Source organism: Lycium barbarum, chromosome 7, assembly GCF_019175385.1.
Source record: "Lycium barbarum isolate Lr01 chromosome 7, ASM1917538v2, whole genome shotgun sequence".
Taxonomy (NCBI): Eukaryota; Viridiplantae; Streptophyta; class Magnoliopsida; order Solanales; family Solanaceae; genus Lycium; species Lycium barbarum.
Window position 1 is genome coordinate 14,868,871 of NC_083343.1, and position 72,089 is coordinate 14,940,959.

At 37.8% G+C, this 72,089-nt stretch overlaps 2 long non-coding RNA genes and 1 other non-coding gene across 3 annotated transcripts; all 3 read right to left on the bottom strand.

Moving 5' to 3' along the window:
• Positions 1–19,741: 19,741 nt before the first annotated feature.
• On the bottom strand, positions 19,742–20,798 carry LOC132602165 (uncharacterized). The gene is made up of 2 exons (XR_009567633.1): positions 20,244–20,798; positions 19,742–20,084 (listed from the first exon to the last, which is right to left on the bottom strand). It is a non-coding gene; the product is annotated as an uncharacterized LOC132602165 (long non-coding RNA).
• An 8,246-nt stretch (positions 20,799–29,044) lies between these two features.
• LOC132603189 (uncharacterized) lies at positions 29,045–30,390 on the bottom strand. The gene is made up of 2 exons (XR_009567995.1): positions 29,551–30,390; positions 29,045–29,387 (listed from the first exon to the last, which is right to left on the bottom strand). It is a non-coding gene; the product is annotated as an uncharacterized LOC132603189 (long non-coding RNA).
• Positions 30,391–70,105: 39,715 nt separating this feature from the next.
• LOC132604699 (U6 spliceosomal RNA) lies at positions 70,106–70,210 on the bottom strand. The gene has a single exon (XR_009568810.1). It is a non-coding gene; the product is annotated as a U6 spliceosomal RNA (small nuclear RNA).
• Positions 70,211–72,089: the final 1,879 nt, after the last annotated feature.

Here is a 72,089-nt window from a genome sequence, read left to right on the forward strand (position 1 = left end):
TTTATTATGCCATATCGTAAAGATAAATCATTTCAAAGAATGTTTTGAAAACGTATAACTTATTTACGAAAGATTCCATGTCCTAATTCATCAATGAGAATATCATTACCAACCCTTATCCATCATTATTAAGCATCCCTTATAGAGGAAAACATTCATAATATCACATACATATATAGGGTTTGTTACAATCTAGGTTTAATGTGGGTTTGTCCCCTCACACACATTAACCACCATTTAGACATGAATTGGAGTTCAAGAAACATGAAAAGATTACTTTTCCTTTCATTCATTAAAGAATCTTGAATAAAATTTATACTTCCAACAATATTTTCAAAAGTGAATTTCATTCAAAATAAGTTTTCAAAAGAGAGACATACAAATCACCTTTATAGTCAACAATGATTTTAAAAGAGACATACGAATCACTTCTATAGTCAACAATAATTTTTAAAAGAGACATACCTTAATATGTTAAACAAAGTTTAACAATTCACTTTTCTAATGAAGAACACCCAAACCCTAGCTTGAATCACTTTGAGAAGAATTATGTTGCAAACCCTAGGTTTTGATCATACGAATCATGTTAAGAATCATGGGTTTGATGTTAGAATCGATTAGTAATATTAGGGATGTTCTTACCTTTGAAAACGGGCCAAAGGACTCCCGAAGGACGGACCGTCCTTCGTGTTACGGACCGTTCTTTAGACCGTCCTTTAGTGGAAATTTTCAGAGAGTTCTATGATTTTTGAGACGTTACGGTTCCATGTTACGGCCCGTAACACATGTTACGGTCCGTAACACATGTTACGGTCCGTAACGTCTCACCGTAACACAGGCCAAATTTTTAGCGAAGATAGGCTTGATTAAAACGAGCATAACGTTTTGTAAGCAACTTTTCTTGGGCTGGGCGACCTACCGTTGGAAAGCTATTTCAAATATCTACAACTTTCATTGAGAAAGTTTGTCCAAATTCGCAACACATTTTCATGAAAATCTGCCAGAAGACAGTACTACCAAAACTTAGGCGAATTTAAGAGCCCTTAAGAACTTCAATAGTTGGTTTGACTTCAAAACAACCATCTTCCACCCGAATTCATCAAGAATGGATTCATATAGATAAAATATCATCTTAACACTAGATTTTTATAAATTCACACCTAGTTCAAGTTTACGGGGTGTTACAACTATGATGACCCCCAACAGGAGGGTCGTGGCATGCCTTCAGAATCGCCATCACTTCACTCTCGGGGATACAACGTCGAATGATATTATCAGCACATATTATGAACAAGTATAGCTAGTCCTAGTAGTACTGACAAGAATCCCGTAAAAATTTCTTCTTTTAGTATGACTTGATCTTATCAGGAATAATGCCCATCACCAAAAAGTTGGTGATTTCTGCATACCATGGTGCTACCTCAGCTGTCACTGCTAACGCCCTCTCATTTGGAAAAAGCATCATCTATATCTAGCTCATCTGAAGGTCCTTCGTCAAGCTGAGAAAGATGGTCAGTAACCTGATTTTCAGTTCCCTTGCGGTCTTTTACCTCGAAATCAAACTCTTGCAACAACAACACCCATCGAATAAATCACGGCTTAGCTTTCTTTTTCGCCATTAGATACCTTAATGCAGCATGATCAGTGTACCATATAGGCTCGGAACTTCTCAATAGCAAAGACTATAGCAAGTAGCTCTTGCTCGGTCATTGTGTAGTTCATCTGAGCCGCATTCAATGTTTTACTGGCATAGTAGATAGGGTGCATGATTTTATTATGTCTCTTGCTAAGCACAACACCAATAGCAAAACCGCTTGTATCACACATCAATTCGAACGGCAGAGACTAGTCAGGAGAAACAATAATAGGAGCATTGGTCAAACGCTCCTTCAATTCATCGAATGCCTTGTGGAACTTCTTGTAAAACTCAAACATAGCCTCTTTTTCAAGAAGCTTACACAACTGATTAGCAATTTTGGAGAAACCTTTGATAAAGCGCCTATAGAAGCCAGCATGTCCCAAGAAACTCCGGATACCCATAACCGAGATAGGTGGAGGAAGCTTTGAAATCACATCAATCTTCGCCTGATCGACCTCAATCCCATTCTCAGAGATTTTATGTCCGAGAACGATCCCTTCCTTCACCGTGAAGTGACACTTCTCCCAATTCAGCGCCAGATTAGTTTCCTCACAGTGTTTAAGCACTCGACCCAGATAGTCAAGACGGTCATCAAAATAATCACCAACCACAGAGAAATCATCCATAAACCTCAAGAAAGTCTTCCACCATATCAAAGAATATCGACATCATACACCGCTGAAAGGTAGCCGGTGCAATGCAAAGACCGAAGGGCATTCTGCATAAAGCGAATGTCCTATAAGGACTGGTAAATGTCATCTTCTATTGATCCTCAAGGGCGATGTTGATCTGATTATACCTAGAATATCCGTCCAAGAAGCAATAGTAAGATCGCCCTGCTAGCCGATCAAGCATCTGATCAATAAAAGGCATAGGGAAGTGATCCTTGGAAGTAGAAGTGTTAAGCTTGCGATAGTCCATGCAAACTCTCCAACCTGTCACAGTCCTCGTCGGAATCAGCTCATTTTTTGCATTGGGCACCACTGTTATGCCGCCCTTTTTCGGAACACATTGAACTAGGCTCGCCCATTTATTGTCACCAATAGGGTAAACCACCCTAGTGTCCAACCACTTGATGATTTCTTTCTTTACGACTTCTTGTATGTTTTCATTCAGTCTCCTTTAATGTTCCACTGTCGGCTTTCTATCCTCTTCTAACTGGATTTTATGCTCACAGATCCCAAAAAGAATCCCCCGAATATCTGCTATGGTCCAACCAATAGCACGCCTGTACTCACACAATATCTCCACAAGCCTCTCGATCTACTTCTCAGTCAGTAATGCTAAAATAATCACTGGTAACATATTATTTGGACTAAGGAACTCATACTACAAACATGATGGGAACTGCTTAAGCTCAAGCTTTGGTGGCTCAACAATAAAAGGCTTTGCTGGAGGAGTTGTTCTATTTTCCAGATCAAGATTAAGCTTCTTTGGGTGGTAAGATTATGAGCCCAACCCAACAAGCGAATTAACCATCTCCACATAACCCACCATGTCTTTTGCATCAAAATTGACAAGAATAGCAGCAAGAGATTCTCCTAAACTTTCTTCTTCCATCTTGAATTCCACAGCTTCATCAACAACATCAAAAGAATCAATCATTGAAATGCTCTCATAAGCACTTGGTAACTTCATCCCCTTACTTGCCTGAAAAGTCACTTCTTCATCATTGACTCGGAATTTTATTTTATTCTTTTCTGAATCCATACGGGCTCTTCCCGTAGCAAGGAAAGGTCTCCCCAGAATAATAGGAATATCCCGATCAACAGCACAGTCAAGAATCAAAAAATCAGCGGGCAACATAAATTTACCAACCCGCACAAGAACATAATCAACCACTCCAACCGGCCGCTTAATAGATCTATCAGTCATTTGTAATCTCATAGTAATTGGCCTTGGCATCCCCAAACCTGATTGCTATCCTTTGTTTTGGAGCTTTCAAACATCAATTCACGTATTATTAATTTCTCTTATTATCAAAAGTAAGCAATTATGAATTCTTCAATCTTTTATTCTTTGTTCTTTGTCATGAGTAACTAAACACCCTTACTAAAGTTGTGAACCCAAAGATGGATGTTTTGTGATTAGGAATTGTGATTGATATATGCATCATGAATTGTTAGGGTTTACTTGTTCTTCGTTATTCATTAATAGAAGTGGTTGCAAACATTAGCTAACACCATAAATCTTGATTTATTTGGGAAAATAATTAGGGTTTGGTAAGAACTAGTAACAAGAACTTAAGGCGTTAACCCTTGTTTAATAAATTCACTTAGGAATAAGAGGAATTTACTTGGCATAATTAACCGTTCTTCATATCAACTTTCTTATATTTGGGAAAATCATAGAAAGAAATAATCTTTATTTATTGGGAAATAGTAGAGATTCACGTAAAGGTTAAGTGCATTCATATAATGATCCATTAGAAGTATATCAAGATCAATACCCATGATCATACACTTTATCTGACGGGGACACAACTTTGGTTTATTTTACCATACATTACAATCCAAAACATTTAGTTAGAAATTAGTCATAAACAACCAACTCTCTACAAATTCATCGGAGTAAGACATTAGACGTAAATAAAGCATTCTATTATTTTAGTAACCTTTTCACACCATATTCCCTGTGATTCGACCCCAACCTTGTTAAGTTACTATATTTGACATCGTCCGCTTTACGCAAGTAAAAGGTGTAATTTGAGCGTATCAAGGTATCCTTAGAATCATGTTTTAATGTAAATTTTGTATCTTGATAGACTTTTCTCCCTCGGAGGCGCTTCGGAAAGGGAAGGCTCAAGTTGGAGGCATTTGTGGCACTCGCTCGGCCTTGAAGTAGGTTACGATTTATTATTTAAGACTTCGAGTAAAGGGCATATATAGTTTTGAGATGTTGAATGAGTTTTGGCCGTGAAAGGGGGTCCTACCTTAGTGGTTGTGATGAACACTTGGATAGGTACCTGTGTATTTGTTTGGGAAACTGTTGCATGTTAGGATATTGTGACAGGGAAAGCATGTTAGGCCCACAGGCACTGATTATGGTAATAAAACCACTTAGGTTAGTATGGTTGTTGCTTATTTGGCATATGATATCCATGTGTGATTGATCCATGGAAATATTGATTCATTGTGCATTCATCACACCATAACTTGTCTATATCATGAAGGTGGCACCCTTCTTGACCTTGAGTTGATACTATGTGACCCATGGTGTACATACATTGATTCCTTATCTCATGACTCTATTGACACTTGTTACAGTGCATTTTGTACTTATCCATGCTTGGATACATACATATGTTCATTGTGATGAGGCATTTGTGAGATATGAGATGGTCCGTAAAGACCGGGAAAAGGATAAGATTGATGTGTTTAAGCCCGAAGTGATATTTTGGGTATAATAATATAAGTTGCACAGATATGATATGATATGATATGATATGATATGATATGATATGATATGATATGATATGATATGATATGATATGATATGGTATGGTATGGTATAATATGATATGATTGATATTGTTCTCACCCAGTCTGAAGGTACATATCGGATGGCGTTGAGAGATAGATGGACCTGGCGAGTCCCCCATGTGTCATCACTATGCGGCACGACCTATAGCATGTGTGCACCAGGTATGAGATTTGGCCAGTGCATTCCATTCATTCATTTGATCCATTGCATTCTCACATGATTATTGATTACCGTCGTTCTGGGTGGGACATGACTAATAATTAAGGGACGTATATAAATGTTGACTGTGTGGTTCTACTTGTTTGTTTCTTCTTAACCTTTATATGTTTTATGTGTTATTCTCATTGTCGGCCTATGATGCCTATCGAGTACTGGTAGTTTTGCGCTCATCTACACTTGTTGCACTATTTTCTGGTGCAGATACAAACCCATGCTTCAGTTTCATCCCTTGTGGCTGATCCCAAGGCTATCATTTCTAGATTCTAGAGTGTGCAACAATTGATGTAGTGGCTCGTTTGCTGGGATTTCTAATTTTATTCATCAGATATTCTTCTTTCTCTTTCAGTCTTTCATGGTTTCCTTGCAGAATAGGTGCTCTTGCATCAAATTTTCCTTTTCAATGCAGACATATTCCAGGATGTAAAGGAGGTCTGTTTTCACACTTTCTTGATTGTCCCTAGAGTATGTGTGTACACTGTCTCTAACTTCTGAGAAGTTTTTCCCACAGATATCTTTGTATCTAGCTCGGAGAAGGCATCTCTTGTTAAGGTATTTTTTGTATTTGATTCTTCCATGGTTTGAGGGTAATTTGCATTCTTCTATCTTGGGATCTGAGAAAGTTGTCAATTTAGGATCTTCTGATTCTTTTTTTGAGGGCTGATTATCATCCTTATTCTGCCCTAGCAAGTCTTTCATATAATCTTCATCTTCATCTTCAATATCTGAATTGGCCATTAGTGCGAGATCTTCCATGATTTCTGTTGAGAGCTAATCATTGTAATTTTGATGAGTCTCGGATGGACCTCCTTCATTGCCCAAATCTATTAATACTTTTCTATGTTCTCTGACATTTCTAGAAATTAGTTTCATGCATATTTTCAATCTTCATCAGAGATCTCTTTCTTGTTTTTATGCAACGGGATGCCCTTTTCTCAAATATTTTTGCTTTTGTTTTTCCACTAACCACAGTATTTACAATGGTAGTATGGTTGTTTTATTATTAATTGTCTTTCTTGTGATGTTGGAGGTGGAACCATCTTTCAAGGTGCTAGCCTTTATAGAAAGATCTTGCTCTAAACACGAATATTTTAAGGTTTACAAACTTCCTTGTAACACCTAAGGAACTGTTCCAAACAATCCCGCCTTCTACCCTCTTATACAAATTCCTCAATGAGTCTACCAAGTCAATAGGAACCCTTACAATCATACCAACTAACACCTATTACACAATACTAGCAAAGATAAATGGGTGGAACCATAATTGAACCTAACTATTACAAAGAACTAAAGATAAATCTTGATATCCTCATTTCTCTATCGTTGGTTCTACTAGAGACTCAGGTGTTGACTGCACTCACTCGTGATGTCTCATGTTGTATTTCTGATTATGGTTGTTATCAAACCCCAAGGCTTATTTGTGTTGTATTTATATAGAAGTAGTTTCCACCCTTGAAGAGGAATCATAGTGGGCCCATAAGCCATATGTATAGTTATAGTTTTCTATCGTCCCGCTACAGTATTCTTTGATCCAAACTCTACCTATTCTGATGTGTATGCACACTTTGCTTTGAGTCTGGTTATGATGTGTGATACACTTGCTTCACATGTTCGTATTTCTACTCCTGTTCGGGATTCCATAGTGGTAGGTCGAGTTTATCGATCTTGTGTTGCAACGATATGTTCGGTCGTTTTGAGCTTTTGGACTTATTTTCCCCAAAATGCCCTTCTCGTAGTTTCATCTTGGTAATTATGATTTGCGGGGATGGGTGGCGTGGTTCCCAAGGCAATCAGGTGAGTTTCGGATAATTTTTTTAGCAAAATTGCAAGTTCTTAAGTTACGAAAATGAGGAAGTTTGACCAAAGTCAGCATCAGGGATAAATGAGCCTGTATAGGAGTTTCATCGATTCCATCAGGTCTGGAACGTGATTTATGACTTAGTCGAGCAGTTGGTTCGGGTCCCGAGGGGTTCGGATATGATTTGGGTCATTCGTTGAGAAACTAGTTAAGTTAAGTATTGGAGTTGACCATGGTCAACACCAAACCAAAGCAACCTCTTTTCAGTGTTTTGAGTGCGCTAGCAGGTACCTTCTTCAAGTTCTTCAAAGACTCCACCCAGTCTATGAAGCCTTTTACAATACAAAACCAACACCTAATACAAATTACTAAGAATGTAAAAGTGTATAGTTAATGATCACAAGAATCTACCTATTACAACTCATTAACAATATGAATAACACATGAACACCCTTGGCACAACTCAAAGCTATGGCCCGATGGTCAGACGTGTTTACATTCTAGAGCCCGTTTGGATTGGCTATAAGTTGCTTATAAGCTGTTTTCAACTTTTTTGAGTGTTTGGCTGGCCAGTTTAAAGTCATTTTGTGCTTAAAATAAGCTCAAAAAATAATTGAGCCCATTTGACTTAACTTATCTAAAGCAGCTTATAAACTGAAAACAGCTTATAAGCTAAAAAAAATAAGTTAGACTACCCCAACTTATTTTTTTTTTAGCTTATAAGCTGCAAACAGCTTATAGGCATAAGCTCATCCAAACAGGCTCCTAATCAACTCGCAAGTTTAAATCTCCCTTCCTACATTTTATTATGCATGGTCGTACATTTTGTTTTTAAAACAAAACGGACTCCACAAAATTTTAAAACAAAACTTACTCCTTTCCCGAAGTTTGGTCCCTTTGACTTCTATTTAATTAAAATTTGATTAATAAACAAAATCTTTATTTTGTCTCTATGTACAAAAGTTAGAATGCAAAATTCTTTTCTTTTTCATAGGTTAGGAGTATTTTTGCCCCTTTTTCCAAATATACAATTGTTTACAAGTGTTTGTTACGTTTCAGTTAATATTTTTTTATTTTAAAATTATCGAGGCTCCTGTTCATCGAGAAAATAATTACTCCCTCTCTCCCATTTTATGTGAGGATGTTTATGTTTGAAGAAACAAATAATTTAGTAATTATAATTGTCTCAAACTTCTTGAAAATATTTTGAACCATTAGCTATTTTGTCGACTTATAGTGCTTTTTGTGTAGTTTTCAAATATATAAATTTCATTCTAAAATTTTAAAGAAGTTAAAAAATGTGTTTTGACCCACATATTATAAACCTTGCACATAAATTAGGACAGAAGGAGTATTTAATTATCCAAAGCTGGAACACCCTTCAAAAAATTTCTGACTACGTCACTGATTATGTCATGTCAATGCAAAATTATAATAATTCAACAGATAATCTAGACGCGGAGAAAACAATTTAAGATTGGCAATTTTTTTTTCTATAAAATGTTCATTTTTTGTTAAATGCAATAATTTTCTTTCTTAAAAATTTCAATAACCAAATTCTTCTTTAGATTATTCTTATCTATTCATTTACTTGCCATAATTATTTTAAATTGATTTTTTCCATATAAGTGTGATGTATCCTCTATATAAATCGAGAAGTCTAGACCTTTTTTTTTCCAGGTATTGATTTATGTTTTTGCTGATTGATTCTTCTCTATTAAGATACATCATGGTAATTTTTCGGTTCGCTCTCTTCCTCAATTTCATCACTTATGAGAAATGTTTTGAGCAATCATAACAAACTTTTGTCTTTTTTAATGTTTCGTATAAGATACATGACCAATTCCAATTTTTGTTAATGGCATACACTTCTAAATAAACACATATCATAAAAAAAATAAAAAAAAAAATCTACATGTGTATGGTTTCAATCTAGCTTTATAGTCCTATGGTACTTTCTGTTGTAATTTTCCTTTTTTCTGCTGAAGCTCCTCTGTTCTTTTCATTTAATTCCCTTTTTTTCTTATTGAAATGAAATTCATTTGTCATTAAAGATGTTTTAGATCTATAATTTGGAGATATTTATTTTCCCTCTTTTAATTTTTCTATAAGTGAGTTTTGATCTTTTCTTATTCTTATCTTCTTTTTTGGATACAGCATTTCCGGCGGAAATCTGGAGAGGTATAGATGAAAGAAGAAAAAGAAAAAGAATACAAAAGAAAAAATGAGAAGAAAACAGAAAAAAAAAAAGTTAAATATATACTATTTAATAAACACTGCTATAAAAATAAAATTTTAATATATTTTCTATTGCTCATTCTCTCAAAGAGATTGAAACACACACGCCCTGTTACACAAGCGCTTAAGGGTAATTAATTCTATTCCGAAATAGTTTAGGGGGTAGTAGGACTCCCTCAAAGATAAGGTAAATATAACATTATTTTGGGGAAAGATTTTCCTTATGGAATTGAAGAAACTCTTCCTAATTTTGACTATGGCAAGAAAGAATTGAGCATGCGAAATACATGAGTAGCTCCTGCACATGTAGGGGCGAATAAAATGGATACATTAGGATATGTGTATACGGTAAAAATCGGATACACGTTAAACCGGTGACACCAGGAACCGAAGGAAGAAGGGGACAAGAACATGCACGAGGACTTTCATTCTGAACCGAAGGAACGCTTGGACCGGAGCCAAGGAAGGACATCATTTGATCTGGTTTCTTCATAGCCATTTGGTCGTAGCCGTTAGTCCGTTTATTCATGGCCGTTGGTCCGGGACATCCGTTGCGCGATTGCCACGCGTCGATAACGTCCTGCCATGCTCAACTACCAATCGTATGGGTGTCAGACCGTACGGCCAACCTAACCCAACCTAATCCAAGTCAAAGTTTTTCTTTATTTTTAGTTTTCTCTTATTGTATGGAGCCCATGAGACAACATTATAAATAGGGGCCATTGCTCACTTTTAAGGGGTTGGCTCCCTCATATTAAGAACTCTTGTAATAGCAAAAATTATACAAACTCTCTCTCTAATATCTGATTTCGGTCCACTCTTGTGTTCATCTCTTAAATTTATTCAATCAAGTAACACTCGTATATTAGCAAACACATAAATCTATAGCAAATCACCGATTATCAATTGCACCTTCATAGTATATTCATATATTTCTTTTCTCTATCAACCAGATTCAAGGCACAACCACATATCCTATACCTCACTCACAAATTTAATTGATTATCCAAATTCGGGGTAAACAATATGTTATTGTGAATATGGAAGACCAAATTTCAAGGGATATCTTGAGATTTTTTTTTTTTTTTGGAAGCCCAGGATAACCCGCAGCCGCTACAACCTCTGCCACAGTCTCTGCCATTCGGGTGAGCACTCTGTGGTGAGCACTTTGTGCGCACTGGGTAAACCCCCATTGTGTAATAGCCTGCAAATCACACAGGGGATGTAAACCGCACTAGGCAAGTCCTATGCGATAGGCTCGACTCAGAAGGCATTGAGAGGGGATCGATCCCAGGTCATCCTTGTAGACAACCACCCTCCAAACCAACTGAGCCATCCCGAAGGACATATCTTGAGAAATTCATCACGTGATAATGATGAAAATTTAGTTGGGCACCCTGATCATTGATGAGATTAAAATGAAGACCACATCCTTACCAATCTTGAAAAGTCAGGCACTGCTTCAACGAAGCAAATAAGCAGGCTGATACATTAGCTAATTATGGAGCTAACAGTTAGTGCTGGCAAAATGGTTAACAAAATAAGTAATCATTCAATCCGACCCCATTAAATATGGTTTGGATAACTCACCATTTAAAAACGGGTCAAATATGAATATCATCTATATTATCCACTAAAAAAGATTTTCCATATGGATAATATGGATATCTAATTATCACTATCCATTTATTTGTTTGTTTGTTATTTTTCATAAATTCTTGCTTTTTAAGAGTCTAAACTTATTTTGACTTTTAGCTTATGTTCTCACTTGATTATTCTTGAAATTCATTTTTTATCCGTATTAAAATATGGACGGATGGAATATTTTATTCATTTTTATTTAACCCGTTTTTTTGACACGGCCATGTCCAATCCGACCGTCCATTTGCCACTCATACTGACAGTAGTACCACTACTTGGTTCTATAACAGTAGAGAGACCTGCCGGTTGAAGCAAGAGGACATCTCATTATGGACAAAAGGACCAAGTTCAAGATTTAGAATTAGGCAATCAGAAAATAACTACTTTTCCCCGTCATGATAACCCCAGCACTCTTGAGGTAAAAATTTATCCACACAGAGTATTTATATCAAATTGATAGATGCATGACATGTGTTTGAATATATATAATTATCACTTAACCATGATTAGTTAATGTATATATTCACTTTATTAAATCACTGAACTATGATAAATTACATTGATTTGATGTAAACACCGGCGTGGAAAAGTATTTACCAACTCTTGATTATCTATACCATATTCTTGTCCTTAATTAGGAAATGGAATCAATGCTAGCTCATGTAGGACAGCCCCAAGTTTTTTGAACTCAGAACCAAAAGGCTAACCAATTGTAATGATTTGGACTCTACCAAAATTCATTTGTATTTTGAGGATGTCATAAGGTTTTATGTTTTCCTTCTTTTTGTATTTACCTTTTGAATTTTAACATACAAGGTAGGTCCGGCCAAAACTCCATCACCCCAAGGGGGTTTTTGCTATTAAAAAGAAAAAGGGTCGCACAGTAAAAATTTACTCACATTTAGTATTTATACCAAATTAATAAATGCAAGATATGTATTTTTATACACACAATTATCATTCAATCATGACTAAGTGATACGCATTTTAATTTTATTATTTGACCGCTAAAATTAAATATGCTTAATTTGATATAAACACTGAATATGAGTAAATTATTACCAAAGGGGTCACTATGGGTGCGGATATTTGGGCGATGTTCAATTGATGGGGTCATTGTCAAATCCAGGGAAATTGGAAAAACATGCATGATATCAAAGTCTTAGGGTTGGATTCATTGTACGAGAGATTTAAAATAGTTTTCTTTTTGCTAGTGTCCGCAATAATCATCGGGTATCATAAAAATCAATAACTTTGACATTATTATATGTTCGTTAAGAAGCAGCCACAACAGGGGTTTTTTTTTAATTATTATTATTATTATTATTATTATTATTATTATTATTATCTCTATCTTATTATTTTATGCGACACACTTTCTTTTCTAATTTGTTAAATATATAACACATTTTTATATTTAAATATAATTTAATATCTCAGTTTATCCTTAATGATATGAAATCTTAGAGCCTGTTTGGATAGGCTTATTTTAAGTAGCTTATAAGCTGTTTACAGCTTATAAGCTAAAAAAAATAAGTTGGGATGGCCCAACTTATACCCCAATTTTTTTTTTTTTTTGCTTATAAGCTGTTTTCAGCTTATAAGCTGCTTTAGATAAGCTAAGTCAGACGGGCCCAATTATTTTTTTAAGCTTATTTTAAGCACAAAATGACTTTAAGCTAACCAGTCAAACACTCAAAAAAACTGAAAATAACTTATAAACAACTTATAAGTCAATCCAAACGGGCACTTAGTATGCATTAGACAAGTATATGGTATAGGAATTACTTTTATTTGACGGATACTAGATTAGAAAAAAATATATAAACAATGATAATGTCCACTGACCCTGCATTTCGTTAGATGGTGCATATTAATTAATAATATTAGTATCTTTTCAACCAAGAAAATATGTTCGATAGTTCTATGCATATAAGGACAATAGCATTATTCTGTTGCTGAATTAATAATTCGACTAACTTTGGCTTCAGGGGTAATATTTTTGTAAGATGTAATTATATTAAACCCACCAAACACTACAAATGATTGCATAAAAATAAAAGAGAGTTCACCTTAAAGAGAAAAGAAATGGGCTATCCTTATTTTATTTGTAGTTCTTAATTTTCATTTTTTTCTTTTCCGTTATTCTGTATTGTTTATATATATTTTGATCGACTTTAATAAAGTAGTTTTTTAGTTTGATAGAATTGAAAACATGAATCCAAGTGATAATAATAAAATAGGGTACGTACACAGTTTAATTAGTAGATCAAATAGCAAACAAAATAAAACTAAACACGTTAGGTAGAAGTAGAATTATATTATCATATCGTTATGCTATACGTCTTTATCCAAATCACAACAGAACTGTGTTACATGAAAACTTAGGAGTATTAGGTATGTAATTCCTTTTCTCAGATTTGACGTGATGTTTTCAATTTTTTTTTATTTAGAAAATTCTCTTTTAATGCGTTCGCATTGAGTCTTGTCCTACAAAATATAAAAGACAATAAAGTCGACATGTTTATCTTTTGAGTTGATTCCAAAAGAAATTCAGAATATTTTTAGAAAGACTGAGTTCTTAAAATTCAATCTTTCGGACGATAATATTTATATTTACTATCATGGAAAGTATAAATCATGCTTTATCAACTTGGATTTGAATGGATAAACTTTCTTGTATGCAGTGGGAAATATAATTCACTTTTCAAAAGGAATTACCAATATTGATAACGGATTGGTCTTAATTAATTAATAAAAAAGTCGAAAAGTGGAATAAACACACTAGTAAAGTACATATTAATGATAAAATGAATTCTTTTTCTTAAATTCTATTTTATAAAAGGGAACAGTAAAACTTTGAAACCACATCTAATATCTGAAAAAAAAATACCATTAAATTATAAACTTTAGTAGTATGATCGCGATGCTTTAATATGTCGTTGGGACAAAGCTAAAATACCACAATGGTAGATGACACATATCAAGATAATCAATTAAAACACGAGCAACTTAGCATTATTTGAGGACTTAACAGTTAATACTGTAAATCAAGTTTTCCCTCTAGCCATTGGTTATGGTTATAGAGTTTAAATTGTATGCTCAGAAAGAAAATAAAATGTATTTATATAATACCACCATTGATACTATAACTAGTTAACAAGGCGAGATATTTCCTTTTATAAATTTAATTATAAAAATCATTATATAAGAAAAATGTACAAAATATAAGCCATGTACTGTACCGTACCTATATCTTGGTCCCAGCTAATTGAGAGAAGATACGAACTAAAATTTATAAATTAAATATCTAAGGATAAAAATGCATAAGGAAAAGATAAAACATGCATTAACGAACAGTCCTTATAATTGGATGGAATTTTTTTTATGTAACGTCCCTTTTCTATTTAATTGTTGTTAGAAAATAATACTATTAGCCATTGAAAATTATCGTAGTATTTATTAATGACAGTAAATAGAAGTAACTGTTATCATGATTTGAGGTCTTTGGTATCATTACTTAATTTCGTTTCATAAATTATGAAAATAACAACTATTTTGTAATTGTTCAATAACTTGCCCTTTATTTCAAACACGGTAAATGTTCGATTACTTCTCGCTTTTATTCTTAACTTATCATCAATGTTTGCCTTTTTATATAACTATCAGCAAAACATAATCAAGAAAACTAAGATCTTTACTAAATAAGTATATCAGATAGTTTGTTCTGCGTACAATGATGATTCTTCACGACTAAAGTCGCTTCAATGTATAGTTACTTTTATTCACATGTATTGAAATGTATTGGACTTACATGAACTCTTCCAGATGTACAATTGTATGTCATGATAGTGAAGTACAACCATAAAAGTAAAAAATTGGAGAAAATAGATATATATGAATCATGGCCTAAGAGAGGTGTCGTCTCACCTCTTCAATGCCTAGCTTTAATATATATGTATATAGATCCTTCAGTTGGTGATGGATCGGGTTCTCTGTTGGATAATCATAGCTATAGTATTCACATATTTGCTTGTTGCTCCCAAACGCACACGCAAGTATACGCGATCGTACAAGTAATATAGACTGTAAAATCCAGATATCGATCCCACAGAGACTTAGATTATACTGTTAAACTAATTCAAATTCGAATGAAACTATTCAAGAAAGTGAAAATCAAGATGTTTGTTGTACTATACTAAAACTGAAAAGTAAACAATTTGTGATGGGTGTTTTTGTGACTGAGAATATTTCGATGAGAGTCATGGCTTTCGACAATCCAGTTGATCTTTAGACAATTCCACCTATCTTATTTCCTGGGTTACTAGTTGACGGGTTAATTATAACTTTATGAGTATCTTCCGAGTTGCTCACAAGCTTGTAGATGCTACTATAACGCCTATATCCTATGGTCGTCAGAGGTAACAAGAACGCATTTACTCCTCCGTATTCAACTAAGCAAGGCTAAAGAGTATATTCCTATCCTCATTAGCGAAACGATTATATCGAACAAGCCCTATTTATTCTTATTATGCATGCAAATTCCCTATCCCTAGTTCAATTCACACGCCACAGATAGTGTTCAACTATTGGCCAGATAATCAAACAATTAAGATCAAGAATAAATAAGCAACTCAAAATATGGAAAATCAATAGAGAATAATTGTCATCAAACCAAATTTCAAGTCTTATGCCACAACCCTAGAATTAAAAAGTTTAGCTACTTATGATTCTCAATGAACAAGAAGAATTCATGAATAATCTAGGGTTGAAAAAGATGAAAAATAAAATAAACCTAGAGAGAGAATTAGAACGGTGGCTTACAAGTCTTCCAAATATCCCAGCACACGTTTTCAGCTAATAAAACGTCTATATATAGTCTAGGGTTAAGACAAAAAATAAGTAAACCTAATCCCGATTGAAACGGGAAAACTGCCCGTCGCTGTGCTTTCCTTCCGCATCGCGGAAGGATAGCCTAATGCACTTCCTCTTTTCTTCCGCATCGTGGATGAAAAGCCTGATGACAAATTTTGGTTAGGAGCTTGGTCTGTCCGCTTTCTTCACGCGATGCGGACTAAAAGCGCGACCTTCAGTTTAATTCTTTTTCTTCTTTCAGTTCATCACTTGTGCTCTTCGACTCTTCACCTCATGTAATCATCCTATGCTCCAAAATCAATCACTTTTAGCCCGGTTTTTCATCGTTTGTCTTCATCTTACCTATACACATGAAATATAACAACATAAGCCCAAATACGACGATTTCATTATAGATTAAGCGATAAAAGTCATAAGAATAGGATGTAAAAATGACACGAAACATGATATTTGTGCCAAATATCAACACCCCCCACTTAAACTTTGATTTCCCTCGAGCAAACACAAACCAACACCAAACTACACTTCTAGCTCAACTCATTCAAACAGGTCTGCAACGGGATACGGCTAGTATGGCTATCTCAAAAGAAAGATTTCAAAACCAAAACAATGAGCCAAGTTATGAAAGTCATGCCAACGATTTAAAACCCTCATTTTTAGCACCAATGACCACCTTCCTCGAAAACACTTCACTTTTAAAACCATTTGACCCAACGACACCACTTTAAAGCATGTAAGCAACCTTATGATCAAGAAATCAACACTTCACCACTCTATTGCTAATTATGTGCCCTCACCAAAATAAAGTAGTCCATATCTCTCAAGAATCACATATGTTTAAATCAATGGACATAAAATCAATAAGTATGCTCACTCTCACAAAGAATATCACATGTAAAATACGACGTATCATAGGCTTGACCGTAGTGTAACCACTCCACTAATACAAGTAAGACGAACCTAGAATAAAGTAGGACTTCAAGGGTTGTAATGTAGGCTAAGGGACTGGTAGGAATTATTTGGATAATAGTGACTAACCTCCCTAAGCACTTTAATACATATACTTCTATCATTCTTGCACAATTTCTTCATTAGCCCTTAGTCAACACCAACCATCCTTTAAATTTCTCCCAATTCACCCATTTTTCTTTATTTAAGCACCACTCTTTTAAAAGTCACACAAGTTAGAAGGGAAACCCCTTTTTTTTTCTTCTTTTTTTTTTGTCTTTTTCAGATTTCTTTCTTTTCTCCTTTTTTTTTTCAATTCCCAACTAACAAGTGAATTAGTTCTTTTCATTCAGTGCTCCCATAGTCTTCCTAGATTACAATTAATAACAAATTCCCCTTTTCCATTCACATCCCAACTCCCATTATATATGTCAATGATTAAAGTGCTCATAGAGTATTTGGATAAAAAAAAATCAAGTTTTAAAGAATGAAGGGGTAAAGGCTAATTAACTGCTATCAAAGAAAAGGCTAAAGGCTCAAAAGGGTTAACTAGGGTGTTATTTACAAGTTGGTAGGATAACTTTTTAGGCTTTTTTAGTGACTAATCAAAGAAATGCCTCTATCATTTTCTAGGCTTAATCGAACTTCATTTCGCTTCGCGAACACACAAGGCAAGTTCTAGACGTCAATACCAAACATGGATACAAATGCAAAACCTTACACACACATGGCACACAATCAACGTAAGAGGGATCCGGTTGTCCTTCGAATCAAATAACAATAAAAAACAACAATGCCAAGTGGATCATAACGAGTCAAACAAAAACCATTTTCAAGTGCTTTCAAGAAAAGTGATACAATTTCAAGGCATGCTTTCACAAAAAAAAAAAAAAAAAAAAAAAAAAAAAAAAAAAATCAAGATCACTCATATGCCAATACTTCACCTAACTCGTGCACCTAGCATTTGAATACACCTATCCTAAGGACTAATTTTCCCTCAAGCAGGTTGTCATCCACCCGTCATCAGGAAAAACAAATCTACCTACGCTCGGTTCAAAGCCCCCCCCCCCCCCCTCGAGAAAGAATCGAGGCCATAAGAAAACCAAAGGGGGTGGATGATGAATGCCTACTAATGAGGGATTTAAGAAGTTATCAAAGAAAAATAAGGAAAATAAAATCTTTTTGAATTTTTTTTTCGACACTAAGACTCAAAACTACTAAAAACCCAAAAAAATCCTAAGGCATACTAATCATCATCCGCAACCTCAAAATGTTATTACAAAACCAAGGATGTACTTCCCACCCCATACTTAAAATTATGCAGTGCCCTCAATACATATATGTTTGAAAAAACAAAGCGCAAGCAAGGTAAGAAATACTCCTTGGGGCCCACTAGGGCCTAGTCGTCCTCATCGATGTAGTCCTCATCATCAGTCTCGCCATCATCTAGCTCGGCGTCCTCTTTTCCTTAATTATCGTCGCCTTGCATTAGAGACTCTACCTCCTCCCCCTCTTCGAATGCAGTTATTACTCGATCAGCCGAATTTTCATCCTCATCCTCAGGTAATTGAGACACCTCACCCACAAGTGCCCGAGAATGTGGTGTGTGGGGGGTCTGAATAAAGACCCTCGAAAGATCAATGTTGAAATGCTCACCCGCAACGTGTGAAGCTGGGCTAGCACTGTGGATTGGGTGGACCGCTCCTCTGCTGAAGTCAAATGATATCCAGATGCACTCGCTGGGGCCATGATGTTTGAGATGTCGAGTGCGCCAGTGGGCTTCTCAAGCACTATATCAGTAGAGTATGCCATCCCCTCAGCGAGCCTTATTAAGTAAGCAGTGAGAGTGTTCCCATAACTCAGCCTTTTAGACTTGCCAGCCCGCACTCTTCGAATTTCCTTCATCATCCAATACCCAATGTTCATCGGTTGCCCTGTCATCAAGAAGTAAACTATGCACACTCTGTCCTTTTGTACCTCTGAGAAGTGATCAAGTGGCATGATTCTAGCATTTAGAAGGCGCAACCAAACCTGTCACACCCCTTTTTTGCGCCGCCGCGCTATCTATGCGCAGGTTTTTATTATTAAAGGGTTTTTCCATTTGAAGTGACGGTTTTGAAAAGGGATTATTTTATTTACAGAGTCGCCACTTGGAATTGAGTTTTGGTGTTCCAAGCCACCTTATGAATCCCTAATCAAAAGGAAATGACTCTTTTATTATGGTCCGCGAAAACAGAAGATCGGGTAAGGAATTCTGTTGACCGGGGAGAAGGTGTTAGGCATTCCCCGAGTCCCGTGGTTCTAGCACGGTCGCTTTATCGACTTATACTTAGCTTAAATTAATCTTTGAATATATTATGTATTTGAGCCTTAATTTGCTCGTACTTTTATTGTTGAACATTTATTGGTTTTAACTCGGATGCGTAACCGCATTCCGGATCTTTTAAGCGTCTCAAAATAAGATGCATAACTGCATTCTTACTCGAAACAAGATTAATTATTAAAACGAGTTTAGCCAAGTTGCGTAACCGCATCCTTGAGTTATTAAAAAAGGGTCTCGAAATAAGATGCGTAACCGCATTCTTAATCGAAACAAACGTCTTAAAACATGCCTAAAGCTCGTCTAGCGTTAAAGGCAATTATTTGTCTCTAAAATCCGAGACTTATTATTATTTGGTTATTATTAATTTTCACTCTTTTGACAACGGGTTTTGAATAAATTCGCAACCCATCTCGCTCCCTTAAAATTTGGTTTTTCCGCTCTTTTCTTTTCCTTGGACAACGAGATTTGAAATAATTCGCATTTCGTCTCACTCATCTCACAATTAATTAATAAGTATGTCCTTAACCGTTAGTCTTGGCCTGATTCTTTTGTTTTTTAAAAAAAATATATTGAGCAAATATACGACCGAATAATTAAATTAACAAGACCTCCATTAATTACAACAAAGCAGAATATCCAAACAGAGAAGAGTATAAAGAAAACGACATTACCCCTAATTTTATCACCGTAACCGCGGCCTCCATTTTTACATTTTAGTTTTCTTCCGGGACATCCCACCCGAGAATGAATACATAATATGTAAAAGCGAGCAAAAAGCAAACACACGCAAATTAAATGACCCTAACGTTTGCCTACGGGCCTTAATTGTAAAACAAAGCTTCAATGAGATATTAATCTGAATTTATAACCAGCCCCAGTGTCCCTAATCAAAATCTCCATTTTTGAATTAATTTTACCCAAAACTGCAAAAAAAAAAAAAAAAAAAATTTCAATTTTACCAACGATGATTCTAATTTCCATAATCCATATGCATTAACGAGAACAAAATCAGTAAACATTCAACAATTTTAACAATTTCAAATGTGCAATATATTAAAAATAGTAATGGGATTGAAATGGACCTTCCAATCGAACGGAACAAATGACGCGACGCCTTGACCGGAATCCGATGACCTCAACGCGAAATCCCAACGAACAGACGATGAATCGACTAACTTAACAGCATTTAACTCTTTTTTTTTTCTTTTGCTCAAGTTGAGCGGGCGATTTTTGAGAAAATGGAGACGGGTTTTCGAGTTTTTGGGTTTTGGTGCTGGTTTAAAATGGGGGGTTTAAGGATCTGTTTGGTGTTGTATGTGTTTTTCTATGGTGGTCTTATGATTTTTTGGTGACCGGTTTCAGGTGGGTTACGACGTTGGTGACGTGGTGGTTGAGAAACGGTGGTGGATCAGGCAGAAAGGGATGGTTTAACGGTGGTGAATGGGGTGGAGGGAGATGGTGGAAAGGAATGGAGGTGGTGGAGGTGGTGGGTCACGGTTTTTAGTGGGGAAAAAAAAAAATTAAGAAGATGATCTATCATCTTTCTTTTTATAATAATCCCTCCTATCCAGAAAAATTCCCCCTATCTGTGTATGCTTCCTTTTGTTTCTATCTGTGTATGCTTATCTCTGTCAAAGAAAAAAAAAAATGGAGCCAGAGCCCCTAAAACGGAAAGATGCTCCCCTCTTTTCACGTGTTTCCACCTTTTTTTTATTATTTTTTATTTTATGTGGGACCCACCCCCTAACAATAAAATTTTCCAAAAACGTGACCCCTTCCCATTTTGATAAGATTTGTTATGAAGTTTTGTCATTTTGTGATGAGGTGGTGTAATTCCATTTACTTTTTTTTTTTTATAAAAATGTAAAATAAAAAAAATTAAAAATATTTAATAACTATTTCTAGATAACTAAAAAAAACAAGGTTAAAATAAATGACTGGCTAAGCAAAATTAAAACCTATAAAGCATATTTTTGTAATTTTTCTTTCTTTAAAACACAAAATTTATACTCTGAAAATAGCGAATATTTTTTATCCTTTTTTTTTCATTTTCACGAACAAACCTACTAAAAATGAAATAGAATAAAACTAACACGTCAAAATTAAAATTAAAAGAAATATTTAAAACTATAAGATGAAACACAAGGGGAGGGTCAAAATTACGTGTCTACAGCATGTCCCTCTTTGGTTGGGGACGCGAAGCGTTCTCAGACAAAGACGTAGACAACGAGGCAAATTTGGACCCGACCATTATTTGAAGGAAGAGAAAGGAATGGAACAAAATGTGACCGAGCCCTGGTCTTGGGAATCCTACATATCTCGGGTTATAAGAGAATCAGGTCTCGTGTAGTTGAAGAGGTAAGATGGGTGATGAAACATACTGAGTTGGGGAGTCGATTAAGGTCCTGTCGAGGTTCCGGTCCGCGGCTCCTGTTATTACATCAAAATGAAAAATAAAAGTTACAAAGAAAATACAAGTACAATACCCTATCTATGCAGGTTCTCTTGAATCTTGACTTGAATCTTCATGCTTGTTTCTAAACTTAAAATTTAAAGCCATCCCTATTCTCCAAGCGGGGCTCCTATTACTTCTGACTGAACATGAACCAACTGAAAAGAACACCCTATTCTTCAGGCGGGCTCCTCAGCTTGAAATTGAAAAGCAGTTTGAATGTTGACCCTATTATTCAGGCGGGCTCCTGCTACTTCTAACTGAAAGTACACCCTATTCTTCAGGCGGGCTCCTGAACTTGAAATTTAAAGATGTCCCTATTATACAGGCGGGTTCCTGAACTTGAAATTGAAAGGTGGCCCTATTCTCCAGGCGGGTTCTTGATCATCCCATTCTTCAGGCGGGTCCTGACTTGCTCCCATTCTTCAGGCGGGTCCTGACTTGCTCCCATTCTTCAGGCGGGTCCTGACTTTCTTCCCATTCTTCAGGCGGGTCCTGACTTTCTTCCCATTATTCAGGCGGGTCCTGACTTGCTTCCCATTCTTCAGGCGGGTCCTGAATTGCTCCCCATTCTTCAGGCGGGTCCTGACTTGCTCCCCATTCTTCAGGCGGGTCCTGGCTTGCTTCCCATTCTTCAGGCGGGTCCTGACTTGCTCCCATTCTTCAGGCGGGTCCTGGCTTTCTTCCCATTCTTCAGGCGGGTCCTGCAAATCATCAAAGACAAACAACACGAACAAAATTTTCTACCCCAGTTTGCACTAGGAAAAGTTTTGTGAGTGTTAGCAAAATCATAAAATAATTCAATTATGAAAGTAAAATCAAACGCTCTAACTAGGAAGTGCGTCTCCTAGAGGTAAAATTGAAAATTCTAACTAGGAAGTGCGTCTCCTAAAAGAAAAACCTGAAAGACCCAAACTAAGAAGTGCGTCTCTTAGGGTTTAAAATTGAAAGACTCTGACTAGGAAGTGCGTCTCCTGGGAGTAAAGGTTCAAATTAGAAAGTGTGTCTCCTAACAGCAAAATATGAAAGACCCAGGCTAGGAAGTGTGTCTCCTAACAGCAAAATATGAAAGACCCAGGCTAGGAAGTGCATCTCCTAGGGGTTACAATATAAATAATTGAAAAAAATTGATTAATTTTTGTTGCTTGCAAACCTATGTTGTTCCATTGCTTTTAGTGTTGGCAATTTGGGGAAATGTGCCCTTCGAATATTCGGCTCTGAAGCCTCTGATTTGAAGATAACACCTATTCCTGTTTCAAACAAAGAAAATTTGTGAGTTTAAAAGCATGGTGGTTGGTTTGTGGCTTTGGCTTTGAGGATCTTTGCCCCATTCAACTCTGATTTCAACCTATCTCGATAACCTTTTCCATACATCTCAAACCTCGAACCTCAAAATAAATGTATTGTACTCGCATTTCAACCATCACCGGACCTTTGAGCTAACCATGAATCCAAATGTCTGTCAATCGTCAACAAACTTGTTGTGCATATAACTTTTGCTTGAATCCTGTCACTTTAATGATCTTGCCAGGTTTTGCTTTATGCAATTAGAGAAATTGGTAGCAGATTTTGAAGTCCCTTCTTGCTCGTTTTGACATGGACTGACTCAAGAAACAAAGAAAAAGGAAAAAAGTGATGTAGAAATTAAAGAAATAGTATTCAATAAGAGACGTCCCTCTTGGGGAAAGACTAAGAAATGACACTTTTCTGAATGTGGTAGCCGACTCCAATGATCATGACATGCATTTTGGATTAAGCGGCCTGACCTATTCAAACCAACCTAACCTTCAACTCGTGTCATACACTTAGACTTCCAAATTCCAAAACTACATCGCTATCATCGAACCTCTTTCGGCTAGTGATGCCACGAAGGGTTTTCACCAACAAGCCTCTGTCATTTGGTTCTTTCTCTCACTCACCATTGCCTTATGGTGCTCGTAAGGGTTTTCACCAATAAGAATTTCTTATTCGGTTCTTTCACTCACTCACCGTCGCCTTATAGTGCCCATGAGGGTTTTCACCAATAAGACTCTCTCATTTTCAATTCTCTCAACTCACTATCGCCTTATGGTGCCCGTGAGGGTTTTCACCAATAAGACTCTCTCATCTTTCACTTCTGAGTTTTCATTCCTTGCATAAATAACATGACATTATTCCTTGTATGATAATCCCCATCAAAGCATGCTTGACTTGTCATTCTCAAAGATTGATCTAAAGGTCTTTCTTTTGGTTGTAACATGGCTTTTGGATAGGGTTGGAAATAAAGGATGGTATAGAGGCTCAAAGATAATACAAAAGTAATAAGGGATAAGACTTACAACGTTTGGAATCGACTCAAAAGAAAACAATAATTTTTGTCCCAGTTTCTTCGAAACGGGGAAATTTTGAATTTTCTTTGGTTGGACCGAACCCTGCAGTAGGGTTGCCTACGTATCCTGCCGAAACAAGAATCAGGTCGAACGTAGTTCATGAGGCTCATTTCTTGTGTGTTTCTCTTCGTTTTTTTTTCTTTTTTTTTATGTGTTTTTTTTCATTTTTTTTTCATTTTTTCTTTCGACTCTTTTCTCCTCATTTTGACTTCTCCTTACCTTTTCATTTTTCTTTTCCGACTCTTTTTTTTGTACTGCACTTTGATTCCAAAAGAGGGATATGAAAGAAAATAAAACTAAGGCTCAAAAGGGCTAGCAAAGGGTGACACAATGTTCAGATAGTAGAATAAAATGTCTTCGTCATACCAATCCTTTAAAATATCAAGTACAAAGCATGCGATTCTAGAATGAGAAGTGAAAATCATACGGTATAATATTTACAATGGATGACTCAAGTTAATCGGAGAGCACTTGCTTTTTGACTTCTCTTGATATTGACCCACTTCAAATCACTTGGGATGAACATTTTGCTATACGCTAGTACCATTCTCACGGTTCCAAAGTGCTCGCCTTAGTTTCATTCAAACTAGACTTCAACTTACTCTCAAAATGTTTTAGTACTCTACTATTTCCTCCCATGTTTTTCTTTACCATTTTCAATCCTTTGGGTGCATTTCTTGTGTAATTAAAACTGGCCTTCAAGATCTGGGTAAAAATATCTGCATGCATGTCATGTCAATAGAACCAGCCTAAAAAGAACTATACAAAAGAAAAATTAGAGAAAATATACTAGGAAATGACAAAACAAAAACTCTTTTATTTTTTTTATTTTTTTATTATTAAACAAAATGATAGAAGGGTTGTGGTTATTAAAACAAGCAAAAAATTTCTAGATTACAACCCTAGAATAACCCGGATAACAGAAAGAACATCAAAACACACTACCAAGACTCCCTCCTAGAGGGGAGAGGAGTGACTTCCCAACTGCAAAGTTGTCATCTTAGCCACTAAATTGCACATAAGAATTACTTGAACCATTATCATTTTCAATCAAATTATTTTCAGCAAACAAGTTCTGGGTCCCTTTAACCAATTCATCCTTATCAACTTCTGGAACTGAGACTGATAGCCCGGAAAGTTTTCCAGAGGCCTCCTTTCTCTGTTGCCTCTCTTTCTTGTATTCTGGCCTAGGTCGAAAGTTGGAGCTGGTACGAGGTCGATATGCTTGTGGGGGGTAAGAACCTCGTGGAGCTGGTTCGCACCATTGTTGGTAAGGATGTGGTTGAGCATATGGCTGTGCACCACAGGAAAAGTATTGAAGAGGTGGCATAGAATATTGAGGGTCTTGTGGAGGGAAGTAATGTTGAGGTTGAGTGTATGGAGTTTGGGAATAGACTTGAGGTTGTGGCTGGGTATATGAGCGAGATCGACCCCTCACACCTCGTCGCGATTCTGGTATAATCATGACTACATCATCATTTTCCCTCATGTCGCTCAGGCTTCCGGAACCATTTTGAGTTACTTCAGCATTTACTTTCATGTCAGCAAAACTCATGATACGTCCTGTTTTGATTCCTTCTTCTATTATTTCCCCCATCTTAATGACCTCGATAAACGGTTTGCCTAGTGCCGGGAGCATGTGTTGATAGTATTCTTCAGTTTGGGCTTGGAGAAAAGTATCCACCACCTCACCTTCTGCCATTGGAGGCTTTACTCTAGCAGCCTGCTCTCTCCACCTAATGGCGAATTCCCTGAAACTTTCTGTAGATTTCTTCTGCACCTTGGTCATGGACATTTTATCTGGAGCAATGTCTATATTATACTGAAATTATCGCACAAACTCTTGAGCCATGTCATCCCAAATATGCCACTTAATGACGTCCTGATCAGCAAACCAATCCGAGGCTATTCCTGTTAAGCTGTCACTAAAGTAGGCCATAAGCATTTCGTCCTTACCTCCAGCTCCTCTCAATTGATTGCAATACCTCTTTAAATGGGCCACAGGATCACCATGCCCATCATACTTGTCAAACTTTGGAGCCTTAAAACCAGAGGGCAAGTGAACATTAGGAAACATACACAAGTCTTTGTATGAAACACTCTTATGACTTTCCTGACCTTGCAAGTATCTTATGGATTGCTCCAAGTTTTTCATCTTTCTAGTCATTTCCTCATCATCCACGGTCTTATCAAGTTTTTCACTGTTAACGGGAGGCTCAAGGTAAGGGTTATAACCATATGGGTTAGAGACATTTAAAGTCGGTTCTGGAGTATAGGGTTGAGCATCAGGGGTTTGGAACAAGGGCCCACTGTTAGATGGATCACCAGGCACAGTAAGTGGAGCTCGGGTTGAGGTCGACATATTAGGGGAAATGTCGAGGAAGCCAGGTGGCGGTGGAGGTGGTGCCTGACCAGTCGTCCAAGCCCGATACATGCTTGCCATGTGTTGTTTTAACATTCTCACTTCTTCGGCTAACCTCGAGTTTTGGTCAACCAACGGTGTTTGAACGCTAGCGTCAACCAACCCAGTGTCCTCGTTGGTCGCCATTGCCTTTTTGGTTTTTGACCTTGTGTTGTAAGGATGAGTCGCCAGTTTTAAAGCCACAAACCAACCACCTTCTAAAATCAAACATCATCAATAAAAAAAACGATTGAGTTAGGGAACCGCGCGCAAGTCACATATGCACGATTATTAGTTCTAGAATGATTCTAAGGGTAACAATGTCATTTTTCCATCATCCCCATTTTCATTTGATTTGGCCTTTCTCTCTTTCATTTTGCTTTTCATGCCTCTCGGTTCACTCATCTTTTTTTTCTCTTTTTATGATTATCTCTCTTTTTCTTTCCACTCTTTTTATTCTCCGCTCTTTCAATAGTCTTTTTGGATTTTTTTTTTTGAAAATAATTCGATCGAACCCGACTTGGGTTGCCTACGTATCATGCTGGTACACGAATCAGATCTTTGCGTAGTTCGGGAAGTTTCGGCGAAAAGTAATCAACAAAATTGTTTCAAATTTTCTCTTTTTTTTTTTTTTGAAATCTAGGAAGAGAAAAAAGAAAAAAAAAACTACAAAAACTTGAAAACAAAATTATTTTTTTTTGGATTTTGATTATAAAATTTCCTCCAAAGAAACCCCGCTAAAAAATACTACTCAAAGTAAAATCTTTTTGCATTTTCCTTTTTCTTTTGGATAGGGAGTTAAAAAGAAATCTCCTTTTTTTTTAAGTAAAAAAACTATCTCCTTTGTTTTTCGGATTTTCTAATACAAAATAAAAACACTTTTTTTTTTTTTAATTTTTTGAATAAGGATCACCGAACCCGATATGGGCTGCCTACGTATCGTCGCCCCGAGGGACGGGAATCAGGTGTGCGTAGTTCGTCCAGATTGGACTGCTAAGTTGTTTTTTTAAAAAAAAAAAAATAATAATAATAAATTAATAAACTCATCTCGAATTGAACTCTTCTTTTCTTATTTTTAGCAAGAGCCAGACAAATTAGAGGTTTAAGGAAAATGGGTGCGTAAAAAGTCAGATGAATGCTTTTCTCTCTTCTATTTCACTAGTTAACCTAAAGCCGATCAACAATCACGCAAGCCTTAAAAATAATATTGCAAATAGCACATGAGATGCACAGGTCGGTCAAAAAAAAGGATACCTGTCCTAGACAGACTCGACCCCTGTGTCGAGTCCCACTAAGTCAAATGCAAGTGATGCATATAAGCGGATCCTACTAGGGATAATCATGTCTGCGTTTCAGTTCTGCTAGGTTTAAAACCTAATGGAAAAGGTGTCTAGACTGGGTCACCCGAGCGGACAACTCGAGCCGGGGAGGGGCAATACTGTCGGTAGCAGTGCTATTCCGACTTCATTGCTTATCCTGTCCCGCCTAACATGTGTGACTAAAATCCTTCACCGGGCGCCAAGACGCTCCGGCTTTATCTCGACAGAAAGTTAGGATGCATAACTGCATTCCTGTGACTGTGTGTGAAGTGTTTCAGAGACTCAGAGGGGTGCGCGAGAGAAAACAGTTTATAATACAGTTCAACAATATCAAAGCGGTAAATGAGCGGCAGTTAGCACGTTAGGCTCAACAAAGCACACAATAAACCCAAATAATGATAATAAAAGCCAAGTATAGGGCAATATCACAAAGCTCGAAATCTGGTAGGTTCCCCAGCAGAGTCGCCAGAGCTGTCACACCCCTTTTTTGCGCCGCCGCGCTATCTATGCGCAGGTTTTTATTATTAAAGGGTTTTTCCATTTGAAGTGACGGTTTTGAAAAGGGATTATTTTATTTACAGAGTCGCCACTTGGAATTGAGTTTTGGTGTTCCAAGCCACCTTATGAATCCCTAATCAAAAGGAAATGACTCTTTTATTATGGTCCGCGAAAACAGAAGATCGGGTAACGAATTCTGTTGACCGGGGAGAAGGTGTTAGGCATTCCCCGAGTCCCGTGGTTCTAGCACGGTCGCTTTATCGACTTATACTTAGCTTAAATTAATCTTTGAATATATTATGTATTTGAGCCTTAATTTGCTCGTACTTTTATTGTTGAACATTTATTGGTTTTAACTCGGATGCGTAACCGCATTCCGGATCTTTTAAGCGTCTCAAAATAAGATGCATAACTGCATTCTTACTCGAAACAAGATTAATTATTAAAACGAGTTTAGCCAAGGTGCGTAACCGCATCCTTGAGTTATTAAAAAAGGGTCTCGAAATAAGATGCGTAACCGCATTCTTAATCGAAACAAACGTCTTAAAACATGCCTAAAGCTCGTCTAGCGTTAAAGGCAATTATTTGTCTCTAAAATCCGAGACTTATTATTATTTGGTTATTATTAATTTTCACTCTTTTGACAACGGGTTTTGAATAAATTCGCAACCCATCTCGCTCCCTTAAAATTTGGTTTTTCCGCTCTTTTCTTTTCCTTGGACAACGAGATTTGAAATAATTCGCATTTCGTCTCACTCATCTCACAATTAATTAATAAGTATGTCCTTAACCGTTAGTCTTGGCCTGATTCTTTTGTTTTTTAAAAAAATATATTGAGCAAATATACGACCGAATAATTAAATTAACAAGACCTCCATTAATTACAACAAAGCAGAATATCCAAACAGAGAAGAGTATAAAGAAAACGACATTACCCCTAATTTTATCACCGTAACCGCGGCCTCCATTTTTACATTTTAGTTTTCTTCCGGGACATCCCACCCGAGAATGAATACATAATATGTAAAAGCGAGCAAAAAGCAAACACACGCAAATTAAATGACCCTAACGTTTGCCTACGGGCCTTAATTGTAAAACAAAGCTTCAATGAGATATTAATCTGAATTTATAACCAGCCCCAGTGTCCCTAATCAAAATCTCCATTTTTGAATTAATTTTACCCAAAACTGCAAAAAAAAAAAAAAAAAAAAAAAAAATCAATTTTACCAACGATGATTCTAATTTCCATAATCCATATGCATTAACGAGAACAAAATCAGTAAACATTCAACAATTTTAACAATTTCAAATGTGCAATATATTAAAAATAGTAATGGGATTGAAATGGACCTTCCAATCGAACGGAACAAATGACGCGACGCCTTGACCGGAATCCGATGACCTCAACGCGAAATCCCAACGAACAGACGATGAATCGACTAACTTAACAGCATTTAACTCTTTTTTTTTCTTTTGCTCAAGTTGAGCGGGCGATTTTTGAGAAAATGGAGACGGGTTTTCGAGTTTTTGGGTTTTGGTGCTGGTTTAAAATGGGGGGTTTAAGGATCTGTTTGGTGTTGTATGTGTTTTTCTATGGTGGTCTTATGATTTTTTGGTGACCGGTTTCAGGTGGGTTACGACGTTGGTGACGTGGTGGTTGAGAAACGGTGGTGGATCAGGCAGAAAGGGATGGTTTAACGGTGGTGAATGGGGTGGAGGGAGATGGTGGAAAGGAATGGAGGTGGTGGAGGTGGTGGGTCACGGTTTTTAGTGGGGAAAAAAAATGAAGAAGATGATCTATCATCTTTCTTTTTATAATAATCCCTCCTATCCAGAAAAATTCCCGCTATCTGTGTATGCTTCCTTTTGTCTCTATCTGTGTATGCTTATCTCTATCAAAGAAAAAAAATGGAGCCGGAGCCCCTAAAACGGAAAGATGCTCCCCTCTTTTCACGTGTTTCCACCTTTTTTTTATTATTTTTTATTTTATGTGGGACCCACCCCCTAACAATAAAATTTTCCAAAAACGTGACCCCTTCCCATTTTGATAAGATTTGTTATGAAGTTTTGTCATTTTGTGATGAGGTGGTGTAATTCCATTTACTTTTTTTTTTTTTTTTATAAAAATGTAAAATAAAAAAAATAAAAAATATTTAATAACTATTTCTAGATAACTAAAAAAAACAAGGTTAAAATAAATGACTGGCTAAGCAAAATTAAAACCTATAAAGCATATTTTTGTAATTTTTCTTTCTTTAAAACACAAAATTTATACTCTGAAAATAGCGAATATTTTTTGTCCTTTTTTTTTCATTTTCACGAACAAACCTACTAAAAATGAAATAGAATAAAACTAACACGTCAAAATTAAAATTAAAAGAAATATTTAAAACTATAAGATGAAACACAAGGGGAGGGTCAAAATTACGTGTCTACAAAACCCGGGCTTCTCTACAAAAATTACTCATGCTCGTGCTCCGATGCTTTCGAAGCGGCCCTGAGTATCGTGCCCATTGAGCTTTAGAATTGGCTCCACAAAGAGTTTCCCGGATAGCCCTATAATCAGGCCTTTTGATGAATTCTAGCAAGGGTTCACTAGGCACATCCGGGACTCCAATTGCCCCGCACAAAGTCGAAGCCATCAATGGCACCCAATTTTTCCGAACGAACACAGAATCGTGATTCCTGCAGCTTTCAATGCTAGCATAAAGCTCCATGACCAAATCAATATTTACTGGCCCCGGTTGTTCAAACACAGACGTCCATCCCATGGCGACTATGCGGTTGTATATGTCCCGAAAATTTCTCTTCAAAGGGACTTGACTGATCGCTCGCTCATGATTGTAACCCTTCGAGGTGTCGAATCTCGCATACCACTTCTCCCCGTCCCCAGACAGATGGGGGTGGGGCTTCCTTTTAGACGCCTGAGGAATAGCAACCGCCGGATGCTTGCCCTTACCGGATGTTGCCCTTTTGTCGCTTTGGACGGGTTTTGTGCTCTTCCTGTTTTTGTGCCTTGGGAGGAGGAGGCGACAGATTTGCCCTTGGACTTGGCGTGAACCATCTTTCCTGCAAAACAACACATTACCAAACGAGAAGTATAGGTCAATAACTAAAGGAAGTCGTAGCACAACCCCACACTTAATCATATTACATGTACTTAAGTCTAGAGTGCGTGGCCCCTGTCAATTTTTTTTTGGACCTCAACCTTGATCCCTTTTTTTTCGCATACAATTGGGGAATTAATCCCACACTTACTTCAAACTACATTACAAAAATCAAAATCAAAGAAGTTAACTACTCCTGCATGACAAAGTAAACAAAAACACAAAGTAAGCAACTTCATGTTGTAAGGCTTGGGGTGAAAAATCACAACTTTCTAATTCTCCATCACAATTCGAATTTTATGGTGAGAGGAGATGCACAAGGGTTCCTATGCTTGTTTAATGTTCCATTGCTACTCAAGACTTCACAATTTCCACAAAAACTTGGTTTAGGACTTTTATCAAATACCTTGTGGGCATAGAATCGTCCCTTAGCTTTTGACAACAATGGTGGGTTTGGAAACCCTCTCTTGTGCAATGGGAGTCATATTCTTGCAATAAACAACTCATACAACTCAAGCAAAACCAATCCCTGCCCAAAATTCTCCCATACCCGTAACCCAACTTTACAACTTACCAACATCAAGAACAAGGGGGAAAGGGGAAAAAAATGAAAGATGAACCCACTCACCTTGTGAAGTTAATGGAGGATGGATTGGAGCAACTTGAAGTTGTTTTTATTATAAAGGGAATGGGGATGGGGATTTTTGTTTGAGAGAATATGTGTGTGAGTTGATGGGAGTGCTTTGTGAAGGAATTGGGGGGGGGGGGGGGGGGGGGGGTTGGCCACGGGTTATAACATAAATAAGAAAACAAAATACAAACCCGGGTCGACTCGCGCCATTGGTCTGCATCGCGGGTCCAAAGAGCTGATCACTGGGCTCTGCCCTTTTTTCTCATCAGGCGATTCCTCCGTATCGCGGGAGGAACACCTGATTTTAGCATTTCAGTCACCCATATGCCTTTGCGCGATGGGTCTACATCGCGAGACCAATGCGCAATTCACTGGGCGTTTTTCTTTTCATTCACGCGCGATTGGCCCGCATCGCGGAGCGGATGGGTAAATCACTGGGCACTTTTATATTATTATTTTTTTCGCCCAATTCCTGCAACATAAACCAACGTGACATATATCATACAAAAAAATTGGGTTGTCTCCCAACAAGCGCCTTAGTTAAGGTCGTGGTACGACACTTTTTGTATTTTTCTCATTTTTTTTATTTTTTGTCACATGGGTTGCCTCCTGAGAAGCGCTTGATTTAACGTCGCGGCACGACATAGGCTTTCCTCAAGCCTCCTCTAGATCCACCGAGGTCTTTTCCGGATTGATGACCTCTCCAAAATAGTGTTTGACCCTCTACCCATTTATCAAGAATGACCGCCCCATGTGCGGTCACCCGAACGACTTCAAATAGCCCCGACCACTTACTTTTGAACTTCCCTTTAAAAATATTCAGCCTGGAGTTATACAACAAGACTAACTGGCCGGGTACAAAGTCGCGAGGTTGGATGCGCTTGTTGTGAATTCTCTTCGTTCGCTCCTTGTAGATTTTTGCGTTCCCATAGGCATGATAGTGAAATTCTTCCAACTCGTGCAGCTGCAATAGTCTCTTTTCTCCAACTTGAACCATGTCTAAATTCAGCTTCTTTATTGCCCAATATGCTCTATGCTCGAGCTCAACTGGTAAATGACATGCCTTACCAAATACGAGCTTATAGGGAGATGTGCCAATTAGAGTTTTGTAAGCTGTTCTGTATGCCCACAGAGCATCATCAAGCTTCAGTGCCTAATATTTCCTACTCATGCTCACAGTCTTCTCCAAAATCCTCTTAATTTCTCTGTTCGATACCTCCATTTGACCACTCGTCTGAGGAGGATAAGCAGTCGCTATCTTGTGTTTCACCCCATACTTGAGCAATAATTTATCAAAGAGTCGATTGCAAAAGTGCATACCTATATCACTGATGATAGCTCGAGGGGTACCAAACCTTGTAAAAATGTTCTTTCTCAGAAATCTTGCCACCATACTAGCATCATTGGTGGGAAGTCCAATGGCTTCCACCCACTTCGAGACATAGTCTACAGCAACCAATATATACTTATTTCCCTTGGACGGTATAAAGGGACCCATGAAGTCGACACCCCATACATCGAATAGTTCAATCTCTAAGATGCCTTTCAAATGCATTTGATGACGCTTGGAGATATTTTAGGTTCTCTGGCAGCTGTCGCAGGCTCGCACAAATTCATAAGCATCTTTGAACAAAGTAGGCCAATAGAACCCGGACTGAAGTACCTTCGCAGCTGTTCTGTCACCCATGTGATGTCCCCCATAGGGTGATGAGTGACACTTCTCAAGAATCGTGGGGACCTCTTCCTCTGGGATACACCTTCTGATCAGCTGATCTATGCCAATCCTGTAGATCTAGGGCTCATCCTATACATAGAAATGAATATCATGCAAACTCCGCTTCTTCTTCTCGTGATTAGCACCAAGGGGTAAATCTCACTTACTATAAAGTTCACCATGTCTGCATATCATGGCGCCTCAGCCGATTGAAGAGCAAAGAGTTGTTCATCAGGAAAAGTTTCCTTAATCGCCACTGCTTCATTTACATGTTCCCAATCTTCTAATCTCGATAATTGATCTGCTACCTGATTTTCTGTGCCCTTTCGGTCAAGAATCTCGATGTCAAACTCGTGAGCAGCAACACCCAACGAATAAGCCTCGGCTTTGCATCCTTCTTCACAAACAGATACCGAACTGCAGTGTGATCAGTGTAGACAATCACCTTCGTGCCCACAAGATATGATCAGAATTTGTCAAAGGCGTAGACAACTGCCAATAACTCCTTCTCTGTGACAGTATAGTTCATCTGGGCTGTATAATGTGTCTTGCTGGCATAGTAAATAGGATGAAAAATCTTGTCCCTTTTCTAACCAAGGACAGCTCCCACAACAAAATCACTTGCATCACACATCAAAATAAACGGCAGAGACCAATCGGGTGCGATGATACTAGGAGCAGACACTAACCTTCGTTTCAGCTCATCAAAAGTCGTCGGACAGGCTTCATTAAATACAAACTTCACATTTTTCTCTAAAAGCTTGCACATTGGATTAGCAACTTTAGAGAAGTCTTTGATGAACCGTTGATAGAATCCTGCATGCCCAAGAAAATTGTGCACTCCCCGAACTAAAACGGGTGGTGGAAATTTTTCAATTACTTCAATCTTCGCCTTGTCAACCTCTATTCCTTCACTCGATACCTTGTGCCCAAGAACAAGCTAACATGGCATCAAGATGGTTCAAGCAGTCATCAAAAGAATCCCCAAAAATAGAGAAGTCATCCATAAATACCTCCACAAAGTTTTCCACCATGTCGGTGAAAATATCCATCATACATCGCTGGAACGTACCTGGAGCATTGTACAAACCGAAAGGGATCCTCCGGAATGCAAACGTACCCTATGGACATGTGAATATAGTTTTCTCTTGATCCTCAGGTGCAATCATGATCTGGTTATAACCCAAATAGACATCCAAGAAGCAATAATAATCATGCCCAACCAATCTATCAAGCATCTGATCCATGAAGGGCAAAGGAAAGTGATCTTTTCTGGTGGCGTTGTTCAGCTTGCGATAGTCAGTGCATATTCTCTAACCAGTAACAGTTCGTTGAGGCACCAATTCATTCTTCTCATTCTCTACTACAGTCATGCCCCCTTTCTTCGAAACACATAGTACAGGACTTACCCATTTGCTGTTAGAGATGGGATAAATAATGCAGCTGTCAAGCCACTTGATCACCTCTTTCTTCACCACATCCTTCATGATCGGGTTCAGTCGTCTCTGGCATTCAACACTAGGCTTGCTGTCTTTCTCCAATAAGATTTTGTGCATGCAAAACGAACTACTAATACCTCGAATATCAGCTATCGTCCACCCAAGGGCTCGGATTCAATCTCTTAGCACTCGTAACACACGTTCAACCGGCACATCAGTCAAATAAGCAGAGAGGATTACAGGCAATGTGTCTCCACTGCCCAAGAATGAATAGCAAAGATGAGGGGGTAATGGCTTCGACTCAAGAACTGGAGCCTCTTCAATAGATGGTTTCAGCTTCTTCCATGACTCTAGTCTATCTAGCTCCTCAAACGGTGTACTTGCTTGTAGATAAGCGCATGAATTGTCAAGAATGCTAAGACACTCCTCGACTTCTGCATCAATCATCAAATCTTCCCCATACACCAAAGTTGTCTCCAAAGGGTCTCGCGAAACTAAAAAGTGATCTAACTCTGCATTAGTGAGCTCGGGCTCTACCACAGAAATTATCTTCAGGTCTTCATAATTGGCTGGAAGCTTGGTAGCTTTAAAGACATCAAAAGTCGCCTCTTGTCCATCAACTGTCGTGGACATCTTCCCAACTTTCACTCGAATCACAGCATCAACAGTATCCAAGAATCCTCTCCCCATGATGAGAGGAACACTCTTATCTGCCTCATAATCAAGGATCACAAAATCTACCGGCAGAATAAGTGGGCCTACCTTCACAAGAACATCCCCAATAATACCATCGGGATATGCAAGAGATCGATCAACCAACTGCAATGTAATAATGGTTAGCCTAGGCTTACCCAAGCCCAACGTTCGGAACACAAAGGTGGGCATCAGATTAATACTAGCACCAAAATCACACAATGCTAGCCCAACTTCAATGTTGCCAATCATTATCGAAATTGTGAAGCTGCCCGGATCTTTCAACTTTGGAGGAATTTTACTCCTCACTCTAGAACTGCACTCCTCAGTAAGTGCAACAGTCTCAAACTCTGTCCAACGCCGTTTGTTCACAACCACATCTTTGATATACTTAGCATATTTTGAAACTTCTTGCAAAAGCTCCACCAAAGGTATGTTGATATGTACCTGTTTTAAGAGTTCAAGAAATTTCTTGCAAGCCGAATCTACTTTCTGTTTTTGAAGTCGCTGTGGAAAGGGAGGGGGTGGTCGAACCACTTCCTCTACATGTTGCTCTACGACTATCTGCTTTGATTCAGCTCGCTTAGCAGGGATAAGTTCTGCCTCTACTATGTTCTTCTTTTTCGGGGGCACTTCTTGTAGCTCTCTACCATTTCTCAAAGTGACTACCTTGCACTCTTTGGATTCTTCTCATCATCACTAGAAAGAGCACCCGGTGGTCTGACATTCTGCATAAGAGCCATTTGCCCCATCTGACGCTCAAGCTCGTGAATAGATTTCTGCATCTCACTCTGAACTTTCTGGTTCTACTGCTGCATTACTTGATTTTGAGCTATGAGCTGCTTCATCATCTCTTCTAAATTGCTACCTGGCTGAGCTTGAGGTTGCTGATAATTGTTCGGCTTGTGAAATTCCTGCTTCCCAAATGAAGTGTTGTAATTATTTCCATAATAGTTTCCCCAATTTCCAATACCACGGTTCTGCTACCTCACAAAATAGACAGATTCTGGATTCAATGGGCAATTGCTATAATCATGAGGCTCACCACAACTTACACATGCTGCCTGCTGAATATATTGGACTGGTTGAATCTGCTGAGCTTGAGGAAACACCCTCATCATAACATTAGTAAGAGTCCTTATATCAGCTAATAGCTGCAACATCATCAACTTGAAGAACCCCAATAGCTTTCTGTGGTAACCCTGGCTAGTCTCATAATACTTATGGTGACCCTCTGATATCATCTCTAGGAGAGTTTCCATCTCTTCATATGTTTTGTTTAAAATCTGCCCTTGAGCTGAACCATTCAACAAGGCCCTTGATTCATGGTGAAGACCTTCTACAAAATAGTTTCCAATGATCTCCTTTGGCTACATGTGATGTGGGAAATCTTGCAAATAGCCCTTATACCTTTCCCAAGTGTGTGGAAGAGATTCAGAATCTCTCTGATTGAAATTGGCAATTCTTCCTCGCAGCTTCTTTGTTTTCTTGGGTGAGAAAAACCTATCGATAAACTCATTAGATAATATCTCCCAAGAAGTGATAGAACCTGCATGCAGATTAATCAACCATTCCCTTGCTTCGCCAATCAGTGAGAACGGAAATAAAGACAGTTTCACATAATCATCGGGAACATCTCTATATTGGAAATTCTCGCTCAACTCCACGAATTGCATCAAGTGCTTATGCGGGTCTTCACTAGACTTACCTATATACTGGCACGTATGTTGCACCAGCCGCACTGTTGCTTCTTTTAGCTCTAAATTTTCAGTAATGTCAGGCCTAACAATAGCCTTAGCAATAGTTGCTAGACTAGGCCTAGCATAACTGGACAAAAGAATCTGCTCTTGCACCCAATTCATCCTCATTTCTGTTTCTATCCCTTTCTGCCTATTCAAGAGCAAGTCTTGCTGCTTCGTCAGCAATTTTTCTCTGTCTGTGAAAAGTTTTTTCGATTTCGGGATCAAGATCTACTAACAGTTTTCCTGAACTTCTAGTGCTTGGCATAAACCAGAGAAACCTGAAGTGACACAAGTAGAACAATGAAAAAGTAAAGACTTGAATAGAAAAACAAACTCAAATAAGAAAAACAGTAAAATTTTCTAAGTCCCCGACAACGGCGCCAAAAACTTGTTGCTCCCAAACGCACACGCAAGTATACGCAGTTGTACAAGTAATATAGACTGTTAAGTCTAGATATCGATCCCACAGAGACTTAGATTCTACTGTTAAACTAATTCAAATTCCAATGAAACTATTCAAGAAAGTGAAAATCAAGATGTTTGTTGTACTAAACTAAAACTGAAAAGTAAACAATTTGTGATGGGTGTTTTTGTGACTGAGAATATTTCGACAATGATTGTAAGGTTTATTAGATGAGAGAAAGTTCTAGGATCATGGCTTTCGACAATCCAGTTGATCTTCAGACAATTCCACCTATCTTATTTCCTGGGTTACTAGTTGACGGGTTAATTATAACTTTATGAGTATCTTCCGAGTTGCTCACAAGCCCGTAGATGCTACTATAACGCCTATATCCCTATGGTCGTCAGAGGTAACAAGAACACATTTACTCCTCCGTATTCAACTAAGCAAGGCGAAAGGGTATATTCCTACCCTCATTAGCGAAACGATTATATCGAACAAGCCCTATTTATTCTTATTATGCATGCACATTCCATATCCCTAGTTCAATTCACACGCCACATATAGTGTTCAACTATTGGTCAGATAATCAAACAATTAAGATCAAGAATAAATAAGCAACCCAAAATATGGAAAACGAATAGAGAATAATTCATCAAACCAACTTTCAAGTCTTATGCCTTAACCCTAGAATTAAGAAGTTTAGCTACTCATGATTCTCAATGAACAAGAAGAATTCATGAATAATCTAGGGTTGAAAAAGATGAAAAATAAAATAAACCTAGAGAGAGAATTAGAATGGTGGCTTACAAGTCTTCCTAATATCCCAGCACACGTTTTCAGCTAATAAAACGTTTATATATAGTCTAGGGTTAAGACAAAAAATAAGTAAACCTAATCCCGATTGAAATGGAAAAACTGCCCGTCACTGTGCTTTCCTTCCGCATCGCGGAAGGATAGCTTGATGCACTTCCTCTTTTCTTCCGCATCGTGGATGAAAAGCCTGATGACAAATTTTGGTCAGGAGCTTGGTCTGTCCGCTTTCTTCACGCGATGCGGACTAAAAGCGCGACCTTTAGTTTAATTCTTTTTCTTCTTTCAGTTTATCACTTGTGCTCTTCGACTCGTCACCTCGTGTAATCATCATATGCTCTAAAATCAATCACTTTTAGCCCGGTTTTCCATCGTTTGTCTTCATCGTACCTATACACATGAAATATAACAACATAAGCCCAAATACGATGATTTCATTATAGATTAAGCGATAAAAGTCATAAGAATAGGATGTAAAAATGACACGAAACATGATATTTCTGCCATGATAGTGAAGTACAACCATAAAAGTAAAAATTGAAGAAAATAGATAAATATGAATCATGGCCTAAGAGAGGTGTCGTATCACCTCTTCAATGCCTAGCTTTAATATATATGTATATAGATCCTTCAGTTGGTGATGGACCGGGTTCTCTGTTGGCTAATCATAGCTATAGTATTCACATGTTTGCTCAAACGATTCATCCTACCAAAACGTCCATCTTTATGGCCTAATGAAATCACCCAAAGTCGCTCTCCATGAACATTGTAATAGATAGTGGTGGAGCCACACTGATTGAAGAGTAGTTAATTGAATATCTTTTGTCCAGAAATTTTATTATGAATATAAAAAAATTATACTGCATATATATATATATATATATATGTAAAATTATTTTTTGTATATATAAATTAAATTTTGAACGTAAATATACTATATAACTCCATAATTAAACACCAAATATTTTCTATGTCTTTCAAAAAAAAAAAAAAGTACCTAAGATCAAAGGAGGAAAATTTAGAGTCTTCGATTTCATACATTGACTGGCCTGTCCGTAATTACCATCCTCTCAATTGGTTTGACCCAAGTGAATGTTCAAAGCACCCCAAACAATTGTATGAACTCCAACTTTGAGAAGAAGAGAATTTGGTCAGTTGATTGACATCTTACTTCGGTTTTTTTTTTCTTCTATATTTTGCTTTTTCAATGGTATGATGATCATGATATATCTAGCATTTTGTGCTTGCATGTATGTTCAGTACTATATAGTGGATAAAGAGAGGTAATGTTTGGAAGAAAAATGACTATTTGTTTTCTTCATTTACTGCTACTATTCAATATTGCCCTCACTGCCTCACAAAGTCAAACCTCTTCATTGCTTCCACTGTTATATTTAAGCAATAAATTAAATCTATTTGTATTCCTAATCTGATGCTACTGTAACTTTTCGTTGCCTTCACAAGTCACGACTCTTCATAGTCTCCACCAAATCTATATCTATATATAATATAAAGTTAAGCATAGACAAGGTGATGTGACACCTCTCTATGGCCACCATTTCTATTTATCCCTTTTCTCCTTTTTTTAACATTTTTCCTAATTATAAAATGACAAAAAGTCTACATTTTTCATTTCTTTCCCACTACCCATATTTAAAGTCTTTACAGGAATTAATTACATATTAGTTATTGTGCATTATAGTAGAGAATTGAAAAGCATAATCAGCTCTCAATTGCTAATCGTGCTTCTTTCTCCGTCGTCAAAGTGACGGTTATCTTGCAATTAGTACATTCTATTAAAAGTTTGTACGTTTCATTTTCATAAGAAAGCTCACGTAGTAGTTTACTTTAGTAGATTTACATGTAGCCTATTATTTCCTTCTGTTTGCTTTCCCAGTAATTTATTTAGTAATCACCATAATAACTACTGTATTAATGTTTCCAAAGTACTCTTCCATGCCACTACCCTAAATATTCAATATTTAAGGGCATTCAGAAATTAATCCAATGAGCAACCTAGACACCAATGATATACACCCAAAGAAGGTAAACAAAAAGCCGCTAGCAAGTGAAGGAAAATTATGCAAATGTGAATATGATTTAGAACAGCGCTAGAGATCATTTATGATCAAGAAAGAAACAACCGATCTTCGTGGTTTTTGACCTGTATTATGTAAGTAGAAAGATCTGCAATAGAGGAAATTATATGCTTTATTTCATTTTAACTTGTATTATATGCTTTGTCACTCTCTAACAAACAATTCTACGGTAAATATTTCTCATTTTCGAACTATTTCCGACATCGAGCATTTCGAACTTCAGGTATTAGAGAGAAAGGGCCTTGTTCAAGACAGACATTTTTACTTAATATTTGAGGAGGAGAATCATTCTCAAATTCTGGAGAAATCTCCGCCCGAGAACATACGAAATGAGCTAGGCTTAACCCTTTCTTAAAGACAAGCTGAAGCCCTGTTGGCGATCCACGTCATACTTTTCAACGAAATCTTCTTGAAGGGAACCTTCACTTTTATATAAAAGACTAGGCTGCAATAGAGGAAAATATATGCTTTATTTCATTTTAACTTGTATTATGCTTTGTCGCTCTCTAACAATCTATGTAGGACGGGAGTAGACATATAACCACCACACGAGCTCACCAAATAGTACCATATGCTTTATCTTTTACGTTTCAATTTGCGGTGTGTGTTTAATTTTTATTTTATTTTGTGTTTTTAAGTTCAAAAGTATAACCTCTGTGGTAACGTTTTATGGCCGAATTAAACGGTCCTAATGCAGGCGATGGACACCAGATAGGACCAAAAAAAAAAAGTTGATCTCTCTAACTTTTGAATTGTAATATAATTGAAGTATTTTATTCACCTTTATTTGTATATCTTTATTAATTTATTTTTATAAAGAGCCATTAATATAAAAAGAAAATCAAGTAATTTATGATTAGCTACTAATTACAACATTGTTCATTGTATTTAGTGTCAATCTACGGTAATTAAATGCTCAGTTTACTTGAGATTCTCATATCAACTTTTTCTTAGACAATTTTATGATTTTATTGTTTATTTGGTGCATGTAAATTCAGTGGCAGATAAATTCATTTGTTTGTAGCTTTAGTTTTAATCTTACAGTTTTTTTGTGGGTAATGATGTAAGGATTTTAATTGAAATTGCATTTTGAAAATTTTGTTGCAAGGGTGATATCAGGATCACGACTTTAACCCGGATATTTCTATTTTACACTGCTTATTGGAATATTTATGATCAAGTGTGACATTAATGTTTAAATATATGATTAATGTTTTACTTATAGCCGCGCGACGTACAAATACACTAGCTGGTCTTATGATAAACAGAGATGCTATTCTTTTTGTCATTTTTCCTTATTATTTTCATCCAACTTAGCTTATGTTAAAAAATTAAAAAATCACTATTAAAAATCAGTTATTTTCTCCAATCCTTAGGGGTCGTTTGGTTGGAAACAAGTTATCCCGGGATTAGTTATTCCACCATCCCACAGGGATAAAATAACACTACAATCTCGGGATTAGTTATACCATCATTTTATCTCAACCAAACGTGGGATAAATTCATGTCAAATATAATCTTGAAATTATTTATCCTTATCCCTTATACAAAACAAGCCCTTAGAGATCTCAGCTCTCCGAGACTAAGGTATGTGTTGAAGGTTTTCATTATATATTTATACTTAAAACTCTCTTACGTAATTATTGTCTCTTTTTATGGATTAATTTTACTAATGTAAGTAGCATTTACATTTAAAGTTATGGCTATACTGGAAAAAGATTAATCAAATATTACTATCTGCTTAAGAAAGATATACAAAATATAGAAAATACTCTTAACAATCACCTAACTATAGTAAATTCTTTGTTTTATTTACCAGTAATTACAAATTTTCATCAGTTTGGTCTCTAAGGCTGCCGCAACTTTCGTTTCAAGTATAGATTATTGTAACTTTGATGTTTTTAAAATCTTATACTGATATTTATGGTCGTTAATGTCTATGCTTTTACTTCAAGATGATAGTTCTCCTTAAAACTTTAATGGAACTTCATTCGTGTGGTTGTTGTTGCTGTCCCCTTTTTGTTTGAAGTACTGATAATAATTTTTGATATTATGATATTAGAAAAAAATAGTTTGCAAATTTAATGAGATTTTCACGACCGCGCGAAGCGCGGGAAAATTCACTAGTAGTGGTAATAATGAGGAAAGAAAAAAAATTGAGTCCCTAATTTTCTGAAGTTTTTGTAAACATAAAAGAAGGAAGAAGTTTAAAAGATTGAGAAAATAGATAAATTAGGAAGGGTATATGAAATTATTGAATTAGAACCATGAATTGAGCTTCAAGCTCATCCATGGAGAATTGACATTTTGGAGGGAAAAACAGTTAAAGGAGAAGAGAGGAGAATTTTCATTAAATTGAATTAATCATTGCAAGATAGTGGAGTATTTGTAGTTGTAACTAACATGCCAGCTGTATCCAGCTGGCCATCAACCACACGTGAACATCTAACAAACTAACTCGACTAACTACTCTTCACTTCAATACACTGCGCGATATACATGTGATATACACTAATATACGCTACACTCGATATACACTAATATATGCTCCAATATACATCATATTTCAACACTCCCCTTCAAGCTGGTGGGTGAAACACATTAAGAACTCCCAGCTTGGATGATAAAAAATGATGTTGAGCAACTTCTAGTCCCTTTGTGAGCAAACTTGCAAGTTGTAGCCTTGTATTGAGATATGTAGGTTGAATCAGTCCACTCTTGTATTTTTCTCTAACAAAGTGGCAATCTATCTCTATATGCTTGTTTCTTTCATGGAATATGGGATTAGCAGCTATTTGGATAGCTGTTTTGCTATGACAAGATACTTTAATTGGTAGGATCACTGAAACTTGTAAGTCATTAAGCAGTCCAAGTAACCAAACAACTTCTGAAATTGCTGAGGCCATAGACCTGTATTCTGCTGTTGCTGAGCTTTTACTAAATGTATGTTTCTTCTTAGACTTCCATGAGATTAAAGACTTACCAAACTGAATTGCAAATCCTGTAATTGACCTCCTAGTATTAGGACATGAAGCCCAGTCTGAATCACAAAAAACGAATATTTATGTGATAGAATTTCTGCTTAATACCACACCTAGTCCAGGTGACTTCTTCACATATCTAACCACCCTTAGTGTTGCACCCCCAATATGACCTTTTTGGAAGTTTCATGAACTGACCTAGCACTTGCACGCCAAAGTATATGTCTGGTCTTGTGATGGTCAAGTAGATTAACTTTCCAACCAACTTTTGATAGCTTCCTGCATCTTCCAAAATTGGATCATCTGTTGTCTTTACTACTTTATCATACTCCACAAAAGTCAATTTGAGATTGGCTTCTAATGGTGTGGAAGATGGTTTAGAACCACTTAGTCCTAAGTCAGCAATCAACTCAAGAGCATACTTGCTTTGATTGAGTAAAATTCCATTTTTGGATCTGAGAACTTTTATGCCAAGAAAATACTTCAGAATTGCCAAGTCCTTTACGTTAAACTGACTAATGTTCATCTGGCATAATAGTCATTTTCTCATCTACTGCATCATGATGTTGAAGCAAAGAAGGCATCTGCATGCTAGCATCATGAAGCACAAATTCATTTGTAGGAATGTCATTTGTTGTCTCAGTCTCATCTGCAACTGGAGCAACAATATCTGGTGATTCTTCATTAGTGACCTCAGTATATAAATCTCCATGTTGTCCTGGTGTAGTATCATTCTCCGTGGATGAGACATCAGTGGATTAAATGATGAGAGTGGACTCATCACTATGATTTTCATGCTGCATATCTATTTGTGGACTAGATGTGATATCAAGCTCCTCTGAACTATCAAGAACTGAATGCAAAAACATGTCCTCAACCTGTAAATTGTCAACATCATGTCTGAAAAGAAAAATTGACTCTAAAGGTCACATCCCTACTAATGAACAATACTTTTGACACCAGATCATAAAGTCTATAACCCTTCTAAGTTTCTGAGTACCCAACTAGAACAACTTTGATATTTTGCCAAATAACAGCTCATAAGGACTTTTACCACCTAGAACAAGTCAAGGAAACTTGTTGATTAAATATATGACAGTCCTCACGCAATCTTCCCAAAAACAAATAGGTATTGCACTTTGAAACCTCAAAGCTCTAGCTACTTCAAGTATGTGTTTTTGCTTCCTTTCCACAGCACCATTTTGCTGTGGTGTGTAAGGAAAACTACTTTGATGAATAGTACCATGCGAAGCCAACAGATTAGTACATTTAGAATTGAAGAATTCTGAACCATTATCTGATCCTAACACTTTAACAATACTATCAAATTGATTCTTTATTAAGCACAAGAAATCTTGCAGTACAACAAACACTTCATATTTAGATTGTATCAAACAGATCCAAGTGTATCTACTAAAATCAACTACTATAGTAATAAAAAACTGTTTTTTTTATTATAGGTAAAATTCTTATAAGGTCCCCATAGATCTAGATGAACCAATTGGAAACAAGCATCTGTTTTACTGTCACTAACAGGAAACTTCAACCTGTGATTTGTTGCTAGAGGACATACTTCACAAAACTTGTGAACACTATCATCTACATTGAAATTGAGAGATGAAATATGATTCATGGCTCCTACAGAAGCACGACCCAATCTCATGTTCCAAACGTGTCTATTTGTATTATTTGTAACTAGAGAACTGCTTGTTGTTGGAACTTTTATTGGATTAGAACCTGCAAAATGTGAAATCCATCTCTTTCTCTACCAATCTCTATTACCTTGCCATTGAAGAGGCCCTGAAACACACAAAAATCAGGCAAAAAAAAATACTGCACAACATAGTTCCTTAGTTAGTTTTGACTCTGACAACAAATTGAATTTGAATTATGGCACATGTAGCACATTCTTAACCGTGTGACCACCTAAAATAGTAGCATACCCTGCATGTGCTATATGTGATTTGTCACCATTTGGAATTTGCACTTTGCTACTTTGTTGTGTTCCTAGACTTCTAAGTGCAGTTAAAAGCTCTTTGCAAGGTGTAATGTGGTTTGATGCTCCAGAATCTACTATCCATTTATATGCTATAGCATTGGATAATATAGAGGATATACCTTTCATATTAGCAACATAGTTTGTAGGAGCAGACTCATCTAGTTTGTTCAACACTTCCTGGTATTGTTGTGGTGTAAACAGGCCTCCATCTTTGTGATGTGATCCACTTGATTCTCCAATATCTCCACTGTAGTTGAGTTAGAAAAAGGCTTCATCTAAGAAGAACTTTGTCCAGTCTTCTTTTTTTCTTTTGAAGTCAGCAGGGTATCCAACTAGCCTGTAACAATCTTTAGTTCTATAACCGTTGTAACCACACTCTCCACAAGCTGGCCCTTGAACTAGTTTTTTGTATATATATCCTTGTGTGTTGTCTGCTAGCATAGTAAATGGTTCTCTATGCACATCAACTACTCCTATAGATCTTTGACTCTCCTCTTATGCAGTAACTGCATATGCTTCATTTACTGTGACACTAGAGCCTTTTGCAAGCAAGTTACTGCATAGGTCTCATTCAATCCCATTAAAAACTGTATCAACCTTTGTGACTTAAGGTGATCTGTGTATTGCTTAGACTCAGTACAACAAGATGGTAATGGAACCATTACATCTAATTCATCCCATAAAACCTTCATCTTAGTATAGTAACTAGTAATTGTATCATTACCTTGCTTCAAATTGACAATTTCTGAGCAGAGATGATAGATCCTTGTAAGATTTGACCTACAAATCTCTCCTGAAACTCTTCCCAGACCTGCTTAGCACTAGTAGAATACATGATACTAGGTATCAATTCACTCAAAACCGTACTTCCTATCCATGATAACACAATTGCATCACATTTCTCCCACAGTTCTTCCAGTTCTCCCTTATACTTGTTCTTCATACAAGTGCCATTTATGAATCCTAATTTACCTTTTCCTCTTAATGCTAACTTCATTAATCTACTCCACAATGTGTAGTTTTCAAGACCTGTGAGTTTAGTTGGAATTAACACAATTCCTGGCATATCAGACGATTGCAAATATAATGGATGACGATGATGATCAACAGTGACTGCTACTGCTTCTGTCATGATTTTGCTTAATTCGAGCTTTCAATTATCTCTCCAATGGAGTTTTTGTTTGCGCATATATCAATCTAAGGATCTCTGCTCTGATACCATATGAAATTATTGAATTAGAACCATGAATTGAGCTTCAAGCTCATCCATGGAGAATTGACATTTTGGAGGGAAAAACAGTTAGAGGAGGAGACAAGAGAATTTTCATTGAATTGAATTAATCATTACAAGAGAGTGGAGCATTTGTAGTTGTAACTAACATGTCGGCTGGTCATAAACCACATGTGATCATCTAACAAACTAACTAACTCGACTAACTACTCTTCACTTCAATACACTTCGCGATATACGTGTGATATACACTGATTTACGCTACACTCGATATACACTAATATATGCTCCAATATACATCATATTTCAACAGGCTAGTTATAGAAATGTGTCACATCATATATATATATATATATATATATATATATATATATATATATATATATATATATATATATATATAGGATGAATTAAGTTTCGATAGAAGTGGAGCAAATGTTACATGCTCACAATAACGTTCCTTCATGACTTTTTATGATGAACTAGATAGGGGAGAATGTAACATTTCATTTGTCGTTGGAAGAAAAAAACTTAAGAACATTTAACATAATTTAAGAGACTTAAATGAGTGATTTTTGATTTTTTTTACATAGAACATAAATAGAAAAATAGGAAAAATGCCAAAAAAAGGAGAAAAAAGATAAATAATATTTTAGGTCATAAAAAGATGCCACATCACCTTGTTAATGTCTAGCTTTATATTATATATAGATTATGAATATGAAATATTATTTTAATAACCTAGTTAAAATGATAACTAATTTACTATTACACTAATTAAACTAAATTGATCGATAGTATAAAAATGTTTTTACACTGTTAATATGTATAATTTTAATCCACGATCATATGCATCCGACAAGAAATTTTTCTAACATATTTTTTCTTTGTCCTAATTTCTGTGGCATACTTTCCTTTTTATTCTATCAAAAAAAAAAAGTCATACATCTTCATCTTGAAATAATTTGACTTAAACTTTTTATTTTTACCTTTAATGAGATGATTTATAACCAAACAAATATATATAGCTTGTTTTAGACCACAAGTTTAAAAAGTTTTACTCCCTCCGTTTCAATTTATATGAACTCATTTGACTAGGCACGACATTTAAGAAAGAAGGAAGACTTTTGAAACTTGTGGTTCAAAATAAACCTTGAAAATTTGTGTGGCTGTAAATCATTCATAAAGTGAATTTGTTTTCAAATTAGAAAAGAGGTCATTCATTTTGACACGGACTAAAAAAGAAATAGGTTCAAACAAATTGAAACAGAGGGAGTACTTTTTTTCTTAGTACTTCATATCTAGTCAAGCACTGCCACATAAATTGAACAGAAGGAATAACTACTCCCTCTTTCCCAAAAAGATTGGTACTTTTTCGTTTTTCGAGAGCCAAACTTCTTAATTTTGACCGTGTTTTTTAACATAGAATCTTTAATTTTTTTCGAAATACAATTTACATATGCAGAAACTACATAAAAAGTACTATAAGTCACCATAATTAATAATTTAAAATATTTAAAAGACATGAAAAAATTACGGTAAAAAAACAACTCGTTTGACTATCGAAAAGCGAAAAGTGTCAATCTTTTTGGGACGGAGGGAGTAGTAATTATTTAGTCTTTCAAGCTTCGGTCAAAGAATATATATATAACATTCCCTCTCCTACTATATTGGACAATCGAGCAGTGTTTTTAAGCAGCAATATCTATAAAAACAGGTTTATTTCGGATCTGAATTTGTTAAAATGGATAAATGTTAGTTCAGAAATGACAAACCCCCCTAGTTACCAATAAAATCAACTTACAAACACAAAATTTGTTAGAGAAAGCATTGGTAATTCAATGTAAGATTGCTATAGCAACACAGAAAATAAAAGTTAGGAGTAATATATAGTCCCACCTAACTTGAGCCTTGAGATTTAACTGTCATTTTTAAAAACCGCCCTAATTCACTTTGTGAGGGTCGGAAACTGCCATAAATTGACCCCAAAAAACCCACACAATAAGTGGGTTTTGGTAGTGATGAAACGCAAAAGATAAAAAATATTTTCGGGTTAAACTAGCTCAAATGTACTCTTATATGATGTGATATAATTCGCTTTGTGTTAAACACAATCGTACATTTTTGACAAACAGATTTACACCATTAAGTGTATTCCTACATGTTTTATGCATTCTTTTTCATGTCAGCTACTAGTATAATTTGTTTGCACCAAATTTCCCCCTCAAATTAAATTTTATATGACCCCGAACTTCATACGGGCAAGTTCCTTGGAACAGACTCAGTTAATTTTCACCTTCCAAGGACTTGGCTAGAGAAGCCAAAAGATCCTATTAACTGGATAAGTGGCAGGTCGTCCCAAGTTTCAGGTTTAAATATGATAAAGCTAACTTTTGTTTTGTAAATTAATTGTATAGGTAATTTGTAGTTCGAGTTACACTCTTGTTATGTTATGTAGAAACTATGTATACTGTATAAGGCAAGGGTCTAACACCGCCCCTCTTTTATTGTAAGTAGAGGCGGAGCTAGAATTTTGAATCTATATGATCTAGATTTTTAAAACGAAAGTTACAAAGTTCTTGATAAATTATTTATACATATTAAGTAGATTATTAACATAAATACAGAATATGCGCTAAAGTTACTGAGTTCTGCCGAACTAGTAATCGGTATTCTAACTCCAGCCCTATTTGTAAGCTTTCACTGATGAAATACACCCTCACCCGAATAACGTGTGTGTCTTTGGGGAAAAAGACCACCTCATGAGCTTAATTATCTGGATATTAATTGTGTGACATTCACATCATTTGAGTATTTGTGTCCATCGACGCCCAAAGGCAAACTTCTTTTTTTCTTGCATGCACGTCTCTAAGTTCCAGGCATAGGCAGTAAACCAAGCACCACGTACTCCATCACTCTTCTATCTTCATACTCACCTCGTCGACCATTGTCTTTAATACCAGTTGGTGGACTAAGTCAGCCCAAAAACGCTCTCAACATAGTATAATAATATTCATTTTAACCGCACGGTTTTTCTCTCTGCTTCTTCTCCGAAGACATAACCTTGGTCGAACTTCATTACATCCCTGTGTTTTGTTGGGATCGAAATAATCAGTGCGTCATGCGGAAGCTAATCATTGCAAACCTTGAACAACAATAAATCAGACGACAAAGAAGATATACTAAAAAGACATACTCCCTCCGTTTCAATTTATATGAACCCATTTGACTGGGCACGACATTTAAGAAAAAGGGAAGACTTTTGAAACTTGTGGTTCAAAATAAGCCTTGAAAATTTGTGGTTGTAAATTATTCATAAAGTGAATTTGTTTCCAAATTAGGAAAGAGGTCATTCATTTTGGCACGGACTAAAAAAGAAATAGGTTCAAACAAATTGAAACTGAGGGAGTATTATAATATGATTTGATCAATGACCTACATATAAAAAAAAGTAATATTTAAGAAAGCACAAAACTATTGAGAGAAAAATCTCTCCCTAAACAAGACTCCGTTGAGACTACATTGTGGATGCTATTGTGTTCAATTGTATGAGAGAGATTCTTCAATATATAGAGGTCCAAAACCTTTTCCTCCAAGAAAAGGACTAGCCAAATATATATTGAAGAGAATTATATTTTCCCTTTAGTAAAAGTAAAGCAGTTATGGTTATACTTTGATTTTCCTTCAAGAGAAAAGTAAAACTCAAATATGGTAAGAAAATTAGGGCAAAACCCTAACAAATATCCCCTTCTGGCCGGGATTTTCTTGATAAAATTTGATCCGTCTTCTTCATATATATAATCTTCATCACTGCTGCTTGCTATGGTTAAAAGTAGGCATGGGTTAAAATTTTGAGTCTTGTGCGTTAAAAGTGAGCATAGGTTGAAAGTGGAGCCCATGCGTTAAAAGTGAACATGGGTTGACATTGGCCCGAGCGTAAGGAAGGGTTGAAAATTTGAGCTCATACATTAAAAATAAGAATGAGTTGAAAATTGGAGCTCATGCGTTAAAGTACGCATGAGTTAAAAGTTTTTTTTATTTTAAAAATATGCAGCAACAGGATTGTTGAAAATATGATTGAAAATTTGTCTCCACATGTAGTACTTCAGACCTTTTTTTTGACAAAAAATCTGGATTATCATCATATTGGTTGCTCTTGATTTGAACCCCCCTTGAACCTGTCTTCAACCTCGTTAAACCATTGGCGCTGATACCACTTATTGGTATCGAAATAATCAGGGCGTCATGCGGAAGCTAATCATTGCAAATTTTGAACAACAATAAATCAGACGACAAAGAAGATATACTAAAAAGACATAATATTATAATATGATTTGGTCAATGACCTACATATTAAAAAAATGCTAATATTAAAGAAAGCACAAAACTAATGAGAAAAAAAATCTCCCCCTAAACAAGACTCCTTTAGAAACTACAGTGTGGATACTACTGTGTTCAATTGTATGAGAGAGATTCTTCAATATAGAGAGGTCCAAAACATTTTCCTCCAAGAAAAGGACTAGCCAAATATGGAGAGAATTATATTTTCCTTTCAGGAAAATTAAAGCAATTATGGTTATACTTTGACTTCCCTTCAAGAGAAAAATAAAACTCAAAGATGATAAGAAAATCAGGGCAAAACCCTAACATGTTTTTCTTATTCTTCTATATTTACTTTTTGCGTGATTGCGTGCTAGTTAACTGCCAATATTCCGGAACATACACGAAGGAATTCTTAAGAGTAAAACAGCTAGAGAAAGCTTGATGGCTGGTTACAACTTACAAGGGATCAGTAGGTAGTGACGAACGAGAAAAGGCCAAGAAGATAAGGTAAAACATGGTAAAAACTGGAATGAAGAGAAGCCAAAGTGGTGGTGGCGGAAGGAGTGGAAGAATCAGTGGCAATACAAGCAGACATAGTGTTATAATCACCATGAAAACTACTATAACCCAAATCTTGAGATTTTTCAACATCAACCTAATGAAATGTTTAATTTCTTATCAGTCTTCACCTCAAACTTGTACAATAATATCCTTTTCCATTACAGGAAATAAATTCTGTACACATAACATATTGTATGAATGAAGAACTTGAGTACTGATACTGTATGGAAGGAAAGAAGTTTGTAAAACAAGATGGGGTCATAGTTAAGACACAAGTCAAGGCCCACATTCGAATAAATATCAAAGTTTAGGGTTGGATTCACTGAACCATGGATTTATTTAATATGTTTTATAAAACACAAGATGGATAGGGATGATTTTTTATTATTTTTTTTACCAAAGGTGGACAGATCTATCTTTGGCAATATCCACCTAAATATTAACCATTAGTTAGACATTTGTTTAATGAATAAACATGGACCATTTCATACTTAAATGGACAAGTGGCGTACATTTAAGTACAAAATTGGGGAAATAGATAGCAAGAGGAAAGAAGTTGGAGTTGGATTTCCAAAATTTAAATTTTGTGATGTTAAACATATCATGTCATTCTTTTACGTGAACGTTAATAAGTACTCTCTCAGTTTGAATTTGTTTCTCTAGTTTGACTTGATACGGAGTTTAAGAAAGTAAATAAGACTTTTGAATTTTGTGGTCTTAAACTAATAATATATATAGAATGTACTAATATATCTTTAATCTTCTGATCTTAAGCATGTCATGAGAAAAGTTGGAATAAAAGAGTTCTCAAAAAAGGGAAAAAAAATCTTTTTTTAAACGAACTAAAACGGAAAGTAAGACAAACAAATAGGAACGGATACGGATGGAGTAGTATAATAACTGAAAATAGTCCAAACCCATAATATACTTTCAAGGAGCATTTGAAAGTCTAAATACAAAAGTCTAGAGACTTAGGGCGACAACAACTGAAAATAAAGCTGAAGGGCCTTTTAGAGCCTTAGGATGCTTTTTCTCTAAATGAACCTTCCCGTAGCTTTAAAATGGTATTTTTGATTTGCTAGGATGTGTTGCGCGATTCTCAAAGCAATCGGGTGAGTATCGAAGAGGAAAAAGCTAATTTTGGAAGTTTTTAAGTTAAGGATATAAAAATGATTGACCAAAGTCAACATATGGGGTTAGTGAACTCGGATTCAAGTTTGTACAGTTCGGTTAGGTCTAGAACGTGTTTATTACTTAGGTGGCTGGTTAGGATGGATCTCAGGGACTCAGGTGTATTTTTGGTCTCTTGGTTGAGAAGAAAGTGATGAATTAGAGTTGACCATGGTTAATATCGGGCCAAGACGACCCGGAGCGGTGTTTTGAGTGTGCAAGCAGGTTCGTAGCGTGTTTTATGATTGAAATTCATATTTGGTTTGTGTCGGGGGATTCTGGATGAGTTTCGGGTTTGATTCCAAGTTCGAGAAACACTAGAAATTTCTGCTGGTGTCTGATTTCTTCATCATGTTCGCGTAGGCTCACTCACGATTGCAAAAAAGTGCATGGGTGGTCATCACGATCGCAAAGCCTCTAATCGATTTCGCGTAGTGCTTGTGTGGCAAGCTGGGCCAAGTCAGACCATTCATCGCGATCACAAATCTAGCCTCGCGTTTGCAATGTGTCGGAGCAGGGCCGCGGCGCCGCATCTACGACTGGTCCTTTGCGATTAGGAAGAATGACTTTTGTGCAGCTCATATTTTCCTCCCAAAAACGAGTTAGGACAATTCATTTCATAACTTGAGCTAGATACCTTGGGTTTGGAAGATTCTTGAAGGGATATTCGTATTTTGTCACGGGGATAAGAATCTAACCTCTATTTTACTAATTAATCATGTAATTTTATCCTTTTAAATCATGATTTGGGTTGGGAAATTGAGATTTCAAGCCCTAAGCTGAAGTTATGTAATTCTTCGAATTGGAAGTCGACTTAACGTCGGATTTGAGTAATTTTCGACATTTAGAGTCTATGGGGCTATGGGCAAACTGTTTTTGTGATGAAACACTTCACCTTAAGAATGAGCAGTTTCACGATTACGCACCTACATCCACATAAATATAATTATATAGAACGCAATTAGAAACATAGGTTGGAGATATACATAGAAGGTTGTAAAAGACCTCTTAACCCTACAGAACAAAGGAAATATACAAGAGAATAACATTCTAACTATAACTCTGCTTTCTTAGTGTATACGGTAAAGATCGAATATATGTTAGACCGGTGACCGAAGGAAGAAAGAGATCAACACGGGTATGGAGATTTATTTTCTGGATCGGAGGAGTGCTTGAACCGAGGAAAGGGAAGAACATTGTTTGGTCCGATTTTCCCATAGCCGAGTTCATCATGACCGTTAGTCCGTTTGATCGTGGTCGTTAGTCCGGGAGATCCGTTACGCGATTGCCACGCGTCGATAACGTCCTGCCATGCTCAACTACCAATCGTACTGATGTCAGATCGTACGGCCAACCTAACCCAACCTAATCCATTTCAGAGTTTTTTCTTTATTTTTTAGTTTCTCATGTTGTATGAAGCCCATGGGGCAATACTATAAATAGAGCTCATTGCCCTACTTTTGAGGGGTTGGCTTCCTCATATCAAGAACATTTTGTACTAGAAAATATATACAAATCTCTCTCAATATCGTATTTTGATTCGAATTCGTTGTGTTCATCTCTTAAATTTGTTCAATCAAGTGATACTCATATATTAGTAGACACATAAATCTATAGCGAATCTCTGATCATTATTGCTCTCTTCATATCATATCCATATATCTTTTTTTTTCATCAAGTAGATTGAGGCTTAACCACATATCCTATACCTACTCACAAATTTAATTGATTATCCAAATTTGGGGTAAACAGTTTGGCACCCACCGTGGGGCTAGGATAATAGTGGTCTTTGATCTTGAGCTCTACCTTACCCATCAAAACCAAAAACATCTTCTGTTCGTCTCTGAAATAACGGACCAAATGGCTAACAGTGGGCAATCTGGTCACGTCAACAACAACGAGATCGTTGCCGAAAATGAAGGCAGCGGGCCACGAGGATTACCAAACCCCGTTGACCCTAACCTAGTTAATTCGAGGGAGGGCCTCAACCGACAAAACACCGTGGACCAGGAGAATGCCGCCCAGCCGGCCACTGACCCTTTAAATACTCACAATTCAATTACTTTGTCCCGGACACAGGGTCGGAAAGAACCGGATACCCCGAATGATAATACTGACTTACGTTTAATTTTTAAAATATTGCAGGAGCAGAGAGCGGCGATTTCCGAACAGGGAATCGCAATAGCCCAGTTGCAAAACGGAAGAGATAAAACGACCCCGGAGAAGGTGAAGGGTGTTGCTGAACCCAGAAGAGATGAGGCACGGATGGTTGAAAGCAATGGGTCCGGAGCTGGTTCATCTACCGAGGTTCTGAGAATGCTCGAAACGTTGGCGAAACGGGTAGACTCGACCGAAAAAAGGGTGGAAACATACAACTCTCGGATGGATCAAATCTCGGGGGCTCCGCCTATTTTGAAAGGGTCGGATTCAAAGAGGTACATCCAAAGGCCTTTTCCTCCGAGTGCGGCTCCGAAGTTGATCCCGAAGAGGTTCAAAATGCCGGATATCAAAAAATATGACGGCACAACGGACCCTCACGAACACGTGACCTCATATGCCTGCGCTATAAAAGGCAATGATATGGAAGAGGATGAAATCGAATCCGTGTTGTTGAAAATGTTTGGGGAAACTCTGTCAAAAGGAGCATTGACTTGGTACGACCATCTGCCCGAGCATTCAATCACTTCTTTCGAAATGCTCGCCGATGCGTTCATAAAAGCACACGCCGAAGCCAAAAAGGTGCAGGCTCGGAAGGCGAATATTTTCCGTATAGCCCAAAGAGACGATGAGTTACTGCGTGAATTTGTCAACCGGTTCCAAAGGGAACGAATGGAGCTCCCCTCGGTTCCGGAGGAATGGGCTGCACAAGCTTTCACAAAGGGGCTCAATGTTCGGAGCTCGACGGCTTCGTTCAAATTAAAGGAAAGCTTGCTGGAATACGAGGCTGTGACATGGGCAGATGTCCATAACCGATATGAGTTAAAGATTCAGGTGGAGGATGACCAACTCGAGCTTCCCTCGGGGCCAGTAAACAAGAACAAAAGTTTTGAGAGACCAAGGAAAAATTTCGAACCAGAGATGAGGTCATCGAGGGAAAGGTATCGGCCATATTCTCATTCAGAGAAACCAAGCTTCAGGTCGGAGAAATCCAGGGTTGGCCCGATCCATTTCTCCGGTCGGGGTGATAAACAGGACGAGCGCCCATCGAACAGTCGAGGTCTCTCATTCAGGAGTGATACTGGAAGCTCTGCCGGCAACAAAGATTCGCCGAGGATATCAGAGTACAACTTCAACATCAACACCTCGGACCTCGTATCGGCCATTGGCCGTATTCCGAATGTAAGATGGACGAGACCTCTAAGGTCGAATTCGGGCCAACGGGACCCGAACATGATGTGTGAATATCATGGAACCCATAGGCACAGAACTGAGGATTGTCGCCAGTTAAGAGAGGAGGTAGCCCGGTTACTGAGGAATGGCCATCTTCGAGGATTGCTGAGTGAAAGAGCCAAAGGTCACTACAAGGAAAGAGAGACCCCTAAAAGGGCCGAGCTAGTAGAACCTCAGCATATAATCAACATGATAATTGGGGGCACCGATACCCCACGAGGGCCGGTGATGAAACTAACCAAGGTCTCTACTGTGCGTGAAAAACGCGGCCGGGATTACATACCCGAGGGTTCCATCTCTTTCGGCAACGAGGACGCAGAAGGCATCATTCAACCGCACAATGATGCATTGGTAATCTCTATTCTTATCTTTAAAACTCAAATTAAACGTATTTTGATTGACCCAGGTAGCTCGGACAACATCATCCGATGGAGAGTGGTCGAACAGCTAAGGCTACTCGATCAGATTGTACCGGTAGCTCGGGTACTCAGCGGGTTCAACATGGCGAGTGAAACCATAAAGGGGGAGATGTCATTACCGGTAAACATTGATAGCACTATCCAGTAAACGGTGTTCTATGTAATCGAAAGAGATATGAAGTATAATGCATTACTGGGTAGACCCTGGATACATAGCATGAGGATCGTGTCGTCGACATTTCATCAGCTGCTAAAATTCCCGACTCCGGAGGGTATAAAAACCATCCGAGGTGAACAACCCGCTGCAAGGGAGATGTTCGCGGTCGAGAAAGCGACACCTCAGCCCAAAAAATTGGGTCAAAAGGAAGAAGATTCAACTGGGGAAAAGGACACCAAATAGCAACCAAAGCAGTCGGGGTCAAATCCGGGGTATGAAGAGGATGATTTTGGTGTGCCCAGATCATTCATCATGCCAGATGACTCGGATGCAACCAAGTCAACAGTAGAGGAGCTGGAGCAGATCATCTTGTTCGAATATTTACCGGACAGAAAGGTATACCTGGGCACGGGGTTAACCTCGGAGCTCAGGAACAAGTTAATTGAATTTCTTCGAGCTAATGCCGATTGCTTTGCATGGTCCCACATAAATATGACAGGTATACTACCGGAAGTAACAACTCACAAGCTCAGTTTGGACGGGAGGTTCCCCCGGTAAAGCAGAAGAGAAGGCCCATGGCAAAAGCAAAACACGCCTTCGTGAAAGACGAAGTAATAAAGCTTTTGAACATAGGCTCTATCCGGGAGGTAAGGTACCCGGACTGTCTAGCCAACATAGTAGTGGTGCCGAAGAAAGGTAATAAATTCCGAATGTGTGTTGATTACAAGGATCTAAACAAAGCATGCTCGAAGGATTCATTTATGTTGCCTCACATCGATAGAATGATCGATACGAGGGGCGGGCATGAGATGTTAAGTTTTCTCGATGCCTACTCCGGGTATAACCAAATTCAGATGCACCCGGAGGATCAAGAGAAAACATTTTTTGTTACCCGATATGGGACTTACTGTTATAATGTCATGCCTTTTGGACTAAAAAATACCGGTGCAACTTACCAACGCCTAGTTAATGGGATGTTCGAAGAACAAATAGGGAAAACAATAGAAGTTTATATTGACGACATGGTGGTCAAGTCCCTGGAAACAGAGGACCATTAAAAACATTTGCAAGAAACCTTCGTTGTACTCCGCAAGTATAACATGAAGCTCAACCAGAAAAAATGCGCCTTCGGTGTCCGGTCTGGCAAATTTCTGGGTTTCATGGTGTCAAACCGGGGGATTGAAATCAACCCGGACAAGATCAAGGCCATCGAGGACATCGAGGTAGTGAATAATGTCAAAGGGGTGCAGAGGCTCACCAGAAGGATAGTGGCGTTGAGTTGCTTCATATCGAGGTCCTCGGACAAGAGTCATCGTTTCTTCTCCTTACTGAGGAAGAAGAACGATTTCGTTTGGACACCGGAGTGTCAAAGAGCTTTATAAGAATTAAAGCGATACTTGTCCAGCCCACCGCTGATGCACACACCAAAAGTGGACGAACAACTTTTTCTCTACCTTGCTGTCTCCGAGGTAGCGGTTAGTGGCGTTTTGATCCGAGAAGAATCAGGTATGCAATTCCCTATTTATTATGTAAGTAGAACTTTGGGGGATGCGGAGACCCGTTATCCCCACTTGGAAAAATTGGCATTGGCATTGGTAAGTGCTTCTAGAAAACTCAAGCCCTACTTTCAGTGCCATCCGATATGTGTAGTGACTACTTACCCCCTAAAAAACATCATACATAAACCGAAATTATCGGGTAGACTAACTAAATGGGCCGTAGAAATTAGCGGATATGATATCAAATACAAACCTCGAACGACCATCAAGTCCCAGATCTTGGCCGATTTTGTGGCCGATTTCACCCCAGTTATGGTCCCCGAGGTTGAGAAAGAACTTCTGCTAACCTCGGGGAAAGCCTCGGGTATTTGGTCGCTACATACAAACGGAGCCTCGAACCTCAAAGGTTCCGGGCTAGGAATCATCCTTAGAACCCCGGCCGGGGATACCATTCGACAATCCATTAGAACTGTTAAATTGACTAACAATGAAGCCAAGTATGAGGCTATGATTGCAGGTTTGGAATTAGCTCGGAGTATGGGGGCAGAAATAATTGAAGCAAAGTGCGACTCGCTTTTGGTCGTTAACCAGGTGAATGGCGTCTTCGAGGTCAAAGATGAATGGATGCTAAGGTATTTGGAGAAGACCTAAGCGATACTACACTGGTTTAAAGAATGGACTATGCAGCATATACTGAGGGAGGAGAACAGCGAAGCCGATGCATTGGCCAATTTGGGATCTTCGCTCGAAGAGGGAGAAATTAACCCCGGTACTACAGTGCGCTTGATGAATACGGCGATAGAGAACGGGTATGCCGAAATAAACACAACGGGTTTAACTTGGGATTGGCGCAACAAGTACGTCGATTACTTAAGAGATGGAAAGCTCCCGAGTGACCCAAAGGAATCCCGGTCGCTAAGGACAAAAGCTGCGCGTTTCTGCTTGGTAGATGGCCAATTATATCGACGATCTTTCTTCGGACCCTTGGCCAAGTGTTTGGGTCCCGGAGAAACGGAGTATGTTTTAAGAGAAGTCCACGAGGGGACTTGAGGCAACCACTCCGGTTCATAAGCCTTGGTCCGAAAAATTATAAGAGTCGGTTACTACTGGAACCGGATGGAGGAGGATTCGAAAAATTTTGTCCGGAAGTGTGATGGGTGTCAGAGACATGCTCCGATGATTCATTAGCCCGGGGAGTTGCTGCATTCGGTGGTGTCACAATGGCCTTTCATGAAGTGGGGAATGGACATTGTCGGTCCATTACCATGGGCACCAAGTAAAGCCCATTTTATTTTGTTTATGACTGATTATTTCTCCAAATGGGTTGAAGCGCAGACCTTTGAAAAAATCAGAGAGAAGGAAGTCATTGACTTCATATGGGATCACATCATCTGTCGTTTCGGCATCCCGGCCGAAATAACTTGTGATAATGGACCTCAGTTCATGGGCGGCAAAGTCAGTGATTTTCTTAAAGGGTTGAAGATCAAGAAAATTGTATCAACTCCATATCACCCGTGTGCGAACGGACAGGCGGAATCCACAAACAAAACAATAATCCAAAATCTGAGGAAAAGACTCGAAGCATCAAAGCATCACTGGAGGGAAATATTACCGGAGGTATTGTGGGCTTACAGAACCACATCGAAATGTAGCATGGGGGAAACTCCTTTTTCGTTGGTCTACGGGGCCGAAGCCCTTATTCCCGTAGAAGTTTGTGAACCGACTCTCTGGTTCAGCTATACCACCGAGGAGTCAAACGAGGAGGCCATGGCCGTAAAACTCGACCTCACGGACGAACTACGCGAAAACGCGCTGGTCCGTATTGCAGTCCAGAAACAGAGAATGGAAAGGTACTACAATCGGAGAGCCAATTTTAGCATTTCCAAGTTAGAGACTTGGTGCTTCGGAAAGTTACCTTGAACACCAAGAATCCCAACAAAGAAAAACTGGGTCCGAACTGGGAAGGACCGTACAAGATAACCGAGATAACGGGGAAAGGATCTTACCAGTTGGAATCCATGGATGGGCAACGGTTGCGCAATAACTGGAATGTGGCTCATCTGAAAAAAATACTACTGCTAAGGTATGGACTCCCCGTGTTTTTCTTTTAACCTTTCTTTTTTGCAGGAGGTCGAGTACCGGATAAAGTTAGAATCTAGGTCTGAAAACACGTGTTGCACTCTTTTCCTTAGTACGGTTTTGTCCCAAAATGGGTTTTTCGATGAGGTTTTTAATGAGGCAACAAGTACAACGTGTTTCTCGACGAAGACAAGGGCAAACGCCCGGAAACTCGGGGTCACACCCTACGAATGGGGACTTAATAGAGCTTACCCGATCTTGCAGCTCGGATAAGCACTAGGGGACATTATACCCACTTCGAAGCTTACCCCGGTTAGCGGAAATCGGAGGAGCTCAACAAAACAAAACCGGACCTTTTATATAAGGCTTCGATGTAAGCGCCAAACGATCAGAATGAATCGTGCCCACTCAATATTTGCTACGGCAAAGCCAAGACCGGACCTTCTGCAGTAGGCTTCGATGTAAGGGCCAAATGATCAGAATGAATCGTGTCCATTTAGTATTTGCTACGGCAAAAGCAGAAGGAAACAAAATTCCCATAATGTATGTACGAATACTTGCAATACAAAAACCATCGAAAGTGCGGATAACGATATCTCGGATGTCTTCTTGATTAAAACACTACCCCGATCATTATCGCCGTATTTCGGCATTACTTCATTCACATACCCTATTCCGGGCACTACGGTCGAAATTCGACAAGGAAACAAGGTCATAGTGAACCAAGCCAAAATTATTAACCCCTCAAACGGGGACTGTTACATCAAGATTTAGCTAAGGCTGAGATTCAGGTGACCAAAAAATACCGGCCCTAAAAATGTTCAACATGATTCAGAGACATCTGAATTCACAAAGCATAAGATAAGTCCCACGGGCAAAAACTCCATAGAATTCCTGGACAAAATGTACCAGATGAAGAGAAAAGCCGATCTTCAGGCACAGTCAGAAATAATGACTCCTTAAAACAGACCGACAATTCGGGCAGAAATCATAGCAAACATTCAAACAAAGTAAAGAATCAAGAAAAACGCATGTTCTATTTATACAAAGGATTTTACATTGGGGACTCCCGCAAAGACAAAAAAATAAAAAGCTAAGTGCATGCCTTAATCTATCCGGTATGGCTGGATCCGGAGTGCTCGGACACTATCCGCTCGGAGTCGTCGGAGTCAGCCCCGAGGGCACCCTTAGCCTCTTCCTCGATTCTTTTTGCTTCAAGGATCAGGGCTGGAAGATCCGCAAAGCCATACTCGGCTTGCTCAAGGGTGATCCTCCGAGAATTCCACTTTTCATACTTAGCAGCAATAGTAGTATTGGCCTCGCGGCCTCCACGCTCTTTAGAGATTCTTCCAAATCGGCCTCGGCCCGGGATAGCTTTGCCACCAGAACATCCCCAGCCTCTTCGAGGACACTTCGCATTTGAATGTTACGACTCGAGCTCGGCCTTGAGAGTGTCATTAGCATCGACCGTCTCCTGGAGCTCGGTTTTTAGATCATCACATATTTGGGCCCTCTTCTCCGCCTTCTCCTCGAGCACCCTCATACGCTCTTTGTACCGGGCATTCTCAGATTCGAGTAGCCGATGCCTCTTGGCCATACTCGTAGCATCGGACTTGATATAGTCCAGCTCCTCCCGGAGTTGAGTGACAGTGGTTTCAAGCTCACCAAGCCTCGAGGATAAGTGAGCGTTGACTCGGCTAAGGCCGATCTTGTCCGCTTCGAGACGCCGATTATATTCGACCATCTCGGCTAGCTCACCCTTTAATTGACGATTTTCGACCTTTGTTGCATCGAGCTCAGGTCGGAGGTTGGAAAGAGTAACTGCTTGGTTCAACTCATCCTCCTTCACCCGCAGAAGGTGCAGAAATTTCTCCGTCTCTCAGCTCTGAGTATCCAGCTAGCCCTTGAGATCGTCCACCTCTTGCTGGGCACGAACGAAAGCCTCGTTGACGAGCACTACACTCTGCAAATAAAGTCAAAAACTTGAATAAATAAGATTAAAATTCTCAATAAAATCATGCAAGGATGGTTGATAAACTTACCCGATTGCCCGCGTGCATACCCTCGTTGATGAGGCATTGCCAAGGGACTTCGTTCATCTTTCGTTTGTCCGAGTCCGAGACAAGGGGCCTCAGGTAGCTCGCCACGCCCACCGGGGGAGAAAGAAAGTTGCAATCCTCGGGCACGGTGATCACAGCCGACCTTGTCCTCCTCGGTTCCACATTTGGGGCCGGAAAGGTAGGGACCAAGCTATCCCTGGCACCGGACTCGGTGGTTCGATTAGCAGCCCTTGTAGCTCGAGGGATCGGGACATGTCCGAAACCAGCAGCTTCGCCGGTTGCAGGAGGAGTTCCCGAGAACATGTCCTCAAACTCATTCGACCTTGAAGACGGAGTTGGAGAACTTGGAGTGGCCTCAGTAGCTTCAGCAAAGGCAGGGGTCTACGTAGTTGCAGCAGTCTCGCAGTCGGGCAACGGACCAATGGCCGTTGGAGCTTCGCTCTCGGGGGCTGGCTCAATTCTTTGACCAACTTTGGCAGCAGCTGCCCCCCCCCCCCCCCCCCAAATCTGCTTTTCCTTTGCAGGGGGTTTTTTCGAAAGAAGCTTTACCTGAAATATCGACGAATTCAATTGACCTTAGAGGAGTCGGGTAAAGAATTTCTTCCGCACCTGTGTGTAATGCCGGAACCGAAGGTCCTTTCCTGACTGAAGGAAGGGGTGAATCGGTGATGCCCTCCTCCGGAATGGGAGCCACGGAAGGGGCCGCACTAATACTCCGAACGAGGAGCTCGGGCTCTGCTTCATTCCTTAAAGTCCTAACGACGCTCCTCGCCCTTTTCTTTGGTTTCTGCCCTTTGTCCGAGGGCTTTTTTCTCTTGGCAGCAGCAGCGAGGATACGGGATGCACCCGCTGAATTGAACTCGGGTGCTGACGTTACTGGTTCTGCTGCTGACTCCGGCCTTGGATCCACCGAGCCCATAGGTAGACCTGAAAATCAAAGATGTTACAGAAGGGTAGAAGATGCAATGAATATGAATATAAGCCGGGTATTATCGTGGTTCTAGGTGACCCATCAGCCGCGTGACAGGTGTCCCCACGTTCGATCGTCGTGGGCATGTTGGCAGAGGAGAGCAGTAACCCATTCGTTGAGATCCCGGACGACTGAAGGAATCCAACCCACGGCTCACATAGATAAGAAAAGTAGTGAGAAGGTGGATAAACTGAAGTTTAACAAAACACACAAGCAATTATTAAAAGAATTCAGACTTACGATTATTATTCCACCTTTCCGGAAAAGGCATGCAGTTGTCCAGGATAATGTCCGAAGTCCGCACCCGGACATATCGCTCCAACCAGACCCTGTCTCTATCTTCGTCCATTTTTGAGAAAATGGATTCCGGCTACGCTTTGCGAGTTTTATTATGCCACCCCGGAACAACCTCGGGAAATATAAGCGTATCAAGTGGGCCAGCGTGAGCTCCTTCCCTGTATTTTTGGCCAACAGCCGGAGGCAGGCCACGACCCTCCAAACAATCGGACCAATCTGTGCCAAGGTTACGTTATAGGTCCGGCACATGTCTAAGATGACCGGATCGACCGGGGGGTCGAGCTTTAGAGTGAAATGGTAAGTATAAACGTATAAGAAACCTTCCCGATGGGCAGTGACTGATTCGCTTGGCCCGGGGGCAAAAACTTGAACTGAACGGGTGTCCCACCAGCAATCAGCCCGGACTAAGTCGAGTTTTCCCTCGTTAATGGACGAGGGATATCATCTCACATCAAACCCTCTATCGGATACTAGAGAAGGTTTTTCGACCTCAAAATCTTTGTTGAAGTTAGGTTTGGCCGGTATAATGTCCGAGGCAGTGGGCTCGAAGGTGCTTTTTGCCTTAGGTGGAGAAGCTGGCTCGGTTCCTTGAGACAAAACCGAGGGAATATCGTGGGAAGTGGTTTCAGTGTTAGTAGACATTTGGAGATTACGAAGAAAGATTTGGCAAAATTCGTAAGAGAAGTTAAAAAGTGAAGTAAGAGAACAGACAGAGAATTCAAAAATGGCAGAAAATGAGAGGGAGAAGCAGCAGCCTACTCAACAAAAATGGTTAAAGTGGAGAAGTTGGCAAAATTGTTCCTTTTTACGTACTACAAGCAACAAATCAACGAGAGATGTGAATTGGAATATGGTAAGTGAGGAGAAGAAATGAAGAACTGAAGCTGTAAGAAATGAAGGATTGAAGATGAGATTAAGGGGATCGTAAAATGGAAAAATGGAGCGTTGGAAGACGTTATATAGACATGGGGTTGAGACGGTTACAGTTCCCGGCCAATCGGGGAGTGCCACGTGTCCCATCATTAATGAGGAATGACTTGAAGCGACGTGCGTTGCAGCGGTTATCAGAGCGGACCGTCCGGGGTGAGACACGTGGCCGATGGCAGAGGGACGTGACGCAACGGTTCCCGCCAAAATGAAAAGATAACAACGGATAAATGGAGTCACCGGTTTCTTGATTCATCCACTTCCCGTTACTCCGATAAAACTTTGTTCCGGAAAGTGTGGGGACTATCTGTATTCGGTAAAGATCGAATATATGTTAGACCGGTGACCGAAGGAAGAAAGAGATCAACACGGGTATGGAGATTTACTTTCTGGATCGGAGGAGTGCTTGAACCGAGGAAAGGGAAGAACATTGTTTGGTCCGATTTTCCCATAGCCGAGTTGATCATGGCCGTTAGTCCGTTTGATCGTGGCCGTTAGTCCGGGAGATCCGTTACGCGATTGCCACGCGTCGATTCGTCCTGCCATGCTCAACTGCCAATCGTACGGGTGTCAGACCGTACGGCCAACCTAACCCAACCTAATCCATTTCAGAGTTTTTTCTTTATTTTTTAGTTTCTCATGTTGTATGAAGCCCATGGGGCAATACTATAAATAGGGCTCATTGCCCTACTTTTGAGGGGTTGGCTTCCTCATATCAAGAACATTTTGTACTAGAAAATATATACAAATCTCTCTCAATATCGTATTTTGATCCGAATTCGTTGTGTTCATCTCTTAAATTTGTTCAATCAAGTGATACTCATATATTCGTAGACACATAAATCTATAGCGAATCTCTGATCATTATTGCTCTCTCCATATCATATTCATATATATCTTTTTTTTTCATCAAGTAGATTGAGGCTTAACCACATATCCTATACCTACTCACAAATTTAATTGATTATCCAAATTTGGGGCAAACACTTAGACTCTTGGTCTTGTTGGCAAATAAAGATCAACCATGATTCTGTGTTAATTAGGCGACTGCTAGGTGAACATGCACGAAATTAACAACTATCTTGCGCGAGAGTGAATCCTACCCAACTAGAATTAGGTATCACGCACTATACAAGAACCAACTAGCAAGACAAGGTTCTTTACCTCGCAACAACCATCTATCACAATTGCATGTTTGTTAATCATTGAAACTTAATTTCGAACGTCACTAAACTTGATGAAATTGAGAATGTCACAGGAATAGTGATGGTCGTGTATCTACGTCCGATCTATGGTAGAAGAGAGAAGGTTCCATCAGAACAATTATTTATTTCAGTTCAGGGTTTCTCGTCTCTTTCTTTTTTTTTTTTTTTTTGAAAAAGAATTAAAAAAAGGGGGTGGGGGGGGGGGGGGCGGTGTGGGGAGAAATGACAAGAAGATATTGGAACATAAATTTAGAAAAGATGATGGAGGCAGGATTTCATTTTGATCATGGTACTAGGAAATGGAATCCTAAACAAGCATATAATATGGATCACTATTGCTAGATTTGGACGAGCAGATCGTGGCAGCGAAATCTAAGCCGAGAAACAATTGCTCCGATAACATCTAATTTGAGTATTGAAGTAAGGTGAAGCTAGCTAGCGTGATCAGTACAACAACACGTTTTTTATAAAATAAACAAGGATCTAGGAGTGACAAATAAGAAGAGAAGAGATAAGGAAATATGGGTTTTTCTTCATTCATAACTGTACAGTACCAAGATATATAGGCCTAAATGAACTAGAAAATTACAGTTGGCACACCTAAGTGATTACAAAGTTCCAGACGAAGATAAATACTAAAAGAGAGTGGAAGTGCAATAATTGACTGAGTTGGCCTATAATCACCATTCATTACAATTACCTCGAAATTCTTGGTGGAATTAGTGCACCTATATGTATCTTGAAATTAAAGAAGAGTGTTAAATTAATTATATTATAGGGATGTCACGAGATCCATTACTCCAAAAGAAATAACTCTCATGTCTTCATATATATGATCCAAAAGTTCCAACACTTCATTTTAAAACCCAAAATAGATAATAACTATTTTCATGTTATTCTTTAGTGTTTCTCAATATAATCCTATAATTAAATTGTTATAAATCATTGTTTGAAAAACTTGAAAGGAATAAGAAAACTTCAACATCACATAACCACCAAATAGTCATTATAAATTGGTGCTCATGGTTTGATTTTGTGATTCAGATTAATGTGACTAATCAATTAGTTACTTGCAACATCAAAGGATGTGGGTCCCCCTTCTCAATTAATCAAAAAAATTACGTCTGACCTGATGTCCAAGAGGGGATACATACGTAGGAAGCCTTCATTAGCCCGATGCAAGCAGATAGGTCTGCTCTTTCCTTAATTAACCGAAGGCCTGGAGTTCAAGCCCTGGGTATGAAAAAATTCTTGATAGAGAGCGCTTCTCCCCCTAATGGGGCCCTACGAGGCGCGAATCCGGATATAGTCGAGCACCAATGCAGGTATCGGACACCGGATGGAAAATAAAAAAATAAAAAAATCAATTACTTCAAATATCTCTGGATCCAAAGCTAGAAGGAAAGAAGTAAATCCCATATGAAGAACGTAAGTAGGACTCTTTAGTGTATAACACTGGAATGAATAATTGATGATATCGTCCTTTAAATATGTATAGAAACATGTGCATCAAAATAAGATCGGACACCTTCATTCCAACAAATCATTTATGGATCAAAGTCATTTTCATCATAATTATTTTAATTTTTAATTTCATACTACATGCTCCAACCCTGTTTATACAAATATTATTGATTTTTAATAATATAAAAGTTCATTGAAACATTAGTTGATTGTTAATATTATTATTAATCATTGATATATGTCTTATATGAAAAATATTTTTTTTCACCATCATCAAATATCAAAAAATATTTTCATAAAAAATAACTCCCGTCAAACCAAACACACTTAAAAGGAGTAACTCATAGAAAAGTCATGCACATACGGGAGACTAAACGCGCAGTTTATGTCACAGAGTTTAATTCGACAAGGAATTTAACAAAAATAAATAAATTTCTAGTCTTAATATTAGCATGACATATTATTTGTTTGATTGTAGAACTTTTAAAACTTGAAACCTTAAATATGCCACAATAATTGTATGGCTATAAAGCCTCAATTGAAGGAGAAGTATAATAATTAGTTTCGAAGATAAAAATATCACAGTTTTCTTGAAACTTATTAACAAGAAATAATGTCACTGAAACGAGTAAAAAAAAAAAAAGTACATGAAATGGTAAAAGGATTCGAAGTATTGAAAAAAACAAAAGAAACATATCTGCCCAACTAGTGCTGCTGCTTCCTAAACAACATATATATAACAAAGCCAACTTGTGGATTCTAATGACAGGAGGAAAACTTTAAGAAAACATTTTTAAATCATAGTACAATGAATCCAACCCCTAAACATTCATATAGTGATTGTATATGAGGGGACCTTATGTCCCCTATCCCTTTAATCCCCCCCCCCCCCAACCACCACACACACCCACACCCCCTCCCACCTCACAACCTTCATCCTAACCCTTCCCCCCTTTTATTTACAAACTCCATATGCATCTTTGTCATCACCACTCCATTCCATACCTTTCGTTCAAGTCCTACTTTGGCTAGATCTACCTTCCTTTCGTTAGTTAAGTCACCGTTCTAAAAAGGATTGAAGTAATTCTGGTTTGATACTATTTGGAATGATTCTCCCATATTGAAATTTTTTGTTTAGTGGCATTTGATTGCGAAGATTAAAAAGTGGTATAACGCCGTCAACTTCTTGGGGAAACAAATAGTAACACGTTTAGATTCATGCAGATTTAAATTCAAAGCGGCCAATATCATAAGTGGACTGAGATGTACCATAGTCGCTACACGTTATGTGTACATAATTAGTGTTATGAATTAAATGGAAAATGGACGCACATGATTTGAGGTTCGTTGGACATGTCGATTGGATATTAAAAGTATAACTGAAGAAGAAGTGGATGGTGAAGAATAGTAGGTGTATTTGTGTTATAGCATTCATGGTGATTGTAACGTTATGTCTCTTGGTATTGCCATTGGTTCTGCCACCTCTTCCACCGCCGCCGCTTTTGCTTCTCTTCATTCCAGCTTTGCTCTTGGTTTTCCTCATCTACTTGGCCTTCTCTTCATTAGCGCCCACTGGTGAGCAAGGTCATGAAACAAAGGTGATCAGACAAAAAAAATAACAATCGTTGTTGGATTTTTATTAGGATTTAAATGATGTCTAATTTTTTAGTGTGGATATTACTTTAATGAAGTTTCAACGTAGTGGGACTTTAAATTTTACTGTCTTTGTTGAAAGTGTGATCATTTCAATCACAAAGCTAACAGAGTGTATATTTTAACTTATTTAGTACGAGTAATTATTATCTCAACACTTCATCTCATCTCAGGTGTAGGTTTTATTCTTTCCCATGGGACAGGTTTATGAGAATTCTTTTGTGATAATAGGTGCAGTGATGAGACTTAAATCCAAGACTTATGTCTGCTCTGAAATCAATTGTTGAAGTGTGTATCTTTCTATCTAAAAGGTTTTTAAATAGTTAGAGAGTATATGTAGTTTGATTTACATTCATTATTATCTAAACATGAGTTGTATCAATCTATAATATTGAATACTTTTTCCTATATATTAAGTAATCTAAGTTGATTTTAGTGGTAAATGTGTTTTCCTATATCTCAAGTAACGATTAGCTTATCCCCTTAAGAACTTTTAGCACAATATTGAGCTCCATCAGTTACTTGGCAATTAACCCGTTCACTTAGCTTATTGGCCTGTCTCTATATAGCCTGCTGAATTTACCACTAGTCCAGTAGTCGGAGAGGATCAGTTTTATAGCAGTTTTTATTGTTCATACCAAGCTAATAAGTTGAGTGCAATTAATTGTGGAATAGGATTCTCGCTACAGAAATTTAAAATATAAAAAAATAAAAAGATTTTCACTGTAGTAATTCAAAATATACATATATATAAATCACTAAGGACATTCAAAATATATATTTTTGTTCATATATAAAAAAGCTTTCCTTCAAGAACATATGATTTAAAATTGTTTCCAGAACCATGTTCATGTGTATAAGAAATACATAGCTATAGTTACATGTATAGACCATTTTTCGATTTGTGCGTGTCATTCTTGTGCAGGGGCCATGTTAATCTTCTCTCTGTATTGTTCCAATTTTATCGGATGTCCCCGAAGGGACTATAGTTACATGTATACGCGTAGCTTGGTGGTATCATTTAATAGACTAGTTAACTTATCCGCGCATCGCGCGGTTAAATATATTTTTTTGTGAATGTTATTAATACAAAAGAATTTAAAATGTTGTAATACCAAATTCAGTGGATAACACAAAAAATGCAAGATATACATAAAAAAAATGATATATTGAAAAATTCATTAACGTGAGTTACCTTTTCTCCGGTTTGTTCATTTTACTATCCAAATGAATAATCATTATAAAATGGGATATATTTAAGTACTGATCTTACTTACTTGCGCTTCACACTATTAGATATCACTAAATTCAAATGTTTCATAAAAGATATGAAAATGAATATAATAACAAAATATATATATATATATATATATATAAAAAAATCCAAGACCGGACACCTATGGAAAAGATCAAAAACAAAGGTAAAAAGAATAATTATATGTGAAAAAACAGAACAAAAACATAAATCTAAAAGAAAAAAGGCATTTTGTAGCTTTTATAACGATAATGCTTTGTATCTTCTCAACTGAAAGAGAAGTTGGCGTACATTTAATTGAAAAGATATGGAGTAGTAATTGAATATTATACATAAACAACAATATTAGTTGTTGTAAATTATATGTATTAGTAATTGTATGTAGAGATCTTTGGAGCTTTTAAAATAAGCTTTTTTTTTTTTTTTTTTAGGGGGGGGGGGGGGGGGGGGGGGGGGAACTTGGCCGTTCAATTAATTTCGTAATGATATTCTGATTGTGAACTTGCAAATTTGTCAAACAAAATAAGCGCGAAGAGTTGAAAATAAAACGTTCAGGACTTGGATTTTTTTTTTTATAGTAACAAAAAGTCATCGAATACTACTTTATTGTCGTTCCGATAATAAGTCTTGCTGAAGCACCAAATACTCAACAGCGACATCCACAGCTCAGTCTTTTCATTCTTCTCTTCACTCTTGGTGGATCTAAAACTAATCTCTTTCTTTCTCGATCTCAATAAATATATTTACACAACAAATTTGATCTATCACATAAACGTCATTACGTATGCATGAGTAAAGTAAATATATGTTTCTATACATCCCGAATCTACTGAATAGATCGTGACTCGTGAATGTATGTGTGTGTATATATATATATATATATGCTTGTGAATTGAAATATATATACAGAGAAAGGCAAAGAGCGCCTGGAATATTTACTTGTATCACTGTATGACAAAGAGGATGTCTGTTGAAAAAGACTTTAATTTCGAGTTTTTGTTTTCATTTTATCTCGATCGCCTAACCTGTTGTATCATGTGACTCAAGTCTCAAAATGGTGAAATCATAAATAACATTGGTTAAACCCTCAATTTAGGATTAAAGCATACAGATGCAGCATACATTGAATAAATGAGAAAAAAAAATGAACTAAGAACAGAACCTTTCAGCAAAATAATTGTAGCCACCTCCTTATAATCCATAGTGATTATTTCCTTGCTTACATCAAATATCAGTTCCTTTGAGAAGAGTAAATTATTCAACAATGAAAAATTTTATCCCACAAAAAAAAGAACTCCAAAATGTTAAAGTGCTCCTGAGAGTCAATTATACTACAAAGAATAGCTATAATTCATGATGTGAAGCTAAAGATAGACACTTACACCCAGATGCGAGAGGGAAATTCTTTATTATATATATAGATTTTAGTTTATGATCATCAAGCAATTCAAGTTAATTAATATCATCCGACCTTACTTTTACGGTTAAGTTATGGATATCGAGTTATATAGATATTGTAATAGATGAATTAGAGTTATATAGATATTCTAATAGATGAATTAGAGTACTGAAAGTTGAAGATAAATATTCAAAACATAAGAGAGATAA